The sequence below is a fragment of the Aedes aegypti genome, chromosome 2 (genome assembly GCF_002204515.2).
Source record: "Aedes aegypti strain LVP_AGWG chromosome 2, AaegL5.0 Primary Assembly, whole genome shotgun sequence".
In the NCBI taxonomy this organism is placed as follows: Eukaryota; Metazoa; Arthropoda; class Insecta; order Diptera; family Culicidae; genus Aedes; species Aedes aegypti.
In genome coordinates, this window is record NC_035108.1 from 5,358,501 (window position 1) to 5,430,589 (window position 72,089).

A 72,089-nucleotide genomic window follows, 5' to 3' on the forward strand; every position below is an offset into this window, starting at 1 on the left:
CTAACCTGAGCCTGATTCTGGATTCAATGTGAGATGCTCAGAAAAGAAATCTAGAATGACTCCAACAATGTTTCTCCATAGTAATTTCCATATAAACCTACATTGTCATTGGGCCACCTTTAAATCACCACCTAGAAAGCTGAAAATTTCACAGAACACTATTTTTATGGTAAGGATCGCAAGGAACATATGGGAGATTGGATTTTCAAACATTTTAAATTTTGAACCGCGTTACTCCAACATGCATAACCTGATCTGTCATAATAATATCAAATGCCAGAAAAGATCGAATTCCTTCGTGGCTTTGTCATTCTGAAAAAGGTACAATATATGGTTTGTTCATGTTAACCGAAAGGTCCCCTGATGAGTGCTTTCAATCAGTTCGAACAAGGTGCTCATACACACGTATGCACTCTCGAAGCTAGATAGCATCAATTGCGTTATTCACGTGCTTGGATGCACGAATTACGGCAGTCGAGTTTGGCATTTCATGTTTTCTGTCAAAAACTGGGTCCACCTGGTTTGCTAGACAGAATTGATAACAAAATGAACTAGAGCCACTTGGGCTGTTCCATTTTGCAAAAGTCTGCAAAGATTGATAGTTATTGTTCTTATGTGCATCAGATCTATGCAAACTATTGCCACTAATTAAACTTGGAAGGATTAAGCTTTTTGTTATCTAAGCATGAAAAAAAACCCAGCGAATCATTCAAAAGTCGCCGTCTGTTGAGAGTGGATACGAGTTACTGACACTGAAGAAGGCTACAAGTGGTAATCGAAATACGCGTATATGTCGCAGGATGTTGCAAGTAGAGCGGCATTAAAAGGTAAGGGCAAGCACCAATTTTCGACCCATCACTAAATTTCGACCCATTCATACGATTTTGGCCTACTTTGCATGAAAATCCAAAAATTAGCACAGAATACTTGTGGGTCAAAAATTAGTGCTTTCTCTCTACAATACTAAGTATACTTTCAGATTAGGGGATTTTTTTTATTATCGTACAAATTGGGCCGAAGGGTCTCAGATTTTCATGAAACTTTTTCCACAGGCAGGGCTCATGGATATATGAATAAAAAAAATTGAGAAAAATTCAGGGTCGCCTATTTTTCCGGAAAACTCAGGTGGAAATTCTTTGTTTTCCCTTGACACTACTTACTTTGAAAAATCATAACTCAAGAACTAAGCATCGTGGAAACAAAGTTTTTATATGAAAATTTAAGCAAATTTTCTCAAAAATCCAATAAAAATATGAACTGGAAAAAGTTTTCCAAAAAATTTTCCTCCGTTGGGAAAATTCGTAAAGAAAAGCCGGAAAAACTATGCCCGAACTCGTGGAAAATTTTCAAAAAAATATTTTCGAGAAGGTAATTTTATAAGCTTTAATCACTGAAATTTTTGGAATGCACTATTTTTCGTTTTTGAGTTATGGCCAATTTTGTGAAAAATGTCCAGATGTGCCATATAAGACTTTTCTTTGAAAAATCATAACTCAAGAACGAAACATTGTAGAAACAAAGTTTTTATATGAAAATTTATATATTTCTCAGAAATCCAAAAAAAAATATGAGCTGGAAAAAGTTTTCCACAAAATTTTTCACCGTTTTTTTGTTCCTGAGTTATGGTCAATTTTTGGTGAAAAATGACCATATTAGCCTTTTCTTTGAAAACCCATATTTCAATCGAAGCATCAGAAAAACAAGGTTTTTTTTTATCAAAGCAATAGGGTAACGACTCTTTATTTCGTTCATAACCACTAACAGTTGGCACCAGCGGCAAAAATTGCAGACAACAACCTTTCAAACATTCAGTTTCTCTTACCGGCCGCCGAGCGGCGACACTGATGTTTGTATTCCTCTCACTGATCGCGCTACTCTGGATTCTCAAATTTCTCAAACTTTCAACACAAGCGCATGGAAGAATGGTAATCGGAGAGCTGTCAAAACGTATGGAAAATAATGAAAATCGTAAATTGCTCGCAATTAGGAAACTGAATCAAAAAAGTAGTGATTAGAAATCAAGTGTAAAGTGAAAACATAACTTTTTGTGTTTAGTTCATCTTCCGTGGTGCTTTCTTTGCTTTCAGGATACTACCATTGAAAAAGAGCCATCTATTGGCTTTTCAGTTTTGAATATCGCCCTATTGCAAATTTTCTAAAAGATCTGAAAGAAACGATATGGGATTGGTTTCAATGAAGTATAAGTCGGATTGGATTATATTTTTCATGAAACATTACACCGTTAAGCAAAGCTGAAAAAACTGTTTCTTTTCCATTTCAAGGTATTCTTTCTTTTCTATGGAACAAATAAGATTCTTTTTATATTTTTCTTTAATTTTATTTATTCAATTATTCAGTACAGAACTTACATTTTATCTTAAAACTATATATTTTTTCAACCGGGAAGATTGCCATTGGTTGCTACCACCAGAAGATTTTCGTTACTTTGTAGTATAAGGAACAAAGCATGCTGTATTTTCTTGGTTTTCATGTGCATCTGAGAATTCACTCGCAAAAATGCTTCGTTCGTCTTTTGGAATAAATGAATGATATTTTTTGTTCCAGGAATTGGAACAAGATTAGAAAATCTCTCCTGAAGTAATTTTTCAGCCTCTTTTCCGCAATCCACCGAACTCCATTCGAATGAAGCTTACTGATGAGGCCTTGGCTGATCGATCGTAGATTTGTCCTTACTGATTTATGGCCGTCCAGTCCGAAGGGGTTACAGCATAAAGAATTGTATTCGTAAAATTGAACTTTGTCCATTTCAACAGCTTCGGGAAAACTTTTTTCACTTTACAAAAAATAATAACGAGGAATATACAGCTGATAGACAGCACTTTCTCACTGCTCTTTGTTAGTTTTTGGTGATTTTATGATTCTCAAGCCATTTCAACGCTTTAAACTTGAATTGGTAAATACCTATTTGTCATATTGTCTACCCATTTATTTAACTGTCAATTTTGTAGTTACCTAACAGGAAAAATTTGCCTACATTCTGATTGAAGAAAACTTTGTTTCTATGTAGTTTCGTTCTTAAGAAATTTTGTTTATGAACTTATAAATTTGTATATATATATGGTTCAAACAGCTCATCCTAGCAATATTTAATCATGTTTTAGGAACGAAAAATGAGCGTATTGAAAAATATTGTAGGATTGGATCTTATTGATCGCTCTTTTCAAATATACTTTGTTTGAAAGCTGGAATAGCTAATCGGGTTTTAATTGTTTGTTTTCGTAAACAGTGAAAAATGTCCTGGGAAACTGATTCCATTTCAAAAATTTCATATTTTTGAGATAATTTGAATCCGGTTCGACAAGTCATGATGAGTCTTGAGTCATGATTTTTAAACGAAAAGGCATGTATGGAAAATCTTTGCATTTTTGACAAAATTGACCATAACTCAGGAACTAAAGAAAAGTACATCCTAAAATGTTACCAGAATAGAAGTTTATAAAGTTTCTTTCTTAAAAATATTTTATTAAAACATTTCCGCGAGTTCGGGCATAGATTTTCCAGCTTTTCTTCATAAATTTCCCCAACGGTGGAAAATTTTGTGGAAAACTTTTTCCAGTTCATATTTTTTTATGGATTTCTGAGAAAATTTGCTTAAATTTTCATATAAAAACTTTGTTCCTACAATGTTTCGTTCTTGAGTTATGATTTTTCAAAGAAAAGTCTTGTATGGCACATCTGGACATTTTTCACAAAATTGGTTATAACTCAAAAACGAAAAAAAAGTGCATTCCAAAAATTTCAGTGATAAAAGCTTATGATTTTTCAAAGTAAGTAGTGTCAAGGGAAAACAAAAAATTTCCACCTGAGTTTTCCGGAAAAATAGGCGACCCTAAGTTTTTCTCAATATTTTTTTATTCATATATCCATGAGCCCTGCCTGTGGAAAAAGTTTCATGAAAATCTGAGACCCTTCGGCCCAAACCCGTACGGTAATATAAAAAAATCCCCATTATCTTTATTGAGATTCTGCTCAGAGAGTACGAATACGTAATAGTAGTTTACGGAACAAGTTGCAGAAAGACGATTTTTACAGCACGAGTCGTAAATTTATCCTACGAGGCTTGCCGAGTAGGATAATTATGACGAGTGCTGTAAAAATCAAGTTCTGTAACGAGTTACGTACAACATTTTTTGCAATTTCGTAGAAGACCATTTGAGGGTATCAGAAATTATATCGGAATGCATTCACCATCGTTTTACAATTTCTGAAAAATTGTTGTGTAATGATTCATTACGCAACTCAAAACAGTTGCGTAATGAGAAAGCGTTGCGTAATGAATCATTACAGCACTGGTTTCAGTTGCGTAATGACTATTCCCGCACTGCATACTTCAGTGCAGGAAAGTAGGCCGTTTCATGTAAGATTGGCGTGAGGAAAAACAGCCTATTACGATGAGAAATTGCAAAAAATAATTAAAAGAATAGTAGTACGGCCGTGTCCAAAACGGACGACATAGCAAATAAAAAAAAAGAATAGTAGTACCGTTAAACTGAAAACAATTTCATAAGTGTCTTCCCAAATTTGCAATTTCCTGTTTCCACTCCCAACAAAGAGTGTCAACCGTCTGGCCAAAATTAACAAACCCGAATTTATTACGCTTCCACGTCCAACTGAAAAACACGTGCATGTCGTCATCGCCACCATCATCTTCGCCAAACTCGTCTCGTGGTCGTCGCCGCCGTCTTCGGGTTTCAGATATGGAACCAAATTGGGCCACCCACACTTGCGCGCCATTGGCCACTGACTGACCGACCGATGGTTCATCTTACACTTACGCCATCCCCGCCGGATCAGTCGTCGGTCGAGTCTGCGTGGCCAAAAACGATCGATAAATCACCTCGCGAGGGGTCCATCCCCCCACGTCCAGACGCTAACCTCCCCTCCCAAAACCCCCCTCAAACCGGTGAAAGTCCACTCGAACGTCAGTACGCTCACATTAAGCTTAATTCAGTCTTTTTAACGTCCAATTACCGGCTCAAACAAATCACTTAACACACTGCTGGCAGGTTGCTCGGTCCCGATATGTGTACTGCGCAATGCTTGCATGCGGTCAGTGTGTGGACTTGCTGTAGGTACTAGTGGTCGAAAACTCATCGCAATCGTTCGGATGATTCGTTGAGCGACGTCGCGTGCCTTTCGGCTCCCGAAGGGGGGCAGCTGCGATTTCGAAATGCGCTCCCGGATGGACTCAGAGCTCGGAATAATTGCAATTGCACCATCATTGGGAGTAGGAGGCACTCACCGCGTGGAAGGAGGAAATGATTTAGCCGTTGGCGGTCAGTGGATTTAGGTTGTTTACAGCACATTATGGGAGTAGTTTTGGGAAATAAAACTATGGGAGTATGTTAAAGGTCCTAGCATTACAGCAAATATTAATACAATATTGTAGACCATCAGCGCTTTCTTATTATCAACAGTTAACTCTGATTCCTACATTTTAACACGTATCGATCTTATTGAACAACGTTTGCCAACTGAAAACTATAGGAATCAATGGAGCTCTAATGGGTTTTCCCCTGCGTATTTGTTTGTTTTCATAGAATAAACGTACTTACTTAAGTACTTACTTATTTGGTTTTACATCAATTTTCTTCATAAAGCGTCACCAACAATATTTCGCCAATTCACTCGGTTCATGGCCGCTTCTCTCCATCCTCGACTTGACTCACGCTCTCCAGGTCCTGGTGCACCTGGTCAATCCACCTAGCTCGCTGTAGCCCACGCCTTCTTATTCCGACCGGATTCGTAGCGAACACCATCTTTAGAAGGTTGTTGTCCTGTATTCTTGCAACCCAGCGTATCCTTCCAGCTTTAGCTACCTTCACGATACTGGGTTCGCTGTAGAGTTGAGCGAGCTCGTGGTTCATCCTTCGCCGCCACACGCCGTTCTCCTGCACGCCGCCGAAGATCGTCCTTAGCACTCGGCGTTCGAAAACCCCAAGAGCTTGCAAGGCCACGTCTCATGCCCGTAGATGACTACCGGTCTTATGAGCGTTTTGTACATCGTGCATTCGGTGCGGGGGTGAATCTTTCTTGATCGCAGTTTCTTCTGGAGCCCATAGTAGGCACGACTTCCGCTGATGATGCGCCTTCGTATTTCCCGACTAACATTGTTGTCAGCCGTCAGCAAGGATCCGAGGTAGACGAACTCGTCCACCACCTTGAAGGTATCCCCGTCTATCGTTACACTGCTTCCAAGGCGGGCCCTGTCGCGCTCAGTTCCGCCAACCAGCATGTACTTTGTTTTCGACGCATTCACCATTAGCCCGACTTTTGTTGCTTCGCGTTTTAGGCGGGTGAACAAATCTGCTACCGTTTCAAATTTTCTGCCGATAATATTCGTGTCGCCCGCAAAGCAAACAAATTGTCCGGATCTCGTAATAATCGTGTCTCGCCTATTAAGTCTGGCTCTCCGCATGACACCTTCAAGCGCAATATTGAACAACAGGCACGGAAGTCCGTCGCCCTTTCATAGTCCCCACCGAGACTCGAACGAACTGGAGTGTTCGTCCGAGATCTTCACGCAGTTTTGCACACCGTCCATCGTTGCTTTAATAAATCTTGTGAGCTTCCCGGGAAAGCTGTTCTCGTCCATGATTTTCCATAGCTCTACGCTGTCGATACTATCGTATGCCACCTTGAAATCGATGAACAAATGGTGCGTAGGGACCTGGTACTCACGGCATTTCTGGAGGATTTGCCGCACGGAAAAGATCTGTTGTCGAGCGGCCGAAACCTGAAACCTGCTTGATAACTTCCCACGAACTCGTTTGCTATAGGTGATAGACGACGGAAGAGAATCTGGGATAGCACTTTGTAGGCGGCGTTTAGGATGGTGATTGCACGATAATTTTCACACTCCAGTTTGTCGCCCTTTTTGCAGATAAGGCATATAACGCCTTGCTTCCACTCCTCCGGTAGCTGTTCCGTTTCCCAGATTCTGACTATCAGCCGATGCAGACAAGCGGCCAACCTGTCCGGGCCCATCTTGATGTGTTCGGCTCCGATACCATCCTTGCCAGCGGTCTTGTTGTTCTTGAGCTGTTGAATGGCATCCTTAACTTCTCCCATCGTGGGAGCTGGTGGGTTTCCACTGTCCGCTGTGCTGACGTAGCCATCGTTTTCGCTGTCCTGACCTTCTGTGCCTATGTTCTCTGCGCCATTCTGGTGTTCATCGCAGTGCGGCTTCCACCTTTCGATCACTTTGCGTCCGTCCGTCAAGATGCTCCCATCCTTATCCCGGCACATCTCAACTCGCGGCACGAAGCCTTTGCGGGATGTGTTGAGCTTCTGATAGAACTTCCGCGTTTCTTGAGAACGGCACAGCAACTCCATCTCTTTTCATTCCACCTCTTCTAGGCGGTGCTTCTTGTCCCGGAATAGGCGGATTTGCTGTTTCCGCTTTAGTCTGTATCGTTCCACGCTTTATCGCGTACCATGCTGCATCAATAAACGTTTGCAGTTCTAATCTCGAAGTGAAGCAATTTATTGAAGACATCTCGATGAACTGTACCGTGATGCATCAATATCCGGACGCTTAAGCTCAATTGTCTTATAGACAGTTTTATATTAGATCTAGGTAATAATGATGAATTTTACGTTTAAAATTACAATTATAACATGGAAATTGCTGATATAGTGAGGTATGTTCTGTCCTCAAATCCGGACACCAGAAGTAAGCCTTGTATTCAAATCCGGACACTTTCGAATCAAAATCCGGACAGCTGAATCTAACATGGAAAAAATGTATAAATAGTATTGAAGCATAGCTTTAATCGATTAAATATCTCTTTCATGAGAACTTTAAGCACGAACGAGCACCATCCTACACGGTTAAAGAGCAAATAAACATAATTAAGCTTTGGTTACCACACCTGAAGCCAAAGATATCCTATTCGGCGCAGTGGGATCGAATTGTTGCGATGATGATTTGGATCGATCGTTTTTAAGCATCCGAATGGCATTCTGTTCACTAGTTACACTTTTTACAATAATATTGTACGAATATTGTAATGATGTTATTTAATTACACTCTCGAAAAAGTAACAGTTACTACTTCAACATAATGTCTGGATTTGAAGACACTTGGCTGTAATTCCGGACAATCTTTTATCACGACATTAAAAACATATTTACACTATATTTTAAGGCTGCGATGTAGCCAAATCCTTGAATACCGTAAAATTGGGTGTAATTGATCAGAAGGGTCAAATTGATCATCGTATCACACGATTGTATTTATTCGTAATGGAGCACAAATATCAATGTAATCTGCAGTAAGTGAACGTTGTTTGTTGTAACTATTGTCGAATTGTGTGTTGTAAAGTTTTTTGCGTTAAAGAAAGTTTATTACTATGAAAATAATGTAAAATTTCAAAATCATGCACGGTGCAGTATTGACAAACACCTATAAACTTCTATTTCTAAGCAAGGATTTGAACATAGTATAAACCTGAAAGTTTGTAAGGATTCTTGAGATATATCCCCAAACCAGATTTCTTCACCAAAACTCGTACCAATTAGCTCAAATTGCTTAAAAAATTGAATTCCTGTTAGATTTCATTGAATTCCTTAGGAAATTGCATACATTTAGGCGAATTTCGTGTAATTCTTAAAATTTAACTATACGTTATTTATATAAATATTGCATTGTTAAGAATTTGACAAGCATATTCGGATTCAGGGAGCTCAAATTTATCATGTAGAGTTATTTTGGAAACTAACAATAATGGCACTGACAAGTGATCAATTTCACCCCGAAATGAGGTCCCCTGATTTTTTATTTTAGAGATATTTGTTAACACTAAAATGACATTTGTTAGAAAATTTCGGTACATGAGTCGATGAGGCTCACATTCGTACTTGTTTTCCTGCATTTAGTTGTTTGGCATTGTTAACATTATAGAAAACAGACTAGGAAAACCGTGAAAATTGATCAATTTCACCCGAAATCACGGTATTCATCGCTTTCACTTTTTATTGCAAACACTAATCAAACAGTATAGTTAGAGCTCGTTTCTGCTGCCTGTATGTTGTGAAACGTTATTTTTTTGGTTGTTTGGATATCAGGTACATGGCGTGACAAAGTAGGTATTGATGTATGCAATGATTCTTTTACACTCGTATGTGTGTAGTATACGCCTGAATTTCCTTTACTGTGTAATGTACTGATAGAAGAATGAATATGATTAATTGAACTCGTCGAATACAACCGTCACTGTCCGACAGCAACACCATGGCACATCCTCTCTTTCATCGGTGGTTCGTCGGTGGTGGGTGGCTCTCACCCGGAGAACTATTTGAAATTTCTTCAATAGATACGCATTACATGCAACTATTCACCAACTTATTAAATTTGTAATTCACTTTTCTGCGATCTAAAACACCGGCATACTACATTGACGACGAAAATTTGATTCGCGAAAATTTTCACTTCACTGTATCTATGTTTGTTGGAGTAAATATTCCCTAACAACCCCTTAGAAACGGTAGAGAGAAAAGCAGTGTATACAAACCCGCCAGCTAGCCAACTCGTCAGCTGTCACTTCCACCTTTCCCCACACCGCGCAGCCACTGACTTTAACCTGTCGTTAAACAGACCTTGGTTTTCATATTTATTATTTAGCTGGCAATGCTAACTAGATTACAAATGATAGTGAAATGATCAGCAGTGTTAACAGTATAAGCTAAGTATCCTGTTTCGCTCAAGAAAAGTAAAGAAATTCCTTGACTGAAAGGGTCAAGAAATTTCCTACAGAGAGCCCCCTTTGAAGTGACATTTCTTCTCAACTGCGTACTGCGATCAGAAAAAAGTGATTTTCTTGACCATTTCTTGGGAGAAATTTTCCACGCATCGAGATAGGCGATTCCTTTTCTTGTCAGTAGCAAACCGGCCTATAAGTTAGGTGTAAAACCAAACAAATAACCATTCAATTTATCTTCTAATTGATACATGTTATCAGAGTGTCCGGATTTTGATTCACCACGGTACATAATTCTCATGTTAAGTGATATTGTAGTGTAGCTGATGAACGGTGATGTTTTACTATTCAGTATGACAATTTTTGTTTTAATGAATTACGTTTTTGGTTTATGGCTGGTTTTAAGAGCGTTCTTCGACGACCCGAGTAACACACATGTTATAATTAAGGCAAATCAACTTATGTATGACTAAATATAATCTTATAAGAGTTAATCTGCATCAATTAAAACATGTGTGTTCCTTGGGGATATACGATTGTACGGGATGAAACAAAATATACAAATGAACTCAGAAAAGCAGCGTTTTATGCGAGGGAACTCATCAATCTGACGATTTTATCCACCGTGTTTTGCGGGTTTTATGTGATTTGCATGAATAAACGAGTTATTACGTGAACTTTGTTGCGACTTCTGGTTGTCTGGGTCTTCTTACAGTTTATTGCGAAACTACCGGCACAGAATCCATCTTCATGTTATTTGTTTACAAAATATATTGGGATCATAATTAACGTTTGCATGTTTTCATGAAGTTAGTTCATGATTTAATGATCCTGCTTTATGATTTCATGACTCAAATTTCCACTTTTCATCACCAAAACTGGAATCATAAATGACAGGTATCTCAATCCATGAATAGTGTTCATGTTTTCATGAATTTTATTCATGGTTCCAGCATACATAGTTTATGATTTGATGGTTTGAATTTAGCTTTTTGGAAACGTAACGTACAGCTGGCGTTACGGTAAAAAGATTCATAATTTCATGACTTTTGGTCATGATGTATTTTCATAACATGAAAATACACCTTCCTCCCATAATCATGACCTTTTCTCCTTGTTTTGAGTGCCACGTTTTTACCCCTGTATGCTGGTCTATTATTCACCAATACAAAATCTATGACAAAGTCCTGTTTGGCTGTCTTGGTAGTGTTATTCGAACAACACGCCAAGCCGTTAGCCAAACAGAAGGAAGTTTCAAGTAATACTGTTTCATATGGTATGCCCTCTTCAACATCTAATCAAATTTATCTCGCCGTTCCCTAGTAGGGGAAGGGGTGGTAAAATGAACACCTTAAGGATATCATTTTGTTTTTGATAGAAAATCGCGGAATACACACTTAAATTATTTTACGAATTCCTGTAAAAATCTCAACAGCTGAACAGTTCGGTGAAATAAATTAACGGAGTACGGTAAATTTTTACAGTATTCGGTGAAAAATCACCGGTATCCGTATAATTTCGACGGAATTACGGTGTTTTATTTCACCGAACTGTTCAGCTGTTGAGATTACGGTGAAATTCACCGTAAGAGCTTAGTGTGTATGTACAGTTCTATCGCACAAGATCAAACAGAGGGATGTTAAAGCAGGAACAAGAATTCAGACTAAAATAAATGAATTTTCACGTATTTTTATCGCTAGCAAAAAACGATGGAAATGTTCATCTTACCTGCACTATGTGGGTAAAATAAACAGCTATTGGTGGTAAAATGAACATCAAGCAAAAAACTCGAAAATATGTTTATAAATGCTTGTAACCCAATCAAAAAGATATTTAACGTTTCAGATTTTACATCATATCACTACGATATTCACATCACCGAAAAACCTCAAGACCTCCGAGCTAAAAGTTACGTCAGCTCTAACTTTCAAACGTGGTTTTTTAAAATCTTAGTTTTAGTTGATATTTACACTTCAATTGACCTCCGTGTCAACCCATACACTATGATTTATGCTCTAAATCGTCTGTACGTGATAAAAAATTCATTGAAATTTGTTTTTTTTTTCTCGATAAGAGGTGTTCATTTTACCACCCCTGTTCATTTTACCACCACTTCCCCTATTCATTGCTTTCTTCTCCCTGCTCTCTCTTACTTCGAGCAAAATAGACCGATATGCCGGTAAATAAATTAATAGAAAATATTAGTAGAAAATCCAGTAGATTAGTGTTTCATAAAATGAAGTGAATCGAAGTCAAACCTTAAATTTCCATGATCCTAAATCTAGAAAAACAACCAAGTTAGTTAGACTTATGGTTGCCCCCACAATTTGAGCATACACACTTTTTGGAATCATCCTTCACTGGGCTGACTTGCTTAGCGTAAAGAACCTCCGCAAACCGAAAATTTCCTCTAGATTTCTAAAAATGTTCCCATGTCACACGGACATCGAACATAAGTCTTACTTCTTCTAAAGCTTTAATATTATTTAGATCACTTTTGTTAAAGTGAACTAAACACAATTTTTGAAAAAGCTCTTTTCAAAATGATTGCTTGGACTGGAAAAAATCCAAGTAAGTCATAAGTTCCACTTTTGATCTCTTCAGGTGACTTATAGTTAGTTGAGAGACCTTTTCAAACGACCTTGAACAAACGTTTAGTTTTGTCGTCATAAGTAAAAAAATGCTTCTGCTCTTCAAGATGTTTGATAAGAAGTTCGCGATCTTTAAGGGTTTCCAGCAAAACGCAACAGTCTCCTTTCTTCGCGATTTGGAAGGGAACCTTGATTCCCATAATGGAGTTCAAGATTTCCTGCCTAAATCCACCAAATTCAAAACAACTGACCACGATTGACGGCACTCTTCGTTTCCTTACTTGAATCAAAGAGCCTGGACTAGAGGCTGCTTTGATTTGGTGTTCGGAAAATTTAACTAAAGCATCGAACTGATTGCTCATTTCGATCCAATTATCAACATTAACCATTTCACCCTTGGAAAAAAGCGCGCATTCCACGTTTGATAACAGTATCAAAACCCACTTGTTCAGAGATTCATCCTTCCTTTTGTTCGTAATTGGGGATTTTTTTTTATTTCCGTACGGGTTTGGGCCAAAAGGTCAGGTGTTCAGTTTTTCTTAGCGGTGTAATTTTTCATGAAAAATATCATCCATTCCGACTTATACTTCATTAAAACCAATCCCATATCGTTTTTTCAGATGTTTTAGAAAATTTGCAATTGCTTTGGTTAAAAATCTTTGTTTTTCCGATGCTTCGATTGAAATATGGGTTTTCAAAGAAAAAGCTTATATTGGGCATAACTCAAAAATGAAAAAAAAAGTACATTTCAAAAATTTCAGCGATTAAAGCTTATGAAATTACCTTCTCAAAAATATATTTTTGAAAGTTTTCCACTAATTGGAACATAGTTTTTCCGGCTTTTCTTCACGAATTTTCTCAAAATTTTCCACCGTTTTCCGGGAAAATATACGACCCTACATTTTCTCAATTTTTTTTTATTCATAAATTGATGAGCCCTGCCTGTGGAAAAAGTTTCATGAAAATCTGAGATCCTTCGACCCACTTTGTACGGAAATTAACTACTGAATACCAAATTGAGGTATTCCATACCAGATAATTTCCAATACTTACAACCTGAATAAGGTATGAATGAGCCCTGCATAAGAGGTAAAATACCTCAAATAATACCTTCTGCATATTCTACAAATACCAAATTGATACTTAGATGAGGTATTTTTTTTATTTACTAAATAGTTTATTAGGCTCATTGGAAGACCTTAACGGAGCCGATTTTTCATGTTAGTTGTTTACAATCTATTTACACATAGTATTTTTGTTAGTTTTTTGCACAAAATGAACAAAAATGGTGTATTATTATTATAAGAACAGTTCACAGTTGAATTTTTGACTTTTTGATGAAGTTATTAACGATTTGCATATAGATGATATCCATATTTCCCAAAACATCTCTGATGGGTTGCGGAGCTCGATTTTCTCGTTCCAATTGTTGTAACAGGGATGGTCTTGTCTCTTTGAATTTCTCACATTGCCAAATAATGTGATCAATGTCTTCGTAGCTCAGGGAACAATCGCAAAGGTTGGAGTTGACTATGTTTACTCTGAAAAGAGATGCTTTTAAAGTATAATGGTTCGATATTAGGCGAGACATATTTTTTACGAACAGTCTATTGCACTGTAATGTTGAAAACCAAGAAGAAAGACTAACTTTGGGTAGAATACTGTAACAGTATCTACCTAGTTCACTATTAGACCAACTATCTTGCCAAGACGACAAAGCTGTCTGTCTTATGATTGCATAAAAATCGCAAGCTTCTGGGCAATGTTGATACACATCACCATTTCGGGCTCCTTGCTTTGCAAGGGCATCAGCAAATTCATTGCCCTCAATCCCGCTATGCGACGGAACCCACATAAATGTGATCGTATATTGGCGTTTGGCAAGCCATGCCACGGTTTCCTTAATGTACAAAGCAATTAGACTTGTTTTCGTAGAAACTCGAATGTTTTTTAGGCTTTCTATTGAGCTTAAGCTATCGGAGCAAATGAGGTATCTTTTGGGTGGAAGAGATTTGATATAATCTACTGTAAATTTTACGGCTAATATAGATTGAACACGGAAACTCTAACTGAAAGCTTGCTTCGAAGTTACAATTGTAGACTCCGAATCCACAGTTATCAACTCCTAAAGAGCCATCCGTGAAAAACATCTCCTCTGCGTTAATGTTTGATAAATTCTCAAGGTATGCTTGTTTAGCTTGACATGGTAGTAACGGTTTCGGCAAATTCGCCAGATTTTGGACTAACGACGTATTGACGTCGATTTCAAATGGGCGTGCTGGCACTTCATAATCATAAAAATTGTCCGAGCTAGGGGAAGTTGGCAACACAAGACATTCTCGGTACGATCGAAGAAAATTTGACTGTGGGTGTATTCTGAACAGTTCATCTAATTGGATCATCACTCTAGAAGATGTTATGTGACAATTGGCTAAATACCTGCAATTCAATTCTAGAAACCGAATGTTCAGCGGAAGAACACCAGCTATCACTTCAACCGACTGAGTATGAGTAGAATTCAGCAAACCCAAGCATATCCTCAGCGACTTGAACTGAATCCGTTCGAGTTTGATGAAATGGGATTTAGCAGTCATGTGAAAAATGAAAGAGCCGTATTCAATTACTGATAGGATAGTCGTTTTGTACAATTTTATCATATCCGACGGGTGAGCTCCCCACCATGTCCCTGCTATGGTACGTAGAAAGTTTATTCTTCGTTGAAATTTTCGAACAACATATTGGACATGAATTCTCCAAGTACATTTTGAATCGAACCATAAACCGAGATATTTATAACAGAGGCTTTGGGTTATTCGAAGGTCATACAGATGTAACTGTAGTGGAGACAATGTTCGTTTATTCGAGAATACCACGATTTCCGTTTTTGAAGCAGAGAATTCCAATCCGAGGTTTTGTGCCCATATTGAGAGGTTATTTAAAGAGGTCTGAAGAGTTCCTTCCGAAAATTTAACATCTTTAGCAGTAGCCCATAAACATGCATCATCAGCGTATTGTACTAAAACACATCCGCTTTCAATGCTGCTATCTATATCACTAGTATAGAGATTGTAAAGCAGAGGGCTTAGAGAAGATCCTTGTGTTAATCCTAGACATGAGTTGCGGACATGTTTAACTTGAAAGTTCTGATAGAAATACATAGTTTTCAGCGACAAGAGGTTGAACAAAAAATCAGCTAACTGAACTGGAACTCCAAGCTTGCATAGCTTGTGGCATAGAATGTCAATTAGCACTGAATCGTACGCCTTTTTATATCAAGGAAAACTGCAGTCAATGCTTGTTTGGATCGAAATGCGATTTGAATATCAGTAGCTAATAATGCTTGGCAATCTCTAGTACTTTTTGCGTGGCGAAAACCATATTGCGTCGGAGAAAGTAGTTGATTTTTTTCAGCCCAAACTTCTAGTCTAACGAGGATCATTTTTTCGAGAATTTTACGAGTGCAGGATAGCAAACCTATTGGACGATACGACTGTGATATACCGGGGTCTTTACTAGCTTTGAGAATAGCAACAACCTTAATATTCCTCCAGGCTACTGGAATGGATTTGTTTTTGAAGATCCAGTTGTATGAACGAAGGAGGAGCTCTTTAGCAGGAGTAGGTAGATTTTTCAATAGAGAGAATTTGATTCCATCCATGCCAGGTGTAGAATTATTACACGATACGAGAGCGTTTTCTAAATCTGTGAAGCTAAAATCTTCTACTAGATCCATTGAAACCGTATCATTTTCAATGAATAACGGCGGTTGAGTAGACACAAAACAAGGGCTAACGTTTTCAGCAAACCGATCGATCCAACTCAAATCAAATTCTCGAATATCCGAAGGACTTGGATTAAAGTTTCTCAGCCTACGCGCTGTTTGCCATAAAATAAGCATGGCGGTATCTTTGGTCAGAGATTCTACGAACTGCTTCCAAAAATTACGTTTCTGATTTTTGAAAATCATTTTACTTTTGGCCTCTAACTTTTTATAATTCAAGAAATCTTGCATCAATCCAAACTTTCGGAACATTTTGAAGGCATCTGACCTCTGCTTGACAATATCAGTACACTCTTGGTCCCACCAAATTGTGGGAGCCTTAGTTTTGGAAAGTGACGAACGGATTGGCTTAGTTTGCGAGTTTTCGGCTGCCATCAAAATCAAGTTTGTTAGGAATCCGTGCAAATCCGGTTCCTGTACTGAAACGTTTTCAATTTCTGTTAAAATTTTCGAGGAGTATTTGGACCAATCAATATGTTTTGTCAGGTCATAGGGAACCACTAGTTCCCTTTTAGAGTTTGTACAAAATGATATGTGGATCGGCAGATGGTCGCTACCAGCAGGGTCATCAACAACATCCCAGACACAACTTAAAGATAAATTCGATGAGCACAGTGAAAGGTCGACTCTACTGTTACAAGATGGAGGACAGGCTATCCGAGTTACTTTCCCTGTGTTTAACACTGATAGGCGAAATTCGTCTAATATGTCGTAGATCATATTAGCTCTACTGTCATCTCTATCCTCCCCCCACGCACAACCATGGGAGTTAAAATCTCCGAGTAGAAATACAGGATGAGAAAGTTTGCTGTCTAACGTTCTTAAGACACTAGGTATCAATCTAGCTGATGGAGGAATATACAGGGAAGCGATTGAAAACACCATATTGTCAATCTCAATTTCAGCCGCAACCACTTCGATTGGATTAACATTTGGTAGATCTATACGACGAAATGAATAACAGTTCTTTATACCCAACATAACACCCCCTGCTCGGATATCTCGATCATTCCGAAGAATGTTGTAGTTCTGTAGATAAAAATTCAAATCCGGAGTAAGAAATGTTTCCGAGAGCGCGAAACAATCAACATTTAGCTTAAGAAGGAAGCACCTTAGATTTGCTATTTTTGGCAGAATACTTCTGCAATTCCACTGGAATACGGAAAACTTCTGGTTTAGAAGTGAGTTAGCCATCGATAGATACTAACAGTCCAAGGAGTGGCCATGATGAAATCAGTTTTTTCAGAAGGATGTTCAATATGGGTGTCAGTTTCAGGAGGATGTCTGTCCAAGCCGGAGTTAGCTGGAATATCTCCGAAAATAGCTTAACTATCTGGGTAACTGTTAAACCTACAGCTGTAGAGGAGTTTTCTGTGGAGCTGGCCACTCCAGGGAGGTTTGGAAAATTGGATTCTTTGTTTTGAAACTCAGGAGGTTTCCGGGAGGGTTGTGACAGACGAGAGGTGGATGGAAAATCAAGAAACGGTGGGTGCGAGCTAACGGATTGATGTTGTCGTGAAGCCAACGGTGCAACACATGGTTGATGATTGGAAGATTTGCTAGTTGGAACATTCATTACATTTTGAGACGACTGAATGGAATCTGGCTGATGATCGGAGGATTTGGTTCTCTTTGATTTTTTTGCTCGGGTTAACTTTTTGCGTTTCAAGGATTCCGAACGGCTACATACTGACTCATTTTCATCAATGTCTGACAGTTCACTGAGCGACGCATACGGGTTTTCATGACAGATGACGGAGTTAGGCAAATTACCGACTATATCAGCATAACTGAGTTTGGATTTTTGCCAGATTCGTGCTGTGGCAAATTGGGCACGTTTTTTGTAAGTAGAGCAATCGCGGTGCGATTCATGGCTCTTTTTACAATGGAGGCAGATGTTTTCTTGGATTGGACATGTGGCATCGTGATGAGATTTTCCACATTTCCCACAACGTTGTTCGCACAGAGTGGTTCCGTGTGGCCATACCGTTTGCATTTGTTGCAAAGCATAGGCTTCGGAGAATAGATTCGAACGGGGATCAAGACATTTCTGATTTCGAGAAAGTCCGGAAAGATTGTTCATTCGAACGTAACCCGGATAGAATAGGAGGGCTTGAACGATTTTCCATTTTCATCATCGGATGCAATGGCTAGCTGATTGCATTCCAAAACTGGAACCGAAGGGATACGAGGGTCTTTGAATTTGCCAACACCTTCATCCTTAAGGTACGACAGATCCATATCAGCCTGCTGAATTACGCCATCGATCTCCACTAAATTGCATGGAACATATACTCGATAGAGGCGAGACAAACGTTCATTAAGAGCAACATTATTTGCTTCTTCACGATTGGTCAGCACAACGCGGACCTTGCTGAAACCAATCTTTCGGACTTCCTTTACAGTCTTGAAATTACTGTAAAGCTTTGCAGAAATCAACAACACGTTAAGCGGTTTATCTTTTTGCCGGAGGAACACTTCATATGGACCTTTTGCTGATGCCGGATAGCAACGATGGCGGGAAGCAGTAGGCTGAGGGTCTGTGCCAATCAGTTGAGGATCGGCTACTGATGGATGATCGGAAGACATTTCTTCGATAATTGGTGGCATCTGAGAGGAAGACCCCTCATTGCCAACCATATTTTGCTACCGAGACCAATCTCGTGCAACCAGTAATGGGTTGCGAAACAATGCGTTCCCTCGACAATAGAAAGCACAATAGATACTTAGCTTTGAAATGAGTCCCTCGAATTGACCTTCACACAATAACACCGCACGGAGTTCGAAAGCAGAATAAAGGCTAAACACAACCGATTCGATCGAGAGTTGAAGAACGACTGTAGATCAGGTATTGTAATACCTAAATAATACATGATGGATTTTCATATAAAAGTGATTTTTTTTTTTTTTTTTTCAATAATAGTTCAATACCTCCAGCAGTCCTCAATAGCTATCGAATACCAAAATGAAGTATTTTTAATTGTTTTGAACATTTTTTTCAAATACCATTATAATACCAAAATGAGGTATTGATAACTGAACAATACCTAGGGTAAATTATGTATTTTGGACAGGCTAAGGATATGTCTGGAAACGGCGATCGATTAACTGCCATACATACTAATATTTTATTACGTTTTGATACTTATATGTTTAATGCATCATTGTTTTTTGAGTTTCTGGAGAGAAAAAGCTTACAAACTGTAGCATTAGCTGACAAAATAGCGTTTTTTAATTGTCTGTCTGTTATACATTTCGGACATCAAATATATATTTTGGACACCCTCATGTGAATATAATTTGGACAGGGGCTTTATCTCACTATCTATTCAATGGTTTCTAAAAAAGACGATCATATCATAATGTTTAAAGAGTTTACATGTGACTTATGCATTTTTTCGCTTATTGGATGTGTATATTAGTGATAATCAATAATTTCATTTAATGCAAGCAAATATCATCAGATTCACGAAATACGCCTGCAAGTATGCATGCATGCGACATTGCAGTGCGTTTCATCAGATGGCCAAATTATATCAACAGAACAAAAACCGTAATCTATTTTGGACACCACCTGATTTATGCCTTATATACTCATGTTAAGATTTTAGATGAACTAAGCTTTAATTTTAGACATATTTTATCATATTGCCGCCTTTAAACTTTTTATGAAAGCCTATTCTGAGCGCTATTATTGCGTTGAATGTATGTTCTTGAAACGTACATCCTCTTGCATTCGTAGGTTTCACAGGTGTTCTGTTGATACAATATACAATTTTGATGTTTTTGAAGCCAATTTTTAATTGTTATGAAAACGGCCGTCATTAATAAGTAGCATAGTGTATTAATAATACAATACATGATTTTCCGTACATAAATTCCTTATCATCTCATTGTAAATGAGCATAGAACAACCAGCCTGTCCAAATTATATGCATGTCCAAGTTATATACGTTACCCTAATTGTGGTATGATACCAAAATATGGTATGCATAAGTTATTGCGAGTTATTCTTTCCTCCTCGGGTATTCAGTGAATGAACGAAAAAAGAAATGACCTTCTAAGGGTTTTCCCCGAGACGGCGTCAAAGAAGGATTATCACCGCTAGCTTTCACTAAAGGGTCGAACGAAAAAATCAAAGCTACGGGTCCAAACAAGGATGGAAAAGGGATCAATAGGAAAGACGTAGTCCTGGAAAGTACTGTTTTTAAGCAGTTTCAAAAACTTCCAAGAACCGAATGAATTTGTGTACGCACAGCAAGTGGTCACGATGCGCTCTGATTGATTCATTTAAGCTTTAAAATCATTTGAAATCATAATCCGAAAGACCCAAATATTAGTTCCTGCACTAATATGCCATGTCTATCATGAGCAACGCGCCACCGAGCAGATTATGAATCGTTATTCACCGAATTACACGCCAAATTTTTCTTCTAAATATACCAAATCGCAAACAGAATCTTTCGCTTGCACGGCTTCACCGATGTTTATTTTTATTTACCCACCTCGCTGATTTGATTCAATTTTCGAACCACAAGCCTTGCCACAAGGTTCCTCCCTTCCGATCCGGCAGCACCTCCCAAATTCTTCGACCGTGTATTTCTGTTGCTGGCTGTATTTGCGGTGTGAGTTACATTTCATCTCATTACGTTCCTCTTTTGGGAAGCATGTTTTCAGCCCAAACGTCACCGTCGTCTTCGTCGCCCTTCGTCTCTTCAGCTGAACCGTGTGAGATCTTGCTGAGTCGAACAAAATTGTTTCGTCTGAACAACATCACCGTTTACACGGATTTTTGACCACGAGACGTGCCGCCTGCCATTCAGCTACCTTGTCTTCGCTCACGTGTTTCCTTCCCACCTCTGAAGAAGGCGCAACCAACCAGCCTGCTAACCAACCAGGTGCGGCGAGGTTGCGCCCAAAGCAACGTGCTGCTGTCTTAGCTTAGGTGCCGAAAATGAACATACGGTGAGTGAAATGAATCTAAATGGCGAATGGCCGTCGCCAAATATGATGTAGTGTTTAGAGTTGGGTGGCTCAAAATATCGTTCTTGCTCCAGACCACTAATTCGATTCTAGGTCGAATTCTGAGTACACTGGCAAAATTTGAAGTTATTTGGATGACTGCACCAATCCCTTCAGTGTTTGTATGGGAATTACTATGGGGAAACAAAGTAAGTTATTCAATCAGTTATTGTGTTTTCGCATGTGCTCCTGAGAATAAGTACTATGCTGATATTGCTACAACTTAATCGAAGACCGATTTCAATTTGGTCGTCGCAGTTATAAGATGTTAATTTTTATCGGAATTTAATATCTTTGGCTATAATAATTAGGCAGCTCTACGGGCATCATTGGTTAAATGCAGTGAAACATTGTAGCCATAATTTGTGTGTGCTATCTTTCACGCCAGTTGCAGCAATTTGCCTGTTTATATACAAGATATGTAAATGAGCACTGCTTATATTTCTCTGTTCGGATAGAATATAATAAGTAATTACTGAGGCGTACGATTTTGAAACGGTTTTCGATAAAGTTGTAGCGAATAATTGTATCTATCAGTATCATCATAGTACTAATCCTCATAGGTACAACGAGTGAACACAATAACTGGTTGAATAAATAATTTTGTTTTCCCATGTAATAACCTTACAAATTTTGGTTTTTGCAGTTTTTTTTCATCCAAATAAATACAAATATTCGACGATTCGACCTAGTATCAAATTTAGCGATAAAGAGCAAAAACGATATTTTTAACCACCCTAGTGTGCATTACCTCACTGAGATGAGTCTAAACAACATCTCAGCTATAAGTATTCGAGTCGCCAATCAGTCAGCGTGAGCGTTTGTTACATGCTCGCACGTTTGTTAAACGTCTCATTTGTACCGTAAGTGAAATGTTGCCACAGAGCCATGTTCGAATGATGTAGCAGAAATTTTCGGCTCGAAAGCGACCACAAGATTGATCTGTCGACAGGTACCACACACCACCGCAGTAGGATGATGATTGATTGGGCGGGTAGTTCTGGTAGTAGCAAATGAGTAGCAATTAGGACAATAAATTGATAGAAATATGACACAATTACCGCAATTCAATTTCGGGAGCAGTGAATGGCAAACAAAAAAGATTCTGTTTCCGCCCGGGATCGAACCGGGGGCCTTCCGCGTGTTAGGCGGATGTGATAACCACTACACCACGGAAACAGACATGCGAAAATGTGGTGCTTAGGATAATAAAAATTACAATATAATAAAGAGAATCGGAGAGAAGATTGAGTATTGTACGTTTTATTTCCGCCAGCATTATCTTTTGACAGATACGCGTATTTTGACTACCACTTGTAGCATTCTTCAGTGCCAGTTACTCGTATCCACAAGTTCCTAAGGAGATGGTTTCAAATATAATTTAGAATTTTACTTGTTTTTAATATTCGTTTCACCATATTCATGTAAGTGCTTATATTGAGCTGTCATTGAGTTTTTGTAACGTGTATTCTGTTATTCTTTCTGTGATCCTGTCATGAATAATTCTATGATTAAATGAATGAAAACCGAATTAATTACTTTACCATTTGATTCCAGTAGGCCAGTGAAGGATGCTTTCTTGCCTCTGAAAAGGGAGGCAGCGAGGATAGGTCTGACCAAACAAAGTACATGGCTGCAGCTTGCAGGTAGAGAAAGAGATACAGTCAGGTCTCCTATTAAACACATGGTTGGGGGGCGTAATAGGAATCTGCGTTATAGGAGACCCAGGGCTTATGGGATTTCATTACTTTGGGGGTGTTGTTGAATATCTCGTATGCCAAAAGGGATAGCACAGTACTGTCTTCGGCGAAGTTTCAGCTAAGTACGATCTACCTTTAGGAAATGAGGATCAAGTTGAGAACTTGGCCGGTAGGGGCGTTTTTTCTGATTTGCACTAAATGAATCATGAGGGATAAGAATGCAAAATATTGTAACATATTATATCTCTAGATCCTGATGTTTTGGAAGGTTGGTGTCTTCGGAAGAGTTGTTCAGTAGCTCAAGGGCTGACATACGGTGGTCATTCTGATACGGAATCACGCCACAAGGCGGCGCAAGTGGTCATGGAATTTTTGTTTTGCGCATAGCTCAGTTGCCTGACCACTTAGAAAGATGGTGTCCTTGGCAAAGTTGCTCAGTATCACAAGGACTAACATTATTTGAGACGAAAGTTTCAAAATTTTGCCACTAGGCGGCACTAGTGAGCAAAAAAAAATGTTTTTTGCGCATAGCTCAGTTGCCTGACCACTTAGAAAGATGGTGTCTTCGGCAAAGTTGCTCAGTATCAAAAGGGCTAACATAATTTAAGCTGAAAGTTTCAAAATTTTGCCACTAGGCGGTGCTAGTTTGTTTTGCGGTTAGCTCAGTAGCCTGACCAAAGTTGTTCAGTATGACAAGGGCTATCGATTTTCCTCCTATTGTCACTTAAGTACAAGCGCCTAGAGAAAAATATATACATTTTTTTTTATAATCGGATAAAAGTATGACTAGTATCCTAGTATTTTCGACGGATTAGGAGAATTTTTGAACAATTATTTGATATGAGAAAGACCGAGGATCCGTTTACTACTAAAATTTGTGATCGTTAGCTATTTATATGAACCAAAGAAAAAAATATGTATGTTTATTTTTTTATTTCGTCATTGCATAAACTTCATTTCTTGAACATTTTCCAAGATATGGATTGAATAGAAATGAAGTTAGGTTGGAATGTCAGTCATTACTAATAAATTGGGAAACCCATTCACTAACAATCTTAATGAGATAACTAGGACTGGCCTTATCTCTTTAGTTAAACGATACTCTTGTTTGAATATTTTTATTATATAAACCTTCTTTTTCATAACAATAATTCAATCCTATAAAAAAAAACTTTATCCACTGATTTCTACGTATACACAAAATCTCGAAACTCACGGCTGAAATAATCTTAGTCCTTGTGATACTGAGCACCTTTGCCGAAGACACTATCTTTCTAAGTCAGTGATCCTCAGCCTAACGGACTATGTGGGCCAACTCAATGCTTTCGAATCATAGCGCGGGCCGCAAGATAAGTAAGGTCGATAAAAATATTATTTTTTTAACTCCTTTACTAGCAGCTCAATTTTTTACCGCAAAAAAGATATTCGTTTCGCGATAACTTTCTTGTTTCTTGATATTTTTGCACCATATTTTGACAAGTTCTCAAAAAAACTCTTCTAGTCTTAGAATGTGTGTCGATATTGATGATTGGTTATCTGGATCCGGAGTTTTTACAAAACTCCTTGTGGGACCGTCGTGTAGCAATAATCAACGTAAATTTCGCAGGCTAAAGAATTTCTATCTTAGTAATCAAATATTCACTATTCGGAACAATTCATTAATGAGAGTATGTTGTGAAAAAATGATTAATGAGCATTTAGGTTACTGGTACCACGCTGGCCAAATAATGTATGATTAATTCAGGCCAAATTTGTATGATTAATTCAGCGTAGGAATCACGTTTTGAATATTTATTTTGCGGTAAAAAATGAAGCTGTTGGTAGAGAGGTAAACGTCCGGCCGAAACCACTTGGAAGGTACAAAAAGAGGATTACACATAAATAAGAAAAAAAAGGAATTTATTAAGTTTTTATTTTAAAGTTCATCTTTGCCCTTTTTAATCGTCCTCTGAATCATCATTTTAACTGTATTTTACTTTAAAAACTTGAAATAGAGTGTTCAAGAGAATATGGATCTGTTTTTTATTCCCTTCGAAATTCTCGATTTTTAAAAAGGAAAGGGGGTGGTTGACATCAAAGAAAGTTAATATTTGTATCAGCCTAATGATTAATATTAATGACTCCACATTAAATTGCAAAAATCTCTCTCAAGGATAATATCATGGTCCAAATAGTACAGAAAACTAATTTTACGTGGTTCATATAAAAAACAGAAACAGAAACCTTTTCACGCGATGGAACAGTCTTGAATTTACAATACAATTGAGATTTTTAGTGGATATTCTATTCTTTCCATAGTTAATTAAAATCTATTTTTCAGTAATTTTGGATAGTTATTCAAATGTTCAACATCGAAAATATTCAAACAAATCCGCTATGATTTTAACAATCAACTTTCTATTAAAATCATGCGGGCCACATTATATTAGAATTCAACATTCGTTTGCGGGCCGCACAAAACCTTCTCGAGGGCCGCATGCGGCCCGCGGGCCGCACTTTGGTGACCACTGTTCTAAGTGGTCAGACTACTGAGCTATGCGCAAAACAAAAATTATTTCACTAACGCCACCTAGTGGCAAAATTTCGAAACTTTTGGCTTAAATAATGTTATCCCTTGTAATACTAATACTAAGCAACTTTGCTGAAGACACCATCTTTCTAAGTGGTCAGGCTACTGAGCTATGCGCAAAACAAAAAATATTTACTCACTAACGCCGCCTAGTGGCAAAATTTCGAAACTTTCGGCTTAAATATCGTTAGCCCTTTTGATACTGAGCAACTTTGCCGAAGACACCTTCTTTCTAAGTGGTCAGGCTACTGAGCTATGCGCAAAACAAAAAGTCCATGACCACTAGCGCCGCTTGGTGGCGTAATTCCGTATCAGAATGACCACCACATGTCAGCCCATGAGCTACTGAATAACTCTTCCGAAGACACCAACCTTCTAAAACATCAGGATCTAGAGATACCATATGTTACAAAATTTTGCATTCTTATAGTGCAAATCAGAAAAAGCGACCCTACCGGTCAAGTTCTCAACTAAAAGGATGATCCTCAACTCCTAAAGGTAGATCTTTCTTAGCACTAAAACTTCGCCAAAGACAGTACTACGCTGTCTCTTTTGGCATACGAGATATTCAACGACACCCCCAAAGTAATGAAATCCCATAAGCCCTGGGTCTCCTATAACGTTCGGGTGTGTCTTATAGGAGTGAGCGTAATAGGAATGCATTTAATAAGAGACCCGACTGTAGTTCCAAATCTAGCTGGTGCTAAATTGGTATTTGATGGCGATAAGTTGAAAAATTTGTTTATCTTATTAAACCAATCACACATGTGTCCCAAGCTACTCCGACTGATATCACCTCTAGTAACATTGATTAACGTATCGTTTCTGACAGGGATTGATAATAATTCCTCACCCGGGCTTCACACTATGACTTTCAAAGCTGTCAAATCACATGAATAGCCGCAAACAGCTTACAATTGCAGTGCTCCTAGATTGACGTAAGCAATCAGGTAAGTACACCAATGTTCAGTGCAAAATATTTACAGCATCATTTGCTTATTCGAAGTGGACAGCACTCCGCAGGTTGCTCTCAAAAAGGCGACACTTTACGATTGTCTCATTCCGCAGCCGCACAAAATTGCGCCAGATATGACCACTGCTGACTGCGCCGCCGATTCGAGGAATGACCCTTTCCGCGGCCGTTTTGCCATTCATGGATTGTCGCCTGCCGTAGTCAACGACATCAACTGCGACAGAGCATGGGCGTAGCAAGGAATTCTACCAGGAATGAGCGACCTCCTATGTACATTCAATTTCATGTCAAATACACAAACTCTGCACTCTTGTTGCATGGATCCAATCAAGACATAAGAATGTCATAATGTTTGTCCAAGAATAACATGTAATAGAATCCACCAGCGATTCTTCCAGTAATATCTATTAAATTTCTCCCGGCACCCTTCACTTAGTATAACAAAAGAATTACTCCAACGAATCTAACTGAAATCGCTCATAAATTTGGCTTAGGATTCCTGCAGAGAGTTCTCCAATATATGATTTTAGCTTTTATTTTGGATGCTTTGCACTTTTTAAAGAGTTCTTACAGAAACCCCTCAATGTATTTTATCAAATCTATTTCTTTAAACACACAAGGCATTAGTTCATGAAATTAAAACTAACACTCGTTGCGAAGATTCTTCCGAAAATTACTTCAAAGATTTCTCAAGGGAGTTTTCCTGTGTTCTACAAGGATTCTTTTAAAGTTCATATAAAAAACATAAAATTTCTCAAAGAAGATTTTAGAAATACCTCAGAACTTCTTCCAGGAGTACCTCCCAAGACATGTCTAGAATTTTTCTAGATTATCCCTCGCAGACATTTTTGCAATTCAATAATAAGATATGATAAAACCTTTGAAATTTATTCATGTTATTTGCACAGTGTTGTTAGAGGAATTCATAGATTTGATTGTAAAACCTGAAAGTAGGTAAAATCTATAAAATAATTCAGTATTTATCTCTAGAATTTCTGCCTGATTAGTTGCAAGAAACCTGTGAAAAAACTATTGGAGTATTTTATATGAAAACCACGAAATTAAATTCTGGAGAAATGAATGTAAGTATTATAAACAAACTTTGCTACAACTACTGGAGGAAATCGAAATACAACCATTGTGGTACTTCTTGTCAATTTCTCAGAATATTGTGAAACAAACTTTAGAAAAGTTCCGAAACCTTGTTAAAAAATTGGAGCAATTTTTGAATAAGCCCTCAACAGAGCTCCATGGAGAATTCCTAGATGAATTGGAAGTACTTTAATTGAATCTCAGGGAATTGCTGAAGAAATTCTTACAGGAATCACTAAGTGAATTTTTATGTGTGTCATTCTTGGAACTATTCCTAGAATAATACAATCCACCGCCCACTGACCGGCAGTGCTTTTATGGAAGAAAATTGTCTGCACATATATGTTGATAACATTAAATATCTCTATAGATGCAGACAACTTTAGCCCTGGAGATGGAAGGTTATAGGTCAACTGCAATGCCAACGATCGATTTCAAGAATGGCTCTTAATACACACACATTCTGAGGTCATTTTAATCACAGCCAGCCCCGCATGAAAACATCCAGATATCAAATGGATATATGAAATGAGTTCACACTTCCCGAATCAAAATAAAATTTTCGACCCTGGTTTCAAAAGATTATATAGTTTAGAACGATCTCACCAGTTAATATTCCTGTTTTTTTCCATCATCGTACTATGCAAACCGCATCACTGCTTAACAATAACTGCAACTGCAAACACCACATTCGAAGCATCAAAACACTATTGACCAATCTCCAACAAATTCTTCTATCAACATCCTTTAGCGATTGATCGCGTCTCTTTCTCCTCTTTCAATCAATATGCACCACGCGCACCGTGAAAAAAAACGTCCTCAAATACGCCAAACCTTGCTTCAGCCATAACGAAACCCTGCCCAACAAAACTCGTAGTAATCGTGAAACAAAATGTTGCACTCGAAGACGCGCATTGGCTGAATTCCATGACTTCTGTCTTCACGAAAAACTCGCTTTGCACTTTAACAAACTACATCACGAAACATTTTTTAACATCACGAAATTGTCTTCACACAATTTGCCGGGTGGCATAGCACCATCAGTCGAGTCATTTTTTCAGTAGCCGAACTTGAAATAGTGCGGAAGCGAAACAAAACGTGACAGGAAATTTCAAACGTCCGCGTGCACAGCCTGCTGCAATTCAGGAATGCTTGCCCAAGACATCACTTAAGGCGAAGTAGGCCGTCATTGAAATTTGTACGCGTCGTTGATGATTGTTGTTAATTGATCTTACGATTTCGAATCAAAGAAAATCAGTTGCTTTTGCACTGACACACCTGAAAAAGAATCAGCATACTTTATGCATGTTAGCGCGTACAGTAATACTTTTTCAAGTCAATATAAACTATCAAAGCTGAGTTTTATCACTTTGTAATGCAAGCGGAAAGGTCATCATTGTTTCCAAAACGAATGACGAGCTACTTAGCCTTAAGGCTGAGTAGTCCGTCATTCGTTTTGGAAGTTATGTTGACATAGCAGCTCGCAGTTTCAAAGTGAAAATTCTCAGTCCTCATAGTTCATATTAGTCCGAAAAAGTATCACTTTATGCGCTAACATGCAGAAAGTATGCTGATATTTTTCAGATGCATCAGTGCAATACCAACGGACTTTCTTTAATTCGAAATTGTGACATGTTTTCAATCATCAACGACACGTAAACATTTCAATGACGGCCTACTTCGCCTTAAAAATGTCTTAGCGAATTTTTTGCTTGAGTCATTGAAACATGTCTGGAATAATTCCTGTAGGAATTTTCTTTTGAAATATTTCAGAATGCTCTGAATGAGTACAGTTTTATGCATGTTCTGTAGTGAAATTTAGTATCTCTTCTCACCAGTCTCAGATTGCATATCATCAAGAAAATCCAAAAAAAAAACTAAGAAAGCCCTTCTTGGAGGAATTTGTGGGACTATTTATGGCCGTATCACAAGGCTATTAAGGATCAATTCCTAGAGAAATATCTTGATGACTTACTGAAAATACTTAAAAAAAAAAAACTAAAATAAATTTAACAATGGAAAAAAACCCTTGTAGTGATTTCTAAAAATATATTATTTTAAAAGTGAACTTCCAGGTAAAACTAATGATCGAGTTCGAGAATGGAACAAACAAATCAGTGGGGGTTGTGTACAAGACACGACCGCATGACGTTAACTACGCCATGTGGTTTGTTGCATTTGTATTTTAGTCAATTATCATAATTGCAATTTTCCTCTAGTTATAGTTCAGAATGAAATGGTTTGTGGATTCAAGAACAGCGAGGAACTCTTCGTTCAGAGAAGTGGCCCTGTCATCGATATCGTCATAGCCACCATAAATTTAAATATGCCTAATTGTAAATTGTTCATTACAAATCTGATGTTGTATGATGCTACGAAAAGAACTAAGTGATTGTAGGGATTATGAGAGGCTGGAAACAGAGTATAGTAAAACCAAGATAGGTCCGTGAGCTAAAGAACTGTTTAGCTAGTACTCAAAATGAAATCAATCGAGATCGTAGTAGGCACAGCTTGACGAAAGAAAAATAGAGATCAGTTTGTTGATGTATTTTGGGAAGAATAAACGTGCTTTTATAATGATGGAAGAAATGTGTTAATTCTAGTCTAACTCGTTAGAAAATCTAAAGAAAGATTGATCGGGAAATGTGTAAAACCGGCTATGTGAAAAGGCTGGTCACTACATGGCGCATGTGCTCCCAAAGGTGAAGAGCTGAGGACCTATTAGGTGAACTGTTCCATTTCAAGCTTTGAAAAAAATGAAAAATGGAAGTATCCGTTACACAGAAATAAGCTTTCAACTAAATTTCCGTTCAAATAAACGCCATTCCAGCAAAAAAAAAGTTCCAAAGCAATTCGACCAAATGTCTTTCGACCGAATGTCATAGATTCTTTTGAGAGAGGAGTTACGAAAGGCAATTAAAAGACTAAATAAATAAACAAAGTGTATCTTTTGAGAGGATAATTCACATAAATCTTATTGAAAGTATAAGCTACATGAAGAGTAGCTAACACAAAGTTAATATTATGAGAGGGTAATTTAGGTAAAGTGAGTATCCTGACAGATAAGGGGGAAAAGCGAGACTTGTGAAAATATACAGAAAGATTGCGAATCCCTGATATAGTATATACGACAGAGTAAGTTTTCTGAAATAATCACTGTAATAAGCGAGAACCCCGAGAGAATAGCTAACACAAAACGAAACTCAAAAGTAAGTAGATTAAAATAGCGAGTACTCTGAAAAGAATATCTTATGAAGAGCGAGTATCCTTCTTTCCGAAGTAGCATTTAAAAAAATAGATAATCAGAAAAATATATCATTAGATTGCGATTTGTGAAATTGAAACCTTAGAAGAATTCGATCTCCTATACTCATTTAAAGGTTATGAGCTTGGAAGACTAGTACTTTCGTTCATATTTTGCCAGAACAACGGAATGAGGAAAGGGTTAAGAGCAAAATTCTTTCCAAAATAATACCGAGAGAAAAGAGTCCTTGTCTCATAGATTTAGAACGTTTAAAGCGTTATGTGCTGTTTAAATTCAAATTGCAATAGATAGAGAAAATAGAATACTAAACTAAACATTATGGGTTAAAAGAATAAAAATCAATGTATATTCAATGCTGTAAAGTTTGAGTGATTTTGAATTTTTTAGAAAATAGTACTAATAATATAATCATGATAAATAAATTTGTAATCGAGAACAGAATAGCTGTTATGAAAGAATTCCCTAAGTGGGTAGCTGAACTAAATCGTATCCCCTGAAAGGGTATGCTATAAAATGTCCCCGAGAGGGTAGCTAACAGAAAGCGAGTCCCCGGAGAGGATAAGCCACACAAATATCGTATCTCCTGAGAGGGGTGCTAACAGCAAACCAATCCCTTGGGAAGGTAGCTAGAAAAACAAATCCCCGAAAGGTTTGCTAACAAAAAAAAATTGAATCCCCTGAGAGGGTATGCTAAAAAATATCGTGTCTCTTGAAAGGGTACAATAATAATATATAATATATAAAGCTAACAAAAAAGTGAGTCCCCTTAGAAAATAAGCTACGAAAATATCGAGTTCCCTGAGAGGGTATGCAACACATTTAGAAAAGCGAGTCACTCGAGAGGGTAGCTAACAAAAAAGTGAGTCCCCTGAGAGGGTAAACTACAAAAATATCGAGTCCCTTGAGAGGGTATGTTACACAGCTAGAAAAGCGAGTCATCTGAGAGGATAGCTAACAAAAAAGTGAGTCCCCTGAGAGGGTAAGCTACAAAAATATCGAGCCCCCTGAGAGGGTATGTTACACAGCTAGAAAATCGAGTCATCTGAGAGGATAGCTAACAAAATAGTGAGTCCCCAGTTAACACACCATCGTATATGATGGGATAAAAGAGTACAAATGTGGAGGCGATATACGGACATATTGCATGCAGCCAGAGCCGTAGCGTTGCCTCATGGCGCCCTTGGCAAACCCTCATTTGGGCGCCCCCTAGTCAAAGGTAAAAACAAAACTTATCTTCGTTTTTTTTTCATGAAACAAGCATTCGTCAAACATACCAAAAAAACATAAAGTTTCCAACAGGCTTTAGTCCGATAAATGTTGACGTAAAATTGAAATGCACTGAACTGTTGTAATATAAAAAATATGAACTAAAAACCTTAACTATACATGTTTATACGAGGTATTATTGTAGGTCTGTTTATCTACAGAAACTTGCTGATGTACCTATTAGGTAAACATTTCATTTGAAGTTTTAGTGAAATGCATGGAGCAAGATAAAGCGTCTTTTGAAAACTCAGCAAATTTTCCAGGTATTCCTAAAGAAAATCTTCAGGATATAGTTTTTTTTCTTTCTTTATCCATTTGTCCAACTTACAGTAGAAATCGTAGATAATCTCGTTAACCAAATTCTAAAAAACAACTCATAAAAATTAAGGGTTTCAAAAAATTATACCATATAGGGGAAGAGCACCAATTTTCGACCTATTCATAGATTTTGGTTTACTTTGTACGAAAGTCCGAAAATTGGCACAGAATTCTTGTAGGTCGAAAATTAGTGCTTTTCCCCTAGTAAAAAAATTTACAAATAGTTTGTTTTCGACTCATGAATAGTTACGCACAGTTAATTAATTGTCAGATTCCAGCCTGAGAAATTTTGCTGCTATAAGGTTTTGAAGTTTACATGTACACGACAAAACACGTGTCAAATGTACAAATTGAAACTGTGAAAAGAAACCACGTGCTCCAGTGGGGACTATTCGCTAGATGGACGGTTGGGTGACAATACGCCGAAAGACAAAACGTTGAATGCCAAAAAGTCGAAGGGACAAAACATCAAAGGGACAAAACGTCGAGAGGATAAAATTTCGAAAAGAAAGAAATTGAAGGAACCTAGATTTCTTGAAAGAATGATTCTCTTCCAAAAGAATAAATAATTCATTATGTGCCGAACGTTATTCATAGCCTATTTGATCGATCCTGATGTAAAAGAGAAGGGAAAAAATGTTGAAAATGCACCGCTTTGATGTTAACATGTACACGACGATGTATGTGTCAAATGTACATCGCATACATCCGAAGGAAGTTAAAACTGCGCAAATGATACCATGTGCTTTGGGGTAATCGAGTTCAGTTCGCCTCCGAGCGTGTGTGTTTCTCAATGATTTTCAATATGTGTAAAACATTCTTGAAGTAAACTTACCAGGATCTTGCAAGATTTTTTTCCTAAAGTTTCATCGGAAAATCGGGTGAAATTCTTTGAAAATTGTGCCAAGGGCAATATGAGAAAGACATCCGGGATTTTTACATTATTCTGCTCAAAAAATCATCAGAAGTACTCAGGCTAGTATTCTGTTCATCTAGTGTTATGTGAGAATGACATCGAATACTATGTTAAATTTCATAGATTTTTCTGAAATTTCCTTTGATAAATAGGGTGATTAGAGAGGTTTGTGCCTTTCGTCATGGACGATTGTTTAAAATTCAAATAAATTTTTATTTCGCAGTTGTATATCAGGAGCAAAAGTTTCATAACAAAATGAAAAAATTGCCGAAACAAATTCATCTATGTCTCGTATAAATCTTACTTAAGATAATGTATGAACTCTGTCCAAAATTTTCCAAAACCATTGCCCTATTTACGATGGAATTTCTCCCAAGAATTCTCTCCAGGATTTCATTAGATTTGTACTCAAATATATTATTATAGGTTAATTCAGTCTACGATCCAGTAAAGTTGTGTTTACAAATTTTGCTGTAACACAACCACTTTTCTCCAAGTTTTACAGAAATACAGTTTTGCTTGATAAATAGTTTAGAATACGTGACAGAGGAATGTTTTTTTCTATGCCGGTATTTTTCTCTCATTTATTATCGTGATTTTTGTTTCTATTGGCTAGTTCATCACTGTGATAGGGCTTGTAAAATAAACCCATTGAATAAAAAAAATGTGCATTTTCATTTTGAATCTCAAATCAAATAACAAATTAAATTTATGTGTAAAATAGCTATGATAAAGATTGCTACTTAACACTGCAAAGTTAACTTCATAAAACATGAAATTAAACTTTACAATTATATAATTTAAAAAATCTTAAATGATAATTTTAAGAACTTCTCTCAGGAATTTTCAAATTTTGAATATTGATATTTTTTTAAAGTTAGTACCCTTGTTGAAAAGCGAATCCACCGCAGAAAGAAAAGGCAGCACGAAGAAAGTGTGGTAGCTGACGCACAAGAAAGCATGAACCGGAATGATATGCGGAGATTTTATGCAACGGTCAATGGTGCGCGGCACAATACCGTACCAGTGCCCGCCATGTGCAATGACCGAGAAGGGAATTTGCTGACCGATAAAACGGCGGTGTCTGCCAGGTGGAAGGAGCACTTTCAGCAATTGTTGAACGGTGAGAATGGAAATGTAGCGAGGAACAGTATGAACATAGATGATGACGATCAAGCTGTGGACCCACCGACCATAGGAGAGGTTAAAAAGGCTATCAGCGAGCTGAAGAACTGTAAGGCTGCTGCGAAGGACGAGATCCCGGTCGAGCTTCTCAAGCACGGAAGCGAGCAGCTATACCAGTAGATCCACCGAGTACTTCTGAAGGTATGGGAGGACGAAGAATTGCCCGCCGGCTGGTTGGATGGCCTCATCCGCCCTATCTACAAGAAAGGGCACAGACTAGAGTGTGCCAATTACAGAGGAATTACCCTGCTGAATTCGGCGTACAAAATTCTGTCGCGCATCCTGTTTAACAGACTGAGACCGCTCAAGGAGTCCTTCGTCGGCGAATACCAAGCTGGTTTTCGTGAGGGCCGTTCGACAACGGACCAGATGTTTAGCTTGCGAATGATCCTAGACAAATTCCGGGAGTATAACTTGCAGACTCACCATCTGTTTATTGATTTCAAGGCAGCGTACGACTCAGTGAAAAGAAATGAGCTTTGGCAGATAATGTCTGGAAATGGTTTTCCGGCGAAACTAAGTAGGCTGATACGTGCTACGCTGGATGGTTCGAAATCAAGTGTTCGGATCGCAGACGAGGTGTCAACCTCGTTCGTGACGTTAGACGGATTAAAGCAGGGAGACGCACTTTCGAATTTACTGTTCAACATTGCACTTAAGAGTGCTATTAGGAGATCTGGCGTGCAAAGAAATGGCACTATTATCACAAGGTCGCACATGCTCCTTGGCTTTGCGGACAATATAGACCTGATTGGAATCGATCGCAGGTTAGTGGAAGAGGCCTTCGTGCCTCTGAAGAGGGAGACAGCGAGGATAGGCCTGACCATCAATTCTACCAAGACGAAGTACATGGTTGCAGGTAGAGATAGAGTCAGGCATGGTGGTGTAAGTGCTGAGGTAGTGTTTGATGGGGATGTGTTTGAAGTTGTTGAAGAATTTGTTTACCTTGGAACACTTGTGACATGTGACAACGACGTTTCCCGCGAAGTGAAAAGACGTGTTGCGGCTGCGAATAGGGCCTTTTACGGACTACGTAACCAGCTTAGGTCCCGCAGCTTGCAAACCGAAACAAAATTCGCCCTGTATAAAACATTGATTCTTCCGGTGGCTCTCTACGGGCCCGAAGTGTGGACGTTGAAAGAGTCAGACCGGAAAGCTCTCGGTGTTTTCGAGCGTACTTAAAGTACTGCGGACAATACTCGGTGGGAAACTCGAAAATGGTGTGTGGCGCAGACGCATGAATCACGAGTTGTATCAAGTGTACAAAGATGCGAATATTATCAATCGTGTAAAATACGGCAGACTTCAGGGGGCTGGTCACTTAGTGCGAATGTCGGAAGAAAGAATTGCGAAAATAATATTCAGCAGGGAACCAGGTAGAGGTCGGCGGCTTCGGGGAAGACCACGAATTCGCTGGCTGTACGCAGTGGAAGAGGACCTGGCGACCCTAAACGTTCGGGACAACTGGAGAAGTTTCGCCCAAGACCGACGAAGATGAAGCTCTACAATACGCCCGGCAATGGCGTGATGCTACGCTGTAGCCATCAAGGTATCAAGGTAGGCACCCTTGTTGAATTTGTCTTTTACAAAACTTTGTCAAGTGCATCACGAAATTTGGCGCCCCCTGGAGGCTGGCGCCCTTGGCGGGTGCCAACCTGGCCAACCGCACGCTACGGCACTGCATGCAGCCTAGTGGTGCATGTACGTATATCGCCTCCACATTTTAACTCTTATGCGCTATCATATACGAGTTTGAGTTTACTGGGTCCCCTGAGAGGGTAAGCTACAAAAATATTGAGTCCCCTGAGAGGGTATGTTACAATGCTAGAAAAGTGAGTCCCCTGAGAGGGTAGCTGACAAAAAAGTAAGTCCCTTGAGACGGTAAGCTACAAAATATATCGAGTCCCCTGAGAGGATAAGCTACAATAATATCGAGTCCCCTGAAAGGGTATGTTGCAAAGCTAGAAAAGCGAGTCCCCTGAGAGGGTAGCTGACAAAAACGTAAGTCCCCTGAGAGGGTAAGCTACAAAAATATTGAGTCCCCTGAGAGGGTACGTTACAAAGCTAGGAAAGCGAGTCCCCTGAGAAGGTAAGCTACAAAAATATTGAGTCCCCTGAGAGGGTATGTTACAATGCTAGAAAAGTGAGTCCCCTGATAGGGTAGCTGACAAAAAAGTAAGTCCCTTGAGAGGGTAATCTACAAAATATATAGAGTCCCCTGAGAGGATAAGCTATAATAATATCGAGTCCCCTGAGAGGGTATGTTGCAAAGCTAGAAAAGCGAGTCCCCTGAGAGGGTAGCTGACAAAAACGTAAGTCCCCTGAGAGGGTAAGCTACAAAAATATTGAGTCCCCTGAGAGGGTGAACATTTAGAGAGGATAGTTGAGATAAACCAAGTCTCCTAAAGGGTAGCTGAAAATGCAGGCATTGTAAGAAGGTATCTGAAATAGGGTGAATTACCTTAAAGGATAGGCTTTAGTTAGCGAATATAGCTACTACAAAATGACTATACTCTCATGACCACTTTGAAATTTTAGAAGCTCTGATGTTATGAGTCTAGAAGACTTAAATAGATATTTAAGGAACATTGATTGAGTAACATAGAATTTGAAACTGTACAGCGTTTTGTGCTGTTGAAATTTTGAAACATTTGAATCTCTTATGTTCAGATAACTAATAATATATAATTTTATTGTGTATAGCGTTTTGTGCTGTTGGAATTTTGGAAGATTTTATTTTTTGATATTCACTTTTACGTTATGAACCTGAAAATTTCTTTCCAAAGTAACATTTGAAAACAAAGATAGCCAATTAAATAGTATAAGAATATTACAAGCATTTTCTGCCGTTAAAGTATAAGGTAATTTCCATCACTTATGCTCACTTCGATGTCATTAATCTGAAAAACTCTTTCCAAATTAGCATTTTAAGAACATAATAATCAATAACAAAGAATTAAAATGTGTAAAGCATTTTGTGCTATTGAAATTTTAGAAGACATTGATTTCTCATTTTCACTTTATAATTTAATTCAATGCAACGTCAACCATATGATAATATACTTGATTTTTTTTTCCCAGGAGAAGTAGAGATCCAGAGAAGAAATAATCAAACGTTAAAAAAACGCAGTTCTTGACATCTTCAACCGTAGTAGATACAGGAAACAAACACTACTCAAAGAGTTTTATAAAGCTGTTTGGGCAATACTAAATTTACTTCTGTCTTTTCAGGATCATAACAAGAATCAAGTTACAAGATTACAACAGATAACGGAAGAATCACAATCAAACATGGAATTGGTGACCTAAAAGAAGGAAGCTTTTTCATCACTCTCAAGTAATTTCAAATTATGAATCTACAAAATCTTATACTAAGTAACATAATTTTAAATAACATTTACTCACTAAGAGTAGAGGAAGGGGTGAATGTAGGGATTATGAGAGGCTGGAAACAGAGTATAGTAAAACCAAGATAGGTCCGTGAGCTAAAGAACTGTTTAGCTAGTACTCAAAATGAAATCAATCGAGATCGTAGTAGGCACAGCTTGACGAAAGAAAAATAGAGATCAGTTTGTTGATGTATTTTAAAAAAAAACTAAGAAAACATTGTTGCAGTGATTCCTAAATAAAATGAATCATTAGGCTTGAATTTGGATGTAAGTTCCGAGTTAGTTCAAGAGGAAATTTATGAAAAACTAAAAATATGTGTAGAAAAATCTAGACTAATACTGGAAGACAAACTTCCCAGCATGTTCTTTGCTAGAATAACTGCAACAATCATGATGCAATTTATTGTATTGGAAAACAACTGTCATGAATCAAAGGATGATTTTTAGAGGTGTCTTGATGGAAACTTTGATGAAGATTCCAAATAAAATCTGGCATGAAATCAATGATGAACTTTCTCGGTGATACGACTGTGGAAATTATGTTCTATATTATGGCCTTCAGGCACAATAAATGTGTCCGAAACATCGCATGAAAACATAAAATCCGTTTTTGAGCATAATAGACTAAAGGCCATAACCTAGAACTCGATGATGAACTTCTGGAACAAAATTGAGAAACAGAAAACTAGCTTGTGATATTGCTGTGGATGGAGAAGTTCGAGCTATTCTTAGAACCTAATTCTGGAACAAATGATTGAATTCCGTTCAGAATCTTAAGAAGAATATGAAGTGATCAATAAAGAGGAGTCCCAGAAGGAACTCCTGGCAAATATGTGGAGTGATGCATTATCGGATTCCTTTACAAACCCTTTGAAGTATTGCTGGGTGAAATCATTTCAAGATATCATAACAATAGCAAAAACCTTTTGATTTTCATAACATATTTTTGACATATTTTTAAGATCCATTGTGGGCTGTTAAACGCATCGAATGGTTTCTACAGTCGGGTCTCTTATTAAATGCATTCCTATAACGCGCACTCCTATAAGATACACTAGAGCGTTATAGGAGACCCAGGGCTTATGTGATTTCATCACTTTGGGGGTGTTGTTGAATATCTCGTATGCCAAAAGAGATAGCACAGTACTGTCTTCGGCGAAGTTTCAGTGCTAAGTACGATCTACCTTTAGAAGTTGAGGATCATCTTTTTAGTTGAGAACTTGGCCAGTAGGGGCGCTTTTCTGATTTACACTATATGAACCATGAGGGATAAGAATGCAAAATGTTGTAATATATGATATCTCTAGATATTGATGCATTTCTATAAAGCGCACTCCAATAACTTCTAAAGGTAGATCGTACTTATAACTGAAACATCGCCGAATACAGTACTGTGCTATCTCTTTTGGCATACGAGATATTCAACAACACCCCCAAAGTGATGAAATCCCATAAGCCCTGGGTCTCCTATAACGCGGATTTCTATAACGCCCTCTAACCATGTGTCTAATAGGAGACCTGAGTGTAGTTTTGATTTAGTTTTTTTCGTCAACCAGGGTCCCCCTGACTACGCCCATGCGTCAGACGTCTGAAACGACGGGCGCGTCAGGGTTGCGCATTTCATTCCTAGCGCACATTTGCAGCGATACACCTTTCAGCGCAAACGCAATTGATAATTTGTGGCGACCTAAGTCGTCGTTTGCATTATGAAGTTCTCAACTCGGTTGTTAGGTGTAGGTATCGCTCGGACAGGTTGGCGGCACTTGCAAACGTGGATTGGGACTGCCAACTGGCTAAGTGGCTGGATTGAGTTGCGAATTGCGAACTCAAAGTGGTGGATTATGTTGTGTCAGCCGCGAAATGATTGAGCCTATCTGGACGCAAAGTGACAGGACAAAACGATCCAATTTGCCGCCGGGTGAACTTCGAGCGATATTGAGTGTTGAAATAGTCGGCTTGTAGAGTTCATCAACAGAGCTATGTAGGTTACATTGTAGATCAGGCTTGGTATCAGGTATCAGAAGGCAGGCTCCAAAGGCACGTTCCCCGCCATTTGGGAGATTTGTGCCATCGCCATATTTGAGCCTATTTCATCATCTACCCGATGGGAGAGGAAAGGGAAGGGAAAGATGGGAGGAAATAGGAGTGGGGTCCCTTGAAGAGGGAAAATCGCATAAGCGAAATGAGAGCATGTAGCTCCATACCACAATGGGTTCGAACAGCGCCCTAAAAAGGGCACTGCAAAACGCATGAGCGTAAAGAGAGCCTATAGCTCATTACCACAGCGGGTTAAGAATAACAGAATGTCCCGATGATTCAGGCTTCTGAATTCAGTTTCACTTAATAAATCTATACCAAATAATTGGAAACGCATTTGCGCATAAACTGGACAGTTGCATATCAGGTGATACGAAGTTCCATAATCGGAGTCACAACTATCACACACAAATGAGACAACACGCTGAATATTTGCCATGTGATAGTTGAGCCGGCAGTGGCCTGTAAACGCTCTGACCAAGAGACTGCAATTCTGCTTTGACAGATTTGTTAAATACTTCGCCACCCTTGGAGATGGCTCAGTTATGTACAATTTTGTTTGACGACACGACTCCAAACTATTCCAATATTGCTTGTGCTGAGTTGCAGCTTTAGAATTAATCTGAAGCTTCACCCAGCACTTCGAAATTGGAATAGCCGGCTCAGGGCCAATGAAGTCTGCGATGCTCCATCGCGAGTTAGCTCATCAGCCAATTCATTTCCAGCGATGGAAGAATGGCCAGGTACCCATACAAGGTTTACAGAGTTGACTGAATTCAGTTCCTCAATTTGAGTTCGACATGCGCTAACAAGCTTCGACCTTGAGTTGGCCGAAGCAAGAGCTTTTATAGCAGCCTGACTATCTGACATACTTTACAAACAGCCAGACGTCCACTTCTCCTGTGAAGGGAGTTGTGTAGAAAATTTACCTATAAGCAAAATGACAAGCAATTATGAGATCACTCGAAGCAAGGACAATTGTGTCCCAACTCACCGGAAGTGGAAACATCCGAAATACTAGGATTTCCAATGGACGGAGAGAATCCATGGAATTTGGTCACAACCAATTCCCAGTGTATGTAGCGATGATTAGATAATGATTCATCATCTGATACATGCCAATTCGTCAACTTGTGACTGATTCTGTTCGAGCAGAGTATCATGTCTAACACTTCTTCACTAGCAGATACCATGAAGGTTGGGCAATTCCCTAAAATAAGTAATCCAAGATTTGAACTACTTAAGCACTTTATCAGACTGGAGCTTCTCATATTGAAAGCTGATCTTCTCCAGATGATGTGATGAGTATCAGCATCACTGCCCACACGGAACAGAAGGCCTTTTCATAGGCAGTGAACAACTCGTTTGAAATCATCCATTGGGATGGTTCATCATGTGGTAAATACACTTCATAACGAAAGACGTATTTCCTATTGAGGTCACCAACAGAAACATCAATTGTGACAGCACATACATCTCTGGTTGTTAACTCAGAAATGAGTGTAGCAACGATAGCGCTATTTACGAGCACGCATGCACGAGGCATGGCACGCGAGTTTGCCATTTCATTTTTCTGAAAGTAGCAAAAACTGGGTCCACAAGGTTACCTAGATAAAAGTTCACAAAAGTAAGGTTTTTGAACTAGCGCCATTTGAGCTGTAGCATTTGCATGAGTCTACAAAGATTGATCATTGCTGATGTTTTATGCTGAAGATTGGTCTAACAAAGCTATCCTAACCGTAGCCACTACCCAAACTAGGCAGGGTTAAGCTTTTCGCAATCTCAGAACGAAAAAGACCAGCAGCGAAAAAACCATATCGGTATCTCTTAAAAGTCGCCAAAGGCGAAAAGCACAGAACACACTGTGTAATACGCATAATGCGAAACCATAGAGGTGAAAATTTAAACTAAGCTACAACGTATTAATAACCCCACCCTTATTTAGCCTCAGGCTTGAGACTGAAGAAGGGCAGCCGATTATCTCGGAGAAACACAAGGTCACCTGCACCATTGCTCCGGGTAGCACAGGAAGGGCATAATACTGTAGAAGGCGCCCTGGTACTCCACAGGCTCCGTTTGCGGTTAGGTTTTATTTAGACCCCCCTAACCATTCATTCTTAGGCACGGTAAGCTTAAAGCCACATGAATTAGGGGTCACCTGTTAGGTGGACTTTTACCACCGGAACAGGCAGTCCGTAGTGTTAATTCTTAGCCAATTGAAACAACCGCTACCGACACTACGCGGCTATCTAGGCTGATCGGGAAAAGGAAGTTAACATTGATGATTAACTCCTGATGTGCCCAAACAGCCCAAAAGCAAACGTGGATTGGGACTGCCAACTGGCTAAGTGGCTGGATTGAGTTGCGAATTGCGAACTCAAAGTGGTGGATTATGTTGTGTCAGCCGCGAAATGATTGAGCCTATCTGGACGCAAAGTGACAGGACAAAACGATCCAATTTGCCGCCGGGTGAACTTCGAGCGATATTGAGTGTTGAAATAGTCGGCTTGTAGAGTTCATCAACAGAGCTATGTAGGTTACATTGTAGATCAGGCTTGCCCAACGTTTTAGGACCGCGCGCTGAATCTGAGACACAATAAGGACTGTTCATTTTTTTTTAAGGGGACACTTTGTTTATGCTATATCTTTCTTATTTATTAAGGAATTTGTTATCGGTTTTCTGTGGATCGTTAAACTACTATGGACCATTGCACGAGTTTAGTGAAATACTTACAAATAAATGAAAAATCGAATTTAGTACTGCACCATTTAATTCCACTAGAGTTCGTATCCTTTGACAGATACGTGTCTTTCGACCTCAACTGTAATGCCGTCTTCAGTGTCGTGTACTAGACTCGACTTTTCGAGCCGAAAGTATTTATAAATGAAATAAATAAATAATATTAAATAAAGAGAATTACTAAAGAAATTGAAAAGGAAAAAGTGAAATAAATAGCTTTAATTTGTATAACCATTAAGAACAGTTGTAGAAAGGTACTACTTTCTTAAAAAGTTTCATTTCTATCGAACGAAAATCCACTTCAAAATCAAAACTCTTTCCCTCATCGACCATATCTCAACGCCTCGTGCCAAAATCATCAACTTCATCAAGATCAATCTCTAATTGCCCGGTCGGAAATCTCCTACGACATTATTCAAATCATTTATCTCCTAAATAAACACCATCAGGCAGTCGGGCAGTGTGTTCCCCCCATTCATCACTTGGCAAATCACAATATATTCAAATATTTTCCCTCGTCAACACGCGTTCGCGACCCGCTGCTGCTTTTGCTGGTTAGCGAGCGAGCAGTAGGTAGGATAGTTAGTGCTCGGCCACCAGCCGAGCGAGCTTTGACCGTTGACTCGCTTCGCCATTCATCATTCTTGGACGCAACACATCGCGAGCTCTCCTAAACTGGGTGGACTTTCCGTGCCCTGATGGTTGGAGGTATGCTTATATTGGAAGACCGTTCTAAATCGTGGGGATGCGACTGAACAGTTAATTTAGTAGCTTAGTATGTTAAGGCTAAGTAGCCCGTCATTCGATTTGGCAACAATGATGACTTTTCAGCTTGCATTTCAAAGTGATAATAATCAGCCATGATAGTTTATATTGACATGAAAAAGTATCGCTGTACGCGCTTACATATATAAAGTATGCTGATACTTTTTCAGGTGTGTCAGTGCAAAACCAACTGATTATCTTTGATTCGAAATCGTGAGATGAATTAGCAACAATCTTCAACGACGCGTACAAATTACAATGACGGCCTACTTCGCCTTAAAGCAGCATATTATGCGTTGATAATTGTTTTTTACGACAGAATGTACAAGACCTGATTAGTTAAATATCAATGAAAACTGGTTAAACATAATTTTTGTTTTGCCAATTTTTAATGCTAACATTGCTTAGATAAGATCATAGGTAAAGAAAATTTAATCCTTGTTGAGTTTGAGCTAATTAAAGTAATTATAATTATAGTTTAGGCTAATTGTAATGTTGAAAAAAAAGTGCGAGATATGCAAAACAAATTATGAGAAGGAAAAAGCTTTGCACATTCAAAACTCAACAAAATATATTCTGAATCTAAAAAAACGCGATTGCTAAGTTTTCGTAGTAAATTATGTTTGAATAGCCCTCAGCGTTTGTACTCAATCAGAAACAATCACAATAATAACCATTGCTTTTCAATAGAAAGGTAAACTATGTAGAGAAGGAGAATTCGACGAGTATGAAATTATGAAATTCGTTGAATGCGTTGAATGATAGAAAAAATTCTCTCCGTGACAATGATCCTTTGTTCTGGATCATTGCCGTGACCAGGATTCGAACCTGGGTTACTACGGCCACAACGTAGGGTCCTAACCACTAGACGATCACGGCTATAGAGAACGATGGAAGACGTATCGTTACCGCTTTAGTGTTGATGTTTTTAAATAATTTAATCAAAATGCGCTTCTTACTCATTTTTGTCAATCATTTTGTCTCTAAAAAGTGTTCATTTGGAGAAACACCTAAGTTTATTCCTGAAAAATTGTTTATAATCAAATAAGATGACAATACTTTTCAAGTATATTACCATAATAATTCAATCGTTTTTAGAATGATTACATTATTGAACATAGAAAAGTATAATACTTTTGAATATTTATATCCTATTTGAACAAACATAAAAAAATTGCGTCGGCCGGGAATCGAACCCGGATCAACTGCTTGGAAGGCAACTATGCTGACCATTACACCACCGACGCTGTTTTATTAATAAATCAACAAAAAAAACTTTGTTTGCTAAATAATATTTAGCAAATAATGTTAAAGTTCAATAAAAAATAACTTTTTAAAACCAGCTTTGATATATATATGATTGGATTTGTGGATATGTACAGTTGACTGCCAGCATGAGGGTTACCTACAGTAAGTGACGACAAACTGTCGTTTGACTGTGAGACTCACTCACTCGTGCCACTCATTTGAAAATCGGCGCGAGGCAATATGAACTGTGCTCAGCAAGAGTTATGTGTGTATGTATAGATAGAGCGTCTCAGCAAACGGCAACGAATAAATGAAGGTTAAATTCTCGAAAACTTATTCATACAGACTCAAGTCAAAAAAGTATACAAACTTACTTTATCGATCCTACGTGTTAAGCAGGCGGAAATCTATACGTACCGCTCTGTACCAACTCAACTTTTCACTTTTAGAACATTTAATTTCCGGATTTACAAAACGACGAAAGTAACATTTTCAACTTTCGCAACCTAACCACTACTTTCGCCGCCCCGCTGTATGGAGAGACAAAGTGACTTAACCACGAATCAAAACAAAACACTACTTGAGCCGATTTTACACTGGTAGAAAAACGTCGAAAGTAACTGAATGAAACGGCTTATCATTTTCTTATAATTATTTTTGTGGGAAATAATAGAAACTACCTAGTTTTTGAACGTGAGCTGAGTGTATGCAAAATTTGAGCGAAGTACACGGCAAAAAAATGTTAAAAAGGTGATTCATTTTAAAACAGTTTTAGAAGATAGATTTTGATTTTTCTATTTAATTTTCTTAAAACCGTATAAAAGTTACTTACGTCGATTTGAAAAAGTAATCGAGAATTGATAATAAAATTATGACAAATAGTTTCGCGTCCAGCACTAACCGTCTGCATACATCTGTGTGTCACAGTTGGATGGGTTCGAGACGATGACGACTACCGACAGACAGTCGGATGATGGGCTAATGAGGCGATAAAATAGTTTCATAGGCATTGGTGATATATGGTGTGCTGGGGAGGATCAATTGTGTCTGTAGTTTTGGTTTTATTTTACGATTGAAACAATACGATACAGATCCACATGGACACTTCCATGATTCACTTTGGCATATGCATGAGTGTTATTTTTCGATCGAATAGTCTAAAACTTTGCAATATGAAGCACCTAAATACGATGCATACTGTGAATCAACAGTGCAAAGAATAGGACCAGGCTCACATTGATGTATTGAAACCATTTAAAGAGTTTACACAGTGATTGTACCGACATTGATGATGAAAAGAATAACGTAGTCTACTAGCCCAAAAGCCATATCACACGATATTGTGATGTTTTATTTAATGACATAGGTAATTCTGCTAGCAACTTCAAATATAGTTTCTAAAATGTATTTATTTTTTACTATCATAATCATATTATATATCATATTTGGTAAATTGAGCTTTTATTAAAAACATATCAGAGTCAACTATTCAAAATTCAATATTGAAAGGGACCATTCGATATCGGTTATGGAGGTATCCAGATATAGAACTCAAAAAAATTTGAATGTAGAGCTGATAATATTGAAAATCGCATCATGGGATATTTGCAATGTAACAGGTATTTGATCGGAATCAGCGTGAGTAATTAGTTGGATACAAAGAAGACTAGAATAGGTTAAAACCAAATCAATCGTACGTAGAAGTGTTTCTAGAAGAGGAAAACAGGTAGGGCTATCAGGGTATTGAATTGAGAAATTTCCTGAAGATCACTCATCAAATAAAATTCTGACGATGGAATTGCTTTGCGAATTATTCCATGAGCCGTGTTTAGCATAAAAGTCACAAATGACAAAAAAGAAAAGATTTATTGCGAGTCAATTTTTGCAATTGAAACAAATTAACTGGCTACCCAGTGTATTGGAAAGGCAAATAGGCAGCTATAAAAGTATATTTACCAAGCTGTGTTTTGAAAAAAATCCTTAAGCTTCAAAAACTTCAGTGTCAAATCACGAAAAAGGTTGATGTTTTAAACGCCTATGAATGATGATTGCAACTCATTATCATTACGTTAGACAAAAAAAGTGACGATCTCTTTTGAGTTTGGATCCAGGTTTCAAATAAGTGTCAGTAATATCTGCTATATGTATGTTTTAGCTGTGGGAAAATTAAACATCTCGTCGTCTTCACCATTCAAAGAACGAGCATTCCGACTTTGAATATTTAAATATTTATTACGATCCATTAGAAAAACATTGGATTATTAACAATTTGATTAGTCAATTTTACACCAACTTGGACTGCTTCAGTCAAAGAGGTGGTTTTGAACATTGCATCAATCATTTGATTCAATTGTTCAGTTAGAACAGTAGCGTAGCTAGGGGGGGTGCGGTCCGCACCGGGCCCCGAGTTCAAAGGGGCCCCCAAATTGTGCTAAGAATTTCATTTAATTTTATGATATTGATTTTTAGAAAACTACGCGTAAACAAGAAGATAAAAATTCAGTTTGAAGGTGAGCTTGATCGACAATGTGTAGGGGCCCAATGATCAATGTCATTAGTGATAAGAGTAACCTAGGTATTTACTTACTCAAAATTAATTTACGATTACCGTCGTTGGGGGTGACAATGGGTCAAAAACGGGTATGTACGATTTATTTATTGAATAACTTTCGCAATTTAACTCCAATAAACTTCAAATTTGGTGTGTATGTACTTTGATGGTACTTTAACAAATGTCCAAAAAAATATAGAAAAATATATATTACCTGCGGCGCTATAAGTGAATGAAAAATGACCCAATCTCATCTCATAGAGGGGGTGACATTTATCGTCAAGTTTTTACAGATGTTCTTGTTTTTCCCCTCAAATTGTCTTCAAAGTCTCATTCCCATTGCCATTGAGCCTATTCAGTTTCCCCAAAAGTTAATAGAAACAGTGATTATTTTAAACCTTTGCAAGTAGTTAAATTTCGGTGCGACATTCCACGATCAATACATTGTAGGCAGATGTTAACATCATAATTTCATCGGTATTTCAGCGATCCGATTTATACTTCCGTGAGTTTCTATAAGATGAAAACACTAATAAATAATTGAATAAAAAAACTCTGATTAAATATTACAATGTTGTTGAGCACGAAAAACAGTTGCTGGTTTGAGAAGTTGTCAAAATGCGTTGCATTGTTATTCAATGCACGGAATCCTCAACTAGACTTGTTTAATGTTTCAGCGATGCTGTATTTTGAAAGAACACACACATCTTAATGAAGAAAGAGTATACATGGCACCGTTAAACGACAAAAAAGTAGACTTGTGATTACAGTCACAATCGTTCTTGTATGACCCAATCTCACCCCCATTTTTAATGTGTTAGATACCGTACCGAAAAAAATGAAATTTTTGTGGAAAAATCAAATAAATTCCGGAAAATACATACGAGTTGTATTGAAAAGACTTTCAACCTTCTACGTATAGAACAAAAGATAATAAAATACATGCGTTATACTTTGCACAGGAGAAATTTAATGTTGTAAATTTTTTTCTAGTTTCAACATCCAAGTTTGTTGATATATTGAACAAAAACTAATATTTTTTTAAATGTATATTATAACTAATTACGTGTAATAATATGTTCCCTAACATATGAATTATAAATTTTAGTAATATCAGCGTTATTAGCTGAAATATTTCATAAATCATATTTTCCAGTTTTGACTCAATCTCACCCCCCAGACCCATTGTCACCCCCATCGACGGTACTCGATTTATTTTGTAATTCAGGCGGATATACCTAAATTTGCGGGTTCCATAATTGTATCTGGAAGTCCGACCTGAATTTTACAGATATTCCTAAACTAGCCGATTTTCATTTCAATTATAGTTGAAAAAAATAATCCGTTATCATCTTCGGGACATTGTTTGTGTAAATGTGCACAAAACTGAACTGAGACTGGTAAAAGATCTTAAACGTTCAGTCTCTATTTTAATGCAAGTCTCTATTTTTAACGGTTGGTCTTGAAAGTCTATTTAGGCAAAAATGTCTTCAAAGTGATTTATGATTTATTTTCTTTATTATGTTTGCAGTGACTTCAAGAGGTTCTAGAGATACGTTCAGAGAATAACACGAGATTTTTGGTTCTTCAAGAATTTCTTTTCAGATTCCTCAAGGAAAGCCTTAAGGAATTCTTCTAGTGATTTATGCAAAGATCTCTTCAGGTATACTTCTGAGATCTCCTTTAGTAATGTCTCTATTGATTCAACCACCAAGTCTCCTAAAAATCTTCCAGCGTTGTTTCAAGAGATGGTTAGATTATATTTTTTGTAATTCGCTTAAGGAAACGCTTTTCTTGACTATTTTGATTTCCCCAGTAGTAACTATGAAGAAATTAATTTGTGGATTTTTACAGACAGATCTACAAGATTTCCGATGCCACTTTCTCCAGTTATTCTTTCAGTAGTTATATGGATGTCTTAAAGCATTCATCCACATTTTCCCAAGGAATTGCTCCTAAAATTCCTAATGGATTTATAATCAATACTTTTCCAGGAATTCCTCTTCAAATTTTACCTGAAATTCCTCATGAAGCACCTTCAGAAATTTCTCTCAAGATTTCTCCAACATTTCATGCGAAATTACTCCTGTAGTTTTTCCAAACATATTTTTTTGTTTATTTTTACAAGTAAAATCTATGTGGGTTTTACAAAACTTCATCTGAGGTTCCACACTACAGCTAATACTATTAGAAATATTCCAGTAATTCCAATCATCTTAGCGATTCACTTATGAAATCCTTCGAGACTTCCTCAAGAGCCCAAGAGTTCTTTCAGAGAACTTTGTAGGAGTTTATCAAGGGTTATTTTCAGACTAAATCGAATTTCATCAGATGTTACTTTGTGATTTCCTTTTGAAAAATCTCCCGGATTTTTGAAAAATCTCAAATCCTTGATCTCTTTCTGGAAATATTCCTGAGAAAATGACTGGGAACATTCTTTGAAGATATCTTTGGGAAATTTCTCTATAATTTCTAGAATAATTCTTGAAGGAATCTTAGCAACAATCAGTAGTAACTCCTGAAGGAATTCTCTGGTTGAAATCTGCACGATAATTTTGAAGGAAATTCTAGAAAATCCCTGTAGAAAATTATAGTTGAAACCTCGAAGATGTTGTTAACGAGAATGTTGATGAAAGTTTTAAGAAAATGATGGTAAAATCATTGGATAACAAACTTGGGGACTTATGATTTTCTTGAAAAAAATCTGAATTAATCTTCGAAGGAATTTATGATAGAATCTCTGAAGCAACTCCTAAGGTTACCCTTAGAAAGTTCTACGTTGAATTATTGAAGGTGTAAAACGAAATCCTTAGGAAGTCCGAGAAAATCACTAATTGAACTCCTGAAGAAATCATTGAAGTTCATTTGGTAATTTATTTCAAGCAAACCTTGGGAAAATTTATCGATCTTAAAAACATTTCTTTAATCAAAAATTTCAAAATCAATCCTGACTCAAAAACACAAAACAGAGGAAATGTCTAAACTTTCTTAGAATACCTAATTAAAGCTGTAATGAGCCATTCTTTTCCAGCCTACTTCGCCAGCTAATAATTCGACTTCCATTTCAATTCACTGGAAGTCCTCTCGATAATTATTAATAAACTAATTTGTTTCTGAACATGAATTAAGAAAACAAGAACTGTAGACTCATTAATTGACATTTTTGCCATTAAACTACTAAAACAACATATCAACATAAGTTTCATAACTTTAGTCAAAATTTTACAAAAGCTATGTGTTCCAATGTTAACCCTCCAACCTTAACTTTGAGGGCCTTTATATTGAACTCCGCACCGGGCCCCAAAAACCCTAGCTACGCCACTGAGTTAGAAATTTCAAATCAGAGGGAGACATATCTCTTGAAGTAGGTGCACTATCTGATGATTTTCCGTAAGGATTTTTGGTAGACTAAAAGGCGAAGTAGAAGTTTCTTGTGACGACAGGGTTTTTTCCATTTGATTTGAAACAATTAGAAAGGATACTCGTAGTATGAAAAGGGGAGGAGTTTGAATTACCTGCATAGGATTTTCCATGGGTAGATACATTCGAAATCAAAAGATTCGAACGGCTACCCGACGGATTAAAATTAGTTTGTGAATCAAGCGATCGTTAACTGGAAATGAGCATTGTTCGAAACTCTACCAGGGAAACTCCGGAAACGACCGTTACCGTAACGGACATTACTGTTCATCTGCCTGGCACGAGCCTCGATGATTCGCCTGCGCGAAGGGCAAGCCCAAAATTTGGCTGATGATTGCTCCCGCAATTTGCGCAGTTGAACTTATCGGTATCTTCCTTCACTGGACAGACGTCCTTAGCATGAGAAGAACCTCCGCAAATCATGCATTTAGCATCCATGCGATCATTTTTTGTACCATCTCCCCACTTTTGTCACCGACGGTAATGAGTGGGGTTCTGGAAATTTCCTCCAGGTTTCTTGAAATGTTTCCATGTCACGCGGACGTCGAACAAAAGTTTTGCTTTTTCTGAAGCTTTAATATTATTTAGTTCTTTTTTGTTGAAGCGAACTAAATAATATTCTTGAGAAAGCCCTTCCTGAACAATGCCAGTTTGAGTTCTCTTTTTCATAATGATAACTTGGACTGGGGAAAATCCAAGTAAATTAATTCCGTTTTTGATCTTATGGTCATTTAAGAGACCTTTCAAGACGACTTTGAACAAACGTTCAGTTTTGTCGTCATAAGTAAAAAAGTGCTTCGGAATTCTACTTGATCTTTCGATCTTGACGTTTGCTCCTTCGGGGGCGGGCGATGAGGGCAGGATCAAACATGCCGCGTGTCGGTCGAGTAATGAAATGAAAAAGCGCCGCGGATCGTTAGTAGTGTTTGATCTATTGATCGCGTCGCTTGCTTTTGCGTGGGCGAGTGATGAACACTTGTTCGGGGTGCAATGCGATTATCGAATTATATCGCGAATCCGATTAGGTGTGATTATATCATGGATCGCATCACCAGCCACTTGTGACTGCCAGATCTTTACCTTATCCCACAAATCCAATATCCTTTCCATGACAACTGTGGAGATGCAGAGGTATATTCGGTCTCTTGTAACAACGGTTGTCTAACTAACATTCCTTCCCTTCCTCGATGACTGTAAGGACGCGGCCGGCACCGTTATTGACTTTTAAAGTTTAAGCTCTCGATTTGTGCACATTGAAGAATTGTCGGCTAATCCCAAGCCCCATTCATTAAATCCCTCCACAACTTCGATTGTTCTGCTCAATTACGGAGTAGCAACTACGAATTGTACGGTCATCTATGCTCATGCCCTTAAGTAAAAAAGTGTTTCTTCTCTTCAAGATGTTTGAGAACAATGCATATTAACCTTCCAGTCGTCGCGTGGTTGATCATTGTCAGAACTGCTGTTGTTGTGATCGGAAAGCGAGGTTTTTTCACCAGTGTTGTACAAAATACAACAGCGCGACGACTGAAGTGTTAATCTGAGGAGATCAAAAAATCTTTCGATTTACAGGGAATACCGGGTTATATAATATTTAGTTGTAGAGAGCTGACTGCATTGTGACTTAAATTGATGTAGTCCAAATTGTTAAAATAGGGTGGCCCTGAGCATGTCTCCCAAATTTGCGTACAAATCTTCTTCATCCCATTCGTCTGCTCTGATTCACCGCAAAAGAATGGAGTGCTAAAATTTTCATCCAAGATAAAAGCTTTCGACCCGATAACTTGTTAGTAGTGCTCACCGGTCGGAGGCAGTCGACTCATCTCTCGTTCGGGTAACTTCAACAAGTTTAACTAACTTTACCCCAAATTAAACCACCCTCCGACACCGAGCTGCAGATAGTGAATCTTAGGACATCCTCCGCGCCTCTGAACTGGACAGACGGACGAGCGAAGCGAAGATAGATGGCAAAAAGATCCAACCCAGAGACGAAAATTTCATTTAACGTGAAAGCAATCGTCGGTCGGTGTCTCGGTTGTCGTGTCAGTCAGTATAATGTAGCAACAGCAAAATCAGCACCAGCAGCTAGCAATCGGTCCAGGCCAGGTCATTCCACCGAATGTCGTTCCGACCGTTCCACAGTGGTTCGAAGGCAAAAATTATAGTTGATTCTCCGATTGGATTAATTAGATTCTGAGTTTTATACAACTCGTGGATATAGTTTTTGACAAAATGAATATTAGGGATCCATAATTCACTGGCTTTTTATGAATTTTAACTCTTTAATGTCCAGAACAATGCTTTGCCCAAATTGTTTCTAAAACGACACAAAATATAAATTTGGAGAACTTATTCATACACCTGATATCTTCTACTCATTCAAAAACTAATTTCCATTTGAAAGTAAATGTCCATAATGCTTAAATTTGGCAAAAATGTGTAAAATATATGAGTTATGTGAAAATACAACAATATTCACCTTTTGGAATTGAGATTTAAGTTTTGACCGGCATTTGTTGTAGATCGAACCACAGTTCGTTTCTTCGTTTCGATCGTCGACTCTCTGTAACAGAGTGGAGCAACAAACCATTGCTAGATTGAGTTCAGGTTCCAACGTTCGGGGTACCTTCCCATTGCGCTGGAGATTGGTCGTCCTTCCCTAGGAGAGCAAGGGCACATCGAGCCCCAGCAGCAAGCAACAAGAAGGGCAGAATATGCACATTCCATTGCTTAAATACCATTTTGGACCATGGATTTGCTGGTGGCTGCCGTTTGCTGCATTGCATCCTGCCCTCAAACGATGCAACTTTTCTCACTGCGAACCGAACTAGAGGAATCGGTATCATCCGAGAACCCCGCAGTAGTGGAACGGGAACGGGATTTACTCAGACAGCTTCTGGTTGTTGCTGCTGGGAAACACATTCTATCGAAGCGCACAGAGTCTATTTACTCTTTGGCAGCTCGGCAGTCCTCTGACCCATCGAGGTCCGTGTTTGCCACTGGTGCAGCTGGCCGTATCAGAGGGATAGCTTTTCGCTTTCCATTGCCGGGTGGATGGAGAGGGGATAAGAGGGGGATTCCGAGCACCCGTTGTTGTTAGTTAGAGGAATAATGAAAGTTGTTCTGCGCCTCGTCGGTCTCGATATGCTGATGCTACCAACTAAACTATAGATCGCTCTCGGGTTTTCCACATTGGCTAAAGTTGCCTGTCAGGCAGAACAAAGGCAAGTTCCATCATTCATGGCATTTCAAGGGGAAAAGTGAGATCTGTATTCAAGGTTCCCATTTTCCAAAACGCATCATTCCACTCTCTGAGAGGTCTTTTGTGTTTCCATTAATGTCGATTAAAATAGTAAAGTAATCGGTGAGAACCACCCTAACTGAATGCGAGAATACGGCAATCAAAAAACAATTGCAACAACATATCTCTATCCAATGGTCTATCCGTATGGTATCATAGCCCCCCATGGATGCTCATCTAGGCAGCCTCATAGCGAAGAAAGAGACGTACAAACTGCAACAGAACCCACTGAAATCATATGGGAGCGTTATAGTTTGTGCTTATAGTTGCATTTAAGGTTGCTGAGAATCACGATGGCCAATGATAGCAACTCTGAATAACACCAAAGACCATCGATTTGTGCACTTAACTAGTTTATATAAAAGGTAGCATGTGTAATAAGAATGACTGCAGTGGTTGATGGTTCGGTACAAAATGATTTATTTGACAAAGGTATTCCTGACTTCATAATCTCTAGCCTACTTTAACGGAAATAAAAATTAACAACTTACTAGATCAACACGCTACTATAACTCGGTCATCCTGAAGAAGACTTCGACCCGAAGTGTATTGTCATAATCAATAGGTTACCAATGCTTTAAATTACACGGATCAAAAACCGAATTGAACGGCACTTGATTCAATTGAAAACCATCAATATCTGCTACTACAAATCTGTTATTTGGAAGAATTTTCTTAATCTGATATGGACCTTTAAATTGTTTTTGAAGTTTACGACATACTCCAACTTCTGGTCTATTAGGAATGTAAACCAAATCACCAACAGTGAAAGTATTATTAATTTTACATTTTTTGTCATAGAACTTTTTATTGCTTAATTGAGCTGATTTGATCTTTTCAGAAGCTTTTTGTCGAATATCAGAAAGAGATTTTCCACATTTAATTTTGATTCTAAATAAGTTCTTATATGATCATCTGTTTTACATTTTTGATTGACTCCAAATAATAATTTTGATGGTGTTTCACATGTACTTCTATTAACAGTATTGTTTAACAACAATTCAGCTTCATTTAGAATTGTACTCAAACCTTTATACGGAAAAGAATCAATTAACTTAGCTATAAGCGGTGTAATAGTTCTATTGAATCTTTCAATTTGACCATTTGATTTTGGGCAACCTGAAGCTATTAACACGTGTTTAATATTTGAATCATTCATAAATGTTTTAAAACTATTTGCTGTAAAACATGAACCTCTATCCGAAACTAATTTTGTTGGAATGGAATAATTTGAACAATAGTTCCGAAGATGTTTCAAAACTTCGCTAGTATTTGTTGTTTTGCAAGGATATAATTTGATATACTTTGTAAACCCGTCTACTATACCAAAAATAAACTTAAATTTTGAATTATTTAGTTTTAAAGGGCCATAATGGTCAATATGAGTTGTTTCAAAAGGTGTATTACCTTTATCGATATTATGTAATTGTCCATCATATTTACTTAACTTTTTTGAAAACATTACACACTTGAGACAATTTTTTATATAAGTTATCACTCTTTCCTTCATATTCGGAAACCAATAACATCTCATAATCATTTCACATACTTTATCACATCCAAAATGTCCCAAATCATCATGACATACTTTAATAATGCGGTTAACCATATCATGTGGAACATAAAATAATAATCTGCTTTTGTATTTTCGATAAACCATTCCATCGCGTAACTCATAAAATTTGTGTTCAGCAGTTTGTAATTCATCTTTTAATTTGTTTATTTCTGCGTCCCTCAGTTGACAAGCTACTAATGCTCTTTCAAAATCATTACAAGTATTGTCTAGTAAATGTATACTGTTAATTCTTGATAATGCATCGACATGCTTCATGCTACTTGAAGATCTATGAATTGGCTCAAAATCGAAATCTGAAAGAAATATCTCCCATCTGGCAATTTTTGGATTTATATCTTTCTTTTTCAACGTATCTGTGAGAGCATTACAATCAGTTACTAGTTTGAAATGAATTCCTTGCATATAAATTTGAAACCTCTTTATGCTATTATAAACTGCAAATGTTTCCAATTCAAAAGAATGCAACTTTGTTTCTGCAAGTGTAGTGCGTTTACTAAAATACATCACGGGGTGAAATTGGCCATCTGATTGTTTTTGTAATAACACTCCACCAAAGCCATGAATACTGGCATCTGTGTGAAGCTCTGTTGGAGCTGATGGATTATATATTTTTAGTACAGGATCACTTGTCAGTTTTTGCTTCAAAAGTTCGAAGGAATTCAATTGATCGACGCCAAAATCAAAAGATTTTTCTTTTTTACTGATTAAACTATTCAATGGACTTGCAATCAAAGAAAATTGATGGATGAATCTCCGAAAATAACTGGCTAATCCTACAAAACGATGTACTTGTACTGTACTGAGAAATTCAATTTCAGTTTTAATAAACGCACATTTACTTAATTGAAGAGTGAGTAAATTTTTGTTTAAAATTTCGAATACCTGTTTCAAAATACTCATGTGTTCTTCAACAGTATCTGTTGCTATTAAAATGTCATCGATATAAATAATCAATTTGCCAGACTTAATTAATTCACGGAAAACATGATGTATGAACCTCATAAAAGCAGATGGGGCATTACATAACCCAAAAGGCACTCTTTTATATTCATATTGACCCATGTGTGTAATGAAGGCTGTGTACTTCGTTGATTTTTCAGAAAGTCTTAATTGATGGTAACCACTTTTCAAATCTAAACTAGTAAAATATTTTTTCCCGCGTAACTGATCAAGAAGATCGTCAATTAATGGAATTGGATAACGATCTTTGACGGTTTGTTTATTTAGTTCTCTGTAATCTATGCACATTCTGAATGATCCATCTCTCTTTTTTACTAAAACTACTCTACTAGCATAAGGAGAATTGCTTTCGACAATTGTGCCTTCCTTCAATAATTTGTCAATGGTATTTTCTATTTCCTTTTTCTGATAAAAGGAAAACCTTCTTGCAGAAAAATGAAAAGGTTTATTACAATCAAGCTCTATATTCATTTCATGGACAATTTCAGGTTTTGACGGTTTAACTGCTTCAAAATAATCATGCATAAAAAGAGATTTAATCTGATTCACGACATTGAGAGTTATTTTTGAATCACCTATATCTAAATTATCGACTACATTAACACTTGTTGGTGAATTGATTACCTCCATAGAATAAAGTTGATTAAGAAAAACTTCAGCTTCATTGAAATTTTCAGATTTGTTCTTGCGACAAGTTGGTTCCCTCTGTATTGTAACCAAGTCCCGTTCATGTGTAAGTTTGACATCATTTTCACGTATAAAATCGCGTCCAACAATACAATCCGGGTACATGGTCTCATCCGGAACGACTTTAATCTGTAAATTAAAAACAATATTGTTTATCATCATTTCCGTAGTAATCATACCTAATATTCTAACAACTGTAACGTTCAAGCCTCTGAATTCTGTATCATTTGAAAATGAAGATATTTTAAATAAAGGTGGTAGAAAGCTTTTTTTGATCATACTAACTGAACTTCCTGTGTCAATCAATGTCAAAACTGGTTTGAAATAATTGTCAAATCTAATGAACGACGTGAAATGATCCTTAACTAATTGTATCCTAACTATACTACCTAGATGATTAACATTATGTTCAAAATGGTTGGCAAAATTTAATTGAGAAACATCCGGAACTTGACGACCAAAGTTTGATGTGTATACTTTTCCAAAAGGGTTGATTTCTCTTGAATTCGAATTCATATTCTTAGAAGTCTGCGCCAACGAAGTACCAGCACGGCAAAATTTCGAAAAGTGTCCGAGTCGACCACATTGAGCACATTTGGTTGCGGAATTTGTACAATTTCTTGAAATATGATCAACTTGATTACAATTGTGGCAAATCCAGCGGTTGTCTGATGACGGCTTTCGAATAATGGCAGGCATTTTCATACAATTCAAAAATTCCAATCTCTTGAGGCAACAAATCATTTCCAATACTGAATCAAATTTCTGCATACACAGCATTGCTCGCAGCTCATTATCTTGAATTCCATTAAGTAATACTTGATCAGCGCTGGCTCACTCAGGTTTACAGTCTTACCAATCGCCATAATTTCGTACACGTACTTTTCGAAATCTTCATCTGATTTTTTCAAACGATTCATCAAACGGAAATGGACATCTGCTTCATCGAGTGTATTTGGAAATCCTTTCAGCAACTCAGTCTCTTCCCAATTTTCGATTTTTCCTCGAACAGCTTCATACCATAATCGTGGAACGTCCCCTAATCTAGTTACAGCATAATGGAGAGTTGTTTGATTTGACCAAAAGTATAAACGTTTCAAATTTTCAATGATTTCGATCCATAAGTTTGAGGTCGTTTCGTTGGGGTTGAATAAAGGTACTAATTTCTTAACGTCATCCGGATGCATAGGATGTTGATTTTCAAGTCTTCTTATGTCTGGGTTTGTAATATCAGCAACTCGTTGAAGATCGTTTTTCACATTAGCGTTCATTTGACTATTTCTATTTTCATCATTAACTTCTTGTGCTTTCTTAGTTTGGATTGTACCGCCAACTTGAGTTTCGTTTTCGCAATCCAATTCAACCAATTCAGGGCGGGCACGCAGTGGACTTCTAGCGGTACGAGGCATCTTAGATGGTAGTCGCTTTTTAAGAGGAAAAATATTGCGGTATCCCACTTCTGAAGTTGTAATAAGGATGACTGCTGTGGTTGATGGTTCGGTACAGAATGATTTATTTGACAAAGGTATTCCTGACTTCATAATCTCTAGCCTACTTTAACGGAAATAAAAATTAACAACGTACTAGATCAACACGCTACTATACATGTTAGTTCTGGTTACTCATCCCGACCAGACGAAATCAACAGAATTTTTACAGAATGTGATGGTCCGATATTTTGTATAGTGGTTACCTGAGAGAGACTCGCGAAGAGGAAAAATATCAACGTCATATGCAGCCCAGATTCCCCTCTCACGAAACGTCAAATGCAGCCCACCGTTTTTATGGCTGAAAAAGTGAAAAGTATTGTGTTCAAAGTAAATTGTTATTGAAAATCTCAGTCAGCGGAGCAGTTTTTTCCAAAGTTGCTGATAAATCTAAGCAGAAGATTAATTATTTCTAATGTCTGCTACGTTTGCTGGCATGAAATTTCACTCAAACGGCTATTTATGATTCGAAGTGATGCAAACGCAATAATTTTTTGCTGAGAGGTTCATGTGAGGATTTGAACGGCTTGCGCATAATTGGTATAAACACAAAGTGGAATAAGAAAAAACTCAGCAATCACAGAAAAAGAAGACCGTCTTCGCGAGTCTCGTCTCAGGTGGTTACAAAACATGCACCGTTAATACAGTAGGGACCCGATTTTGTCAGCCCCTCGATGAATTTTAGGCCGACAAAATGGGGAATCTGACAAAATCGGGTCTTTTTTTTGACGTTAACTACGTCTTACGGCAATATACTGGGAGTCAATTGAAAATCTAAAATTTTGCGACCGTCACGAAATTATGAAAGATTTTGAACGCTAATAACTCAGTCATTTATCGATAGATTTTCAAAATTTTCCCACTAATCGGTCGGAAATGTATACAACATTTTCCTCGAATGGGAAAAACTATTGAATATCGACAATAAACTATTGAAAATTTGGAAAATGTCGACCCCTTTCTTACGCAACCAATCACGTGCAAGCAGTTTTCCACGCTTCTTTTGCGTTCTGCTTCGCACTATAAAAGCAGACCGATTCCTGCTTCTTCGCTCATTCTTCTTTTTGCCGTCAGACTGTGAACATGGTCGGCGAGCAAGTCTCGAGTGCCTTTCGCATTCTCAGCTCAGTTTTCAATGGAACGCGAATGGAACAACAACACGCCGCCACGATTGAAGCCGCTTGTTGAAGTGCCCATCGTCATCGCCACCGCAAACCTCATCGGGCGAGGAGAATTTCTACCAGTGCGCCGTCAAAATGTGTCCGTGTTACGCAAATTCAACAATTCAATCGGCCCTGTTCAGAGCCAACAAATGTGTTTTAAAGAGTTATTTGTGTAATATTCCCTAATGTGTTTACCACATACTTGCTATAATCTCTTAATTCATCTCATAGCATCATACAATAATTGATTATTACGAATAATTGACAATACGGCAATTTGAGGATGTTTCCGAGGACGCTGCTGCTGTGCCGTTGAGATGCAATATATTTTCTATTTGCCAGCTTTGGTTCCCCTTATTTCCCCACGTAATGAAAGATTTTAAATTTTGACGTTAACTACGTCTTACGGCAATATATTGGGTGTCAATTGAAAATCTATAATGTTGCGACCGTTACGATATTTAGTTTGAACTAAAGGAAGGCTGCAACTATGACAATCGACTTAAATTCAAATGCAGAAAATCACTTGGCGTAGTTAACGTCATGCGGTCGTGTCTTGTACACAACCCCCTCTGATTTTATTTTCTGTTTTTCAAATTTTGACATGTTAATATTTGCTTATGAACCGCGTTTACAACGTACAGAGTGCTTTGTGAAGTCCCAAGCTGTCCGATTCATTTTACGCGTTCAGGGTAATTTAGCGCTTCATTTGCACGTCATCAGATTTGGGGATGGGACATTTCGCGAAAGACGTTTCGCATAACGACGTTTCGCATACGGACGTTTGGTATAATGGATATTTGGTATAATCAATATTATATGCCTTCTTTGAAATGCTACCTGATCTTGTATGAAACTGGTTTATGCGATTTATTTTATGTTCCTGTTCATACGTGTTGACGCTGCAATTGTGACTGTTCATTCGAGGATTGATTACCAACTTGTGGGTTCGTTTCTTGCTTGTAATAACACATTTGTGTCATGACATGTATTTTTTTATGAATTTGTTGAACAAATTATGGATGGTTCGTCACTTTAAGTGTTGATATAAGCGCTTATTCTTGTTTAATAAAATTTCGAGATCCAAACCTTTGAATAGTTCGATGTTTAGGATGTCGATGCATTGATAGATATTTTTTTAAACATAGGTTACATGAATCGCATCACTTACCAAGATGAATCCTGATTATGTAGCTTTTAACCCCACCCACTAACAAAACTCGTTCCCGTGGCAACAATGAAGATGCAGAGGTATACTCGGTCTTTAATAACAATGTATGTCACACTAACATTCCTTCCCTTTCCCGATAAACGTAAGGACGTGGCCGGCGCCATTATTGACATTACTAATTTTAGAGTCCTCGAAAATGTACATTGAAGATGGTATGCTACTCCCAAGCTACATCTGTTGGTTCCCTGTACAATTTCGATTATTCGTGTCAATCACGGAGTAGCATCTACGAATTGTACGGTCATCAACCCAAGTTACACCATCTTTTTGTGCAGCATATATAGCTTCATGAGCGTTAATATAACTTTTATAAGATTTAAGCCGCACATGTTTACGTTATCAAAACGTATGCGCTAAAAAAGTATTTTAAACTTGGTTTCAATAACATTCAAACACCATAAAGATGCATTAGGCAAGTTGTTCATATTGACCCGGGCCTTTGTAACCCACTCCCGTATGACGATCAAAGTTTTGAACCTTAATTTTAAAGGTGACAAAAAGACAATTTTAGGGGGGGTCTGTAGCCTTGAGGTTACGCTTTCGCTTCATAAGCGGAAGGTCATGGGTTAGATTCCCAGCCCCTCCACAAAAAAAAAAACCGTCCAGCCACCAGAAGACGCCTCACGGAGGACCGTGCTTTGGGGAGCACATCCATCCTCCGTCAGTATCAGAAGGTGACTGAGACAAACTGACCCTCTTCGCAGGCAGCTAGCCTCACTAACAACAGAGCTCTCTCCTACCTGCTCGGTGTGAGAGTAAAAGAGTAGGAGAGAGTGAAAGTTGATGTAAATATAAATAAGTTGAAAATAGATCTGTATCGGTAAAGAAGCTACAGATCACCTGATTCCGGTACAACAGTGGCCACGAGCACGGAGTGCCTTAAAAAAAAAAAAAAAAAAAAAAAAAAAAAAAAAAAAAAAAAAAAAAAAAAAAAAAAAAAAAAAAAAAAAAACAATTAACAATTTTCAGCTGGTACAAACTTTACAATCAGACATACGATGCCACAAAAATTTGATGAATATTTAAAAAAAAGTTTTCACCCGATCTCGAACTCGTGACCTTTGGATTCAGTAATGCATAGTTGATCCGAGATTGTTCACCAATATAAATGCAAGCATTCTATACAGTAGCACATGCTCTGTTATTCTTTGAAGTCCATCGTCATCACAGCTGAGCTACAGCGATTGCATTCGATGCTATTCGAGATTGACATATGATGTGTTACAACTGTATTATAATTCTATTGAAAAACATCTTGGGGTGAAATACAGTCATTGTAAGGTTTGATGATTACAAGTTGCCTCACAACGTTCAATCAAAAAAACGTATGTTTCTGATGCGTATTGAATACGTTGATTATACAAGTATATGACTTCATTACCTTTCTTGAAAATGAGATGCTAAGTAAAACGTCAGTAGCGCATTATTAACACCTGTTTGTTGTTTAACTTGATGGTTTGAGATTTATGCATGTTATGTTTACGTCTTAAATACGTTGTTCAAACTAACTATACAAGCGCTTCAGTTGCCACGTGGCACGTACGAATGCAAAGTAAAAATTTGCCGGGGGCAACATTGACGCTCCAAAAAATTGCCACGGCACAGTATATAAAGTCGTTTGATTTATGCTGTCCGAATGTTAATTTGAGAAGTTAGCACAATAAACACATTGTGAATATACACAAGTAGTGTGTTATTCAGGGTAGTTCGATTGATATTAATGTGGATGCTACTTAGTAACGTAATTTTCATAGTATAGTTTAGAATATTTAATCGATAAACATCCGAACATTTTTTGACGGCACTGCAGGCTTCGTGAGGAAGACACCATATTGTATTTCTGACATTGGGAATTGATCCGTTGCAAAATTGTATGATGGCACACATATTTCTAGGATAGTTTGTTTTGTTTTTCCATTTCATGAATTTACAATTAATAAAATTGTGCATTTTACAATAAATCTGGAGCCGCACACAGTTTGAGTACACCATTGGGAATTAACAGAAGAAAACTAATTAATCACCATAAGCAATTCGTGAAGAGAAAAAAAATCGCTTTCATTATTTTGGTTTTGTTTTGAACCGTCCGTCGTATCTTCTAATAAATCGCAGCAAACGCAGTGGCTTTTGCGCCACTCTCGCTATTGAGAGACCACTGGTCGTGTTTATTGAATTGTCCGACTAAGCTTTCTGAAGCATGAGCGCAATTTACAGGGTTATGATCGAACGGTTTCTAGCATAGAATTTTGTAGATAGCCAGCGAAACAAAGCGAATAAAGGCTGAGGTGAACGCACCGAAGCAGCGAGTGAATGAAACCGCATCAATAGTGGCAACGTGAGATGTATCTAAACGCCTGGGCGGACTACAAAATACCACAGGGCTCGTACGTGAATAAAGAAACGTAAACGTAAACTTAACTTGAATTCATCTATGTATTCATTTTCTATTTACGGAAAGTTTCATGCGGGTGGGTGATATGTACAGTGTGTGTGTTGTGGTGTGTAACATGGCCATGTATGTCGACATACCTGCGCAGGGTTTATGCTACTGGAGCACGAGGCGTTACGTTACTTGTCGCCGAGGGATACGCCGGATGCATGCGATGTTCGACGGCCGGCGGAGTCACCAGATGAGGGGTGCTCGGGTTGGCTCAGCAGTAGCGTAGCTAGGCCGGGTCTACGTGCGTCGAGGGTCGAACTAAAGTTGCGGGATAGGGCGTCGGCTCGTGGTCCGAAACTCTACTGTCTCCTCCTTTCGGAATCTCAGCAGGTCGGAAAAACCTCTACTCCCGTTTAACTACCGTAATGGCGGACCGGCACGGACCAACGGTGCACAGCATGCAGAACAATGGGGGATTTCTGAATCAGAGCTTCTAGCTCCCACGAAAAAGCGTCTATCGGACGCTGAGGACCGACACAAATCTTTCATTAGTTTTAAATTAAATATAAATGAATTCAAATTGTAGATTACCTTTTTATAAGTGGGGCGAACACGCACGAAGCAGAGTTTTCGCTCCTCGTGGATAAATCTGGATCGTAACAACGTAACTAATAAAATAAGATTAATAAATGCCATTTCACTTTACCACTATTCCGTTATAAAGTTTCTTTAACAAAAAGTAGTTAAATCAACTAACTAACTAATCTACATACCTTAATTGGAAAAGAAAAAATCACTAGAACACGGGAACTAACTTCTGCTTCAGAGCCGAGTTTAGATGAAAGTGAAAGATGGACGATTCTAAATCTTTTAACAGCCCTAAAAATGATATCTCATGCTTTTTTACTTTTCACGCATACTAGTATAAGTTGTTTAGACGAGATTTACCTAATACAATTTTCGCGGGCCATCTACATTTAATCCTACTTACTACTAGAGCTTTTATCTCAGTAAAGCTTAAAATTTTATAGCAAACAAAGGCTTTATGGTGAATGGTTCTTTAAATGCTAAAAGGTTCTTTTGATTGAAATTATCGATTATAATATAAAAATAGCTTTAAATCTTATTTACATATGCGCAAAGCAAAGTTAGGCAATTCATTTTTTTTGTTTTAATAATATTTTTCAAATTTATTTTAAAAATACATCAAAACGTTACAGCTATCAAAACAAAAATAGATGTAATTTGTAAAACAATACATCTTCTTAGCTTCAATATAACAAGTAAGTATTAGTGATGCTATGTACATCTTTAACACATAATTGTATGTTGTAATGATGTATTTGGAAACATCTTCAATGACATGAAAGATGATTTATAAGCCGCCATTTTTTGCGCTGTATGAATCAAGTATTTTATTCATTTATAAAACAAGTAATGTTACTTGGGAATGCTCATTCTTCTTCTTCTTTCTGGCGTTACGTCCCCACTGGGACAGAGCCTGCTTCTCAGATTAGTGTTCTTATGAGCGCTTCCACAGTTATTAACTGAGAGCTTACTATCCCATTGACCATTTTTGCATGTGTATATCGTGTGGCGGTACAAAGATACTTTATGTCCTGGGAGTCGAGAAAATTTCCAACCCGAAAAGATCCTCGACCGGTGGGATTCGAACCCACGACCCTCAGCTTGGTCTTGCTGAATAGGGAATGCTCATAGCATAAGCATAAACCGCGTTCACAACCTACATATACTACTCAGGGGGCGAGGGGCATGGACGTACCCAGTTTTTTTGTTTAGAAGGGGGGAGAAGAGTGGCCATCACCAATTTCACGCAGAAACGATCTTTATACACTGCCTCTGCACTAGGGTGCGGCTTACTTTTCGAAAGTTCCTAAGAACTAAAAATTTGTGTGCTCTTCTGAACTCAAATCACATGAAAAGGGAAACCTCTAATTTTGAGCCAAAATATTAAGATTTAAAGGTGGCGTAAGCGACTTGAAGGTGAATATTCAAATTATGAAATACGACCTTCAGTGTAGTCTTCACAACTTTGTTTTTTTTAATCAATTTTAAAACTCTTAGCTCATTCTCTTCCACACAAAATTTATGAAAAGTTTAAGGAGCATCATATATGTCTAAAATCAAAACAAGTCTTAGCTAAAAGTAGTTTTCTCACCCCTCCCCCCTTTTCTAAAAAAAAATTTTTGTTCGACCATAACTTCATGAACAATTTACCGATTCCTTATATTTTTACATGCTTTCGAAGCAAATTGAGCAGTTTTTAAACTAAGGGTACACCAAATTAATAAACAAAAAAGTTTTGACCTGGTTATTTAAGTAAAACATGAATGTAATTTCTGGCAAGCAAAATCAACAAATGGAAAAAAACATAATATTTTTCATTGAAAAATTAGGTTTTTGGATAGTTTTTGTTAAATAACTAATCCAAAATAGTTTTGAATTAAATGTGTAGTATGCTCAGTTTGAAATCAAATAAATTTGCTTCAAAATCATGTACAAAGTTCTGGAATCGGATCAGTATTCATGAAGTTATGGTCGAACAAAGATTAATTTTTCAGTAAAAAGAGAAAATATTTAAAGAATAATACTTTTTACTAAGACTAGATTTCATTTTAGGCAATTTGATGTACAAATACTGAAGAAAATGATGCTAAAGCTTAAAAATTTGTTGGAACAAAGTTTTAAAGAAAAAGAAAGAAAAAATGTTATGGAATTCCTTGAGGAATTCATGTCTAAACCCTGGAAGATTCCTTGGAAAATCCTTATAAAAAATCTTGCAGGAGTCTCTAGATGAATACCGGAGGAAATATCTGGAGGAATTCCTGAAAAAATCTCTGGAACAATTTTTAGAGAAACGCATGTAGAGATTTTTCTGGAGTAATTAGGCTGATACAAATATAAATTTTCTTTTATGTCACCCCCCCCCTTCACAATTCCGAAAATTTTGAAGGGGAGAAAAAATAGATTCATCATTTTTTTTGGCATCAGTTAGGTTTTTCTAATTTTAAAGTAGAAAACGGGTAAAATAATAATCCAGATAACGATTGAAAAAAGTTTAACAACTATCGTCAAAAATAAAAATTCGAAAACAAACTTTTTTTTTTCATATTTATTTTTTTTTTTGTTCCTTATTTATTTTTATCTCCCCCCTCGTACCTTCCAAGTGGTCTCGGACATAAAAGAAAATTAATATTTGTATCAGCCTGATTGAAAAAAATCCTGAAAAAATTGCTGGGTAAATCTCTGGAGAATCCCTGTAGAGATTTTTCTGGAAGAATCTTTGCAGGAATCTCAAGAGAAATTACTATTCAATACTCTGAAGGAATACCTAGGTAAATTGCTGAATGAACCAATAAAAGGTTTCATGGGTTCATTGATGAAGGGATCTTTGAAAATTTATCACCTGGGTAAATTGCTGAATGGATCCCCGGAGATATTCCTGGAATAATCCTTGGAGGAAGGGGCCCAGATAGCCGTAGCGGTAAACGCGCAGCTATTCAGCATGACCATGCTGAGGGTCGTGGGTTCAAATCCCACTGGTCGAGGATCTGTTCGTAAAGAAAATTTTCTCGATTCCCAGGGCATAGAGTATCTTCGTACCTGCCACACGGTGTACACATGCAAAAATGGTCAATCGGCAAAGAAAGCTCTCAGTTAATAACTGTGGAAGTGCTCAAAAGAACACTTATCTGAGAAGCAGGCTTTATCCCAGTTGGGGCGTAACGCCAGAGAGAAGAGAAGAAGAATCCTTGGAGGAATCCCTGAAGAAAGATATATCTGGAAAGATATTTCTGGAGAAATCCCTGGATAATCCTTGGAGGAATGCATGAAGAATTTCTGGAGAAATCGCTGGATAGATCGGTAAAGGCATGTTCCTAGAAGAATCTAGGAAGAGATTTTCCCAATGTAATCCATTGAGAAATTCTCAGAGTATTTTCTGATAAAATTCCTGGAGATTGATTTGATGGTTATTCTTTGGAGGCATCGCTAGAAGAATTCTTAAAGGAATACCTGGAGAAATATTCAAGAAAAGATCGCAGCAAGCCACGCGCACGAACAGACGTATTTTAACCCACTGTCACGATTTTTCTCTTCTCCGTGTATAATTTCAATTCGCAAAAAATCTCAATGGATTGGACTAGTACTTTTGCAATTATAACTAACGCTGCGCCAGTTTTATAACTGATCGATTAGTGTTTCGCGAAAAAAAATCAGATTGCTCGTCGGTATATCGTTTCAGCTGGTGGAAGTGAAAATCCGAATTAGTACTTATTTTCATAAGTAGAAAAACTGGGTAGTGCTGCCAATTGTGTTGAAAGTGAACAATAGTTACATCATAATTCTACAAGAAGCAATTCAATAACAAAATCGCCTTGGATAGTCGCTGGAGTCGATTTACTTTCTATTGTTTATTAAAAACTGTTCCGTTATAGGTGGGTCTTCATGTCTTTCCAGAGAGCGAGAAAAGGCGCTTAAGCCAAGGCTTTTGAGCCAGGATACAAAGGAGAAATACCTGTGTCCCATCCTAAGAAAAGGAGAATGGGGTGCGCTTTAACATTCTTAGCAACACCACTCCCAACGATTTTATCCATTCCCTAGAAATGGAACGGTTGGTACGGTTGTCCCCGTTTCTTTGATCGAATATTCAATTATTTGCGTTTAACACATTACGTGAATAATTTGATTGCCGAATCATATTTGAATTATCTTCAAACCCAAGTCTGTTTAATGGGACTGGCCATTTTAATATTTGTACCACATCACGAATATGCTGTAAATATTAATGCTGACAAAAAATATTGAGAGAAATTTCGGTGCTTCCAGGATGCTTTTTAATATTGGCTGACCAAGCACTTAGAATAGAATAGAAAAAAAAATCTCTGGAGGAATCAAAAGCCAAAAATTTCTGAGATAATCTATGGAAGATTGCCTGGAAAATTCCTTGGAGTAACTCACTTAGCGATTTTCTAGGAGGTTTTCCTTGAGGAATTCCTGGAGGAAACCCTCAAAAAATTCGTGAAGTAAATTCTTGTGGAATCCCTGGAGGGATTTCTGGTGAATTTCCTAGAGAATTTTCTGGTTGAATCCCTGGAGCGATCCCTGGAGGAATCCATGGAGCCCTGATGAGAACTACCTGGGAATATCTCTCCATGTATCCTTGCAGAGATCCCTGGAATTTCTGATGAAATATCTGGAGTAATTCTTTAAGAGATTGCTCTAGTGTAACCCCCGGAGAAAGACTTGAAAGCATCTCTGCAAGAACCTCTATAAAGCTTTCCGTGGATAAATCTTCGGAGAAATCTCTGAAAGAATTTTTTGGATAAGTCACTTGATGTATTTGGAGGAATGTCTGTAGAAATTTCTAGAGGCATCCCAGTAAAAATTTTACTAAAGGAATATATGGAGAATTCACTGAAGGCATTCCTGCGGAAATTCCTTGCGAAATGTCTAGAAAAATTCCTGTATAGATTTTCCTGCAGAAATCCATGCAATAATATTTGGAGAATTCCTTGCAGGAAATGCCTGGGGAAATGGCTGAAGGTATTCCTGGAGCCCAGTTGGAACTGGTCTCAAAAGTGATCGAAAGTTCTTCTCAGAGCAATAAATCACTATAGAGATAACTGTACATTATCTCAGAGGAATTTCTCGGCAAATCCTTTGAAAAATCTTCGAAGGATTTTTCAAAGAAATCTCAGGAAGAGTTTGTGGACTTTTTTTTCGACTACACACTGAAAGAGTTTTGTTTGATCTTTCGACCTTGACACTTGCTTTTCTCGGAGCAAGCGACGAGGGCAGGATCAAACATGTCGCGCGTCGGTCTCGTAAGTGAAAAAGTGGCGTGATCGATGAGTTCGGTTGAAGAAAGTGAAAAAGTGCCGCGATCGGTTAGTTCTGTTTGATCTTTCGACCTTGACACTTGCTTTTGCCGGGGCGAGCGATGAGGGCAGGATCAAACATGTCGCGCGTTGGTCTAGTAAGTGAAAAAGTGGCGTGATCGGTGAGTTCGGTTGGAGTAACTGAAAAAGTGCCGCGATCGGTTAGTTCTGTTTGATCCTTCGACCTTGACGCTTGCTCCTGGGCAGTGCGTCAAGAAAGCCCGAACGGTTTTTTTTTATTCTTTTTGGGTCGCGCGCTTATTTTTTTTTCCTGAGTGCTTTTTTATAGCCGACCAAACAAGTGAAGCCGAAAGTGGATTGTGGCTGCTCAGTCAAGGATAACGGATCAATTGGTGAGCTCGTTTCATGCTACTATTTCTAATCTATAAAATATGTATGACTGCACATTCAATCGTTACAATGGTGGGATGTAAATATGATTTTTCAACAAACTATGGATGGTTCGTCACTGTGAGTGTCGACACAAACTCTGATTCATGATTTATTTATGTTTAACATTTTTTTTCAGAACACCTCTTATATACCTTTATTTTTGTAATTAAAAAAAACTTTGAATGGTTCGACACTACAAGTGTAGACTTGCGAAAGGTTCACTTTATTCAACAAACTTTGGATGGTTCGCCACTGTAAGTGTCGGCATAAGAATAAGAGTGTTCTATGATGTCCCAACCAATCGAGTTTTTTGTTTCTTTTCAAATTAGTAAAATATAATAACACATGCTTTCGTCCTGACAGCTGTAGGAATGTTACATTGAGGTATTTGTTCAACAAACTTTGAATGGTTCGTCACCTCAAGTGTCGGCATAATTTTCCTCTACATAGAAATTGTTCATATCAAATGAAAATATTATATTTACGTATAAGCATGTATATATCTCACAAATCATTGTTTATCATGGTCTAATCGCTTATCAAAGTGAATCCTATGACCCAACGATCCTCCCCATTAACAAACATCCCTCCCAGTAACCTTTGTGGAGATGCAGAGGCAAACACGGTCTCCAAAAAGCAAAGGTTAAACACTAAAATTCCTTCCCCCAATCCCACCTGACTGCAAGGACGTGGCCGGCGCCGTTATTGACCCTGTATAAATAGAGGCACTGAATTATGCACACTGAAGAAGATTATGGCCAATCCCAGCCGAACTTCTAGTTGATTCTTTGTGCATTTTCACTGACTTCGGTCAATCACGGAATAGCAACCATTGATATGTGTAGTCAGTCTAAGCTAAGCTAAGCTAAGCTTTTTTTTCGACTACACACTGAAAATGAAGTTTTGTTTCCATTTCCGCCACACGGTGTTTTCAAATGCTATTCTTGAAATGTTCGAATTTATTGAAAGTTGAAAATCATTTGCCCCGTGAGAATTAAACCTTCTCTTATATACAGTTTAAACATTATTGTTTATTCTAGCTTTGCTCTTCGAATGTTTGTTATTTCGACCTTTTGTCGATTCGATCTTGCATCATATATTCGTCATTGAACACCTAATCGCGCTACGGAAAAGTACTGGAAGTTCATCCCGCAAAATTTTAGATCAATAATTTATTACTGCATAATTAACATCAACCTTTTTGCATGAAGTTGACCCTTCAACTTCAAGAGATTGCTTGAAGTGAGAATGACGATGCACCATAAATACGTCAGCAAACCGCATCGATGTCAAGCTCTCCAGCTGTGCACTTATGTATACCTATGGATGTGCCTTCATATCGAAACGGTACGAACGGTGGCTACCGCCATTAATCGCATCGCACCCAACAAAGGCTAATTTGTAAGCAAAACTGATCGATTCGTGCAAAGTCACCGTGCTTCGCTGAAAAATGCATGCAAACGAAAAACTTTTGTCCCCACTCCACTCTGACGACATCGTCATTCAACCCCGATCAGAAGAACGTAACAGAAAATAACTCAATTATATCAGAATTTGTTATTAGCGCCGCTAATTCATAACGCATTCTGTTATAAAATCTGTTAAAAATAATATCTCCGATTGTTATAATTTTGATATTCCTTCCTGATCGGAACGGGTGTCCGTTCAGTGCCTACTTTGATCTCGATGCACTCAATATTAGTCTATGAGTGCGGCGCTCTGATTCTGATTCACGTCATACCGATCCCATTCCCATCACTTAGATGACTATTTAGATGGATAACTTGAGTCGACGCGGTCAATGTCATTCATGGATATCCAAAGACCGGGATCCGACTGTCGTGTATTCATCAACCCGTCAAGGTTATTTCGAGTTTTTTTTTTTCATTATCACTGCATGCAATTCTGAGGAAGTCACCACCTTTGGCGGTCACTACAAGTATCTATAGGTGCGTCCGCAAAACCGCAACCTGTGTGTCTGTCTCTCCGCACGGCTTACTAAGAAGATTGATGATCGCTTACCAATTTGCGTTATGTAATTGATACCCAATTCGGGCAAAGACCTGCTCTCGGCGCTTGGTTGGCACGCAGACGCTGGACTTCTGGGGATGGTAAGAGGTTTTTTAAATATTTTTAATATCTCAGTAGCAGTGACTTTGGGTTCCAGCCTTTAGAAACTCGTTATGGTATGGCTGTACTGTTCTGGCTGGCGATAATAATGGTGGGTGGTTTGCATAGGGTAGGAAGGAATCGCCTCTGTGGTGATGATGATGGTGATTTTAAATGGCGCTTTGCATGATTATTACCTGGAGTGATTTCGTAGTTGGTTGTTCGAGGCCTCAAGTAACCGATAGTTTGAGTCATTTAAGCAAATTGTAGCCGACGGGTCGTTTTAAATGCTTCTTAATAACAGTCAAATCTCTATGAGTCGATATTTGGAGGGACCATCGATTCATGGGTA

General features: G+C 37.9%; 1 long non-coding RNA gene and 3 other non-coding genes across 4 annotated transcripts; all 4 read right to left on the bottom strand.

The window, feature by feature from the left end:
• Positions 1 to 22,222: 22,222 nt before the first annotated feature.
• Trnav-aac lies at positions 22,223 to 22,295 on the bottom strand. The gene has a single exon. It is a non-coding gene; the product is annotated as a tRNA-Val (tRNA).
• A 21,843-nt stretch (positions 22,296 to 44,138) lies between these two features.
• On the bottom strand, positions 44,139 to 44,210 carry Trnah-gug. Its single transcript has one exon. It is a non-coding gene; the product is annotated as a tRNA-His (tRNA).
• Positions 44,211 to 44,506: 296 nt separating this feature from the next.
• Trnag-ucc lies at positions 44,507 to 44,578 on the bottom strand. Its single transcript has one exon. It is a non-coding gene; the product is annotated as a tRNA-Gly (tRNA).
• Positions 44,579 to 63,234: 18,656 nt separating this feature from the next.
• Positions 63,235 to 64,310, bottom strand: LOC110675298. The gene is made up of 3 exons (XR_002499346.1): positions 64,109 to 64,310; positions 63,927 to 64,003; positions 63,235 to 63,859 (listed from the first exon to the last, which is right to left on the bottom strand). It is a non-coding gene; the product is annotated as an uncharacterized LOC110675298 (long non-coding RNA).
• Positions 64,311 to 72,089: the final 7,779 nt, after the last annotated feature.